The 72089-nt window shown below is 38.8% G+C and overlaps 2 protein-coding genes and 1 non-coding gene across 5 annotated transcripts; 1 reads left to right on the top strand and 2 right to left on the bottom strand.

Annotated features, from left to right (window-relative positions):
• The first annotated feature begins 14936 nt into the window (after positions 1–14936).
• On the top strand, positions 14937–27061 carry Cnot11 (CCR4-NOT transcription complex subunit 11). The gene is made up of 7 exons (XM_005338494.4): positions 14937–15593; positions 17987–18151; positions 19361–19513; positions 21094–21296; positions 22812–23014; positions 25852–25948; positions 26031–27061. The coding sequence occupies exons 1-7, from the start codon at positions 15080–15082 to the stop codon at positions 26226–26228; spliced, it is 1533 nt and encodes a 510-aa protein (XP_005338551.3). The 5' UTR covers positions 14937–15079; the 3' UTR covers positions 26229–27061.
• Positions 27062–29657: 2596 nt separating this feature from the next.
• On the bottom strand, positions 29658–59138 carry Rnf149 (ring finger protein 149). 3 transcript variants are annotated; one of them, XR_013428814.1, is made up of 9 exons: positions 58553–59136; positions 45497–45747; positions 44318–44386; positions 41446–41528; positions 39361–39457; positions 36145–36352; positions 32779–33473; positions 31497–31652; positions 29658–30138 (listed from the first exon to the last, which is right to left on the bottom strand). XR_013428814.1 is itself a non-coding variant. In XM_078028816.1 (7 exons), exons 1-7 carry the CDS (start codon positions 59007–59009, stop codon positions 33430–33432), a joined length of 1209 nt encoding a protein of 402 aa, XP_077884942.1. In that variant the 5' UTR covers positions 59010–59136; the 3' UTR covers positions 32132–33429. The 3 variants fall into 3 exon arrangements, 1 of the variants encoding a protein (XP_077884942.1); XR_013428815.1 differs by lacking the exon at positions 32779–33473 and having other exon boundaries at positions 58553–59138; XM_078028816.1 differs by lacking the exons at positions 29658–30138; positions 31497–31652 and having other exon boundaries at positions 32132–33473.
• LOC120885165 (small nucleolar RNA SNORD89) lies at positions 31308–31419 on the bottom strand. The gene has a single exon (XR_005727668.1). It is a non-coding gene; the product is annotated as a small nucleolar RNA SNORD89 (small nucleolar RNA).
• Positions 59139–72089: the final 12951 nt, after the last annotated feature.

Genomic DNA, 72089 nt, shown 5'->3' with positions numbered 1-72089 from the left:
TAGCCAGGAGCATCTTGAGAGGTGAATTACTGTCAGAATTTAGACTGCTTTAAGATCAGAGATCCTTGCATAATCCCCTCTCTAGGGGCCCCACAGGGCTTGTTGTAGCTTGTTGCTGCCTGGAAAACCTAACCTGTCCCAGCAGAGGGACTCTGACTCAGACCTGCTGGTTGCCCTGCATGGCAGGAGAAAGGTGATGGAACATGCTGAGGAGGGCACTGGCCTTGTGGCCCAGGAGATCTGGGAACTTGACCTCTGAGGCCAGGGGTGGCCAATGGCAGGACTAAAGGCAAATGCACATGCAGTTCTCACCCACCCCTCCCGGTTCCAGCTCACGGACATCTGTTACTGATAAAGCAGGAAAAGAACACGGGGTCCCACGGCTGTGCCATCCACAGGGGTGTGCTGAGAGGGCCCTGAGCAATGCTGGCTCCTGCGGTCACCCCACTCATGGTGCAGGCCAAAGGAGGCCTGGAGACAAAATTCACTCAGTTCTGGCTGCATCCTATTTCCACCTGCCTCAGGTGGGCACTTCAGTTGAAAGAATCGGAGAGAGAAAAGTCACATCCGCTACCCTGTCCTGGGTATACGTGGCCAAAGGATCCCGAGGGGACTCTTGCACACACTGGCTGTATCACGCTTGCTCCTGGGCAGCACTACAAGGGAAAGTGTGCGTGTGTCTGGGGAGCCAGGCCGTCGTCCTGTCTTCAAGAGTGCACATCTTAGGGAGGCTCACTCCCGCAGCCGCAGAAGCCACCACACTTGGTTCTGGACACAGGTGGATCCCACACCACATCTGGTCACGGCGGCTGTCAAGACTTGCAGTGAGCACTGCAGATAGGGTGCTGTTGCTCTTGCCACTGCCTTGCCCCATGAAGGACTGGGGCCCGGCAGAGGACAAGGGCCTCGTGGTGCCACAGTGCCACCAGTGTCAGAGTCCCTGCTAACAACAGGACCAACATCAGTAGTGCCTGATGAAACTCCATCACTCAATGGGGCCACCGCTCTCATTGTAGGACAGCTACACAGTCTGCACCCCATATCTACTGCTGTCTACATCATACTGTCTGAAATTCCAGTGTCCCCATTCTTTTTTACTTTTAATTTTTGTTTTTAGTTGTAGATGGATGCAATGCCTTTATTTATTTTTTTATGTGGTGCTAAGACTGAAACCCAGTGCCTCACACGTGCTAAGCAAGCATTCTACCACTGAGCCACAACCCTAGCCCTAGTGTCCCCATACATGTGGGGTCAGCTGAGACAGTGGATCTCTCCAATTCTGACATGCTACAAACTGTGCCCAAACTCATCACTTACAGTCAAAGAAAGTACGGGGTCTACATGACTGTTCCCAGCTAGAAATAAAGCCAATTTTGCATAACAAACCAACACCCTAAGACACCTCTTCAGGAAAAAGTTGCTTACTAAGAATGTCAACCCATAATAGTAGCAGAGCTACCTGATTCACCAGATACACAAAGCTCAATACAGGAACACCAAAAATATATTTAAAAAAAAAAAGATAATATGACACCTCCAAAAGATCATAATTCTCTAGTAACAGATTCCAAAGAATAAACATGGGTGAAATGCCTGATAAGGAACTTTAAAAAGCTCTGTGAGATCCAAGAGAATACAGATAAACAGTTAAATAAAATTAGGAAGATAATACAGGATATAAATGAGAAACTCAGCAAAGGGATATAGTTTTTAATTTTTATTTGTTTTGTTTTTGTGGTGCTGGGAATTGAACCCAGGGCCTTGTGCTTATGAGGTAAGTGCTCTGCCAACTGAGCTATATCCCCAACCCTGGGATAGAGATTTTGAAAAAGAACCAAACACAAATATTAGCAATGAAGAGTTCAATAAATCACATAAAAATTCAGCTGAAAGCCTCAACAATAAATTAGATCAGTGGAAGAAAGAATATCTGAACTTGAAGATAGATCATTTGAAATATCCCATTGAGAGAAAGAATTAATTAATTGGTTAATTAGTTTAAGATCTTTGGATATCATTAAATCAATAAACATGTGTCTTTGGACAGCCTAAAGGCAAAAAGGTAAAGGTTACAGGCATAGAAAACCTATTCAAGCTGGGCACAGTGGTGCATGCCTGTAATCCCAGCAGCTTGTGAGGCACAGACAGAAGGATCACAAGTTCAAAGCCAGCCTCAGCAAAAACGAGATGCTAAACCTGTCTCTAAATAAAATACAAAATAGGGCTGGGGATGTGGTTCAGTGGTTGAGTGCCCCTGAGTTCAATCCCCAGTATCCTCCCCCGCAAAAAAAAGAAAACCTATTCAATAAAATAGTAGCAGGAAAAAAAAAAACTAACAATGGGGAAAACATGGGCATCCATGTCTTATAGAATCCCAAAAAGACATGATCAGAAAGAATTTTCACCATGACATATTATCGTCAAACTGTCAATATAATCCTGTGGACCAGGAGGGAATGGAATGATGTATTCCAGCTCTGTAAGAAAATAACTGCCAACCAAGATTACTATACCCAGCAAGGTTAACCTTCAAAAAGAAAGAAGAAATATCTTCCAAAGTAAACAAATATTGAGGGAATTCAGAACTACCAGACCAGCCTTACAAAAGATGCTTAAGGGAGTACTACATTCTGAAATGAAAGAAAGATAACTAGCATCAAGATTGCATGTGAAAGTATAAATCCCATCAAAAGGGTAGACACACAAAACAGAAGTAGAAAATTATCAAACATCATCAATACATTAAAACACCAAACCACCAAGATGAACAAGAGAGAAAGAAAATATCTATTTTCAAAACAATTAGAAGAAAATCAACAGAATGAGTATAAGAAGCCCTTCTTTTTCTTTTCTTTCATTTTTTTTGGAAGCCCTTATTTTTCAATGATAATCTTGAAACCAGATTAAATTCTTTAATTTAAAGATTCAGAATCGGGGCTGGGGATGTGGCTCAAGTGGTAGCGCGCTCGCCTAGCATGCGTGCGGCCCGGGTTCGATCCTGAGCACCACATACCAACAAAGATGTTGTGTCCTCTGAGAACTAAAAAATAAATATTAAAATTAAAAAAAAAAAAAAAAAAAAAAAAAAAAAAAAAAAAAAAAAAATAAAGATTCAGAATGGACAAGTAGATTTTTAAAAATGCCATCTATAAGAAATTCACTTCACAAGTACAGGAACACATAGATTGAAAGGGAAAGGATTGCAAGCATATGGAAACCTAAAGAGAGCAGGAGTAGTTATACTTACATCTGACAAAATAGACATTAAGAAAAAAGCTGTAAGAAGAGACAAAGAAGGTCGATACATAACCATCAAAGGTTTAATTCATCAAGAAGATATAACAGGGGCTGGGAATATGGCTTAGTGGTAGAGAGGTTGACTAGTATGCATGAAGCCAGGGGTTTGCTCACCAACAACACAAAAAAAGAAGAAAAAGACATACAGTTATACATGTATATGTAACTAATGTTGCACCACCAATTTTATAAAAAAAAAAATTAGACCTTAAGGGAGAGATAGGCTCTAATATAAGAGTAATGGGGTATTAAAATACTCTAATCAATGGGCAGAGTTCATCCAGACCAAAAAAATCAACAAAAACATCAGAATTAAACTATACTATAGATCAAATGGACTTAACAGACATTTTTAGAATATTACATCCAACAGCTGCAGAAACACTCTTTTATCAGCACATAAAACTTTCTCCAGGATGGACCATATATTAAGTCTCAAAGCAAGTCTTAACAAACTTAAAACATTTGAAATCATATCCTGCATCTTTTCTGATTACAATGAAATAAAACTAGATGCCAAAAAAAAATAAAACTAGTTGTCAATAACAAATGAAACTGTAGAAATTTTACAAATACCTGGAGACCAAACAACACACCTGGGAATAATAGGTCTTTGAGAAAGTCAGGAGGAATATTTAAAATCCCTTGAAACAACAACAACAAAAATTAGAAACATTATATATCAAAGATTGGGGATGCAGTACTAAGAGGGATATTTATAAAAATGAGTACCTACAAAGAAAGAAGGAAGGAAGGAAGAAAGGGAGAGAGGGAGGGAGGGAGGGAGGAAGGAAGGAAGGAAGGAAGGAAGGAAGGAAGGAAGGAAGGAAGGAAGGAAGGAAGGAGAGGAAGGAAGGAAGGAAGGAAGGAAGGAAGGAAGGAAGAATTCAATTAACCTAATGATGCATAACAAGGACTTAGAAAAGCAATAGCAAACCAAACCCAAAATCCATAGAAGGAAAGAAATTATAAAGTTCAGAGCAGAAAAAAATAAAATAGAGACTTAAAAGATCAATGAAACAAAGAGGTGTTTCTTTGAAAAGATAAACAGCATTGATAAATCTTTAGCTAGACTAGCCAAGAAAAAAAGAGAGAAGACCCAAATAAATAAAATTTGAAGCAAAAAGGGAAACATTGTAAGAAATACTACAAAAATAGAAATGATATTTAAAGATTATTTTGAAAAAATCATATGCTAGCAAATTGAAAAATCTAGAAGGAACGGACAAATTTCTGGACACATACGATTAAGAACATAAATAAAGAATATAAAAGCTTGTTAAACAAATGACGGTGATGAGTAATAGAAAGTCTGTCAACAAAGAAAATCCAGAACCAAATGGCTTCACTGCTGAATTTTATCCAAATTTTGAAGAAGAACCAATGCCAGTTCTTCTCAAACTATTCCATAGAATTGAAAGAGAAGAAATCATCCTATAAGGCCTGAAGTGCCCTCTTACCAAAACCCAACAAGGACACAACAACAACAACAAAAACCAATATCCCCGATGCAAAAATTCCCAACAAAAAAAACTAATAAAACAAACTCAACAGCATATAAAAAATCACCATACACCAAAATCAAGGTGGTTCAGTCCAACAATGCAAGCATTGTTTGATGTATGCAAATAACAAATATAATTCATTAAATCAACATGATGAAGAAATACATAAAAATTATAGGATCATCTCATTGGATGCAGAAAAAGCATTTGATAAGATTTGACATCCCTCCATGATCAAACTTCTGAATAAAGTAGGTATAAAAGGATCATTCCTCATCATAATAATGTCTACATGTGACAAACTCCCAGCTAAAATCACACTGAATGGGAAAAGGTGAAAGAATTTCCTCTAAGATCAAATAACAGGACAAGTTGCCCACTCTCATCACTTGTATTCAATATGCTGCTAGAAGTTTTAGCTAGAGCAATTAGGTAAGAGAGAGAAATAAAGGTCATAACAATAAGAAGGAAGCAAAATTATCCCTGTTTGTAGATAATTCTATACATAGAAAAAACCCAAAGACTCCACTAAAGGAGCTTAAGAACCAATAAATTGAATATAGTAGTGAGATATAAAATCAACATACAAAAATTAGTAGCTTTTTATATGCCAATAATGAATTTGCTGAGAAATAAATCCTGAACATAATCCCAGCCACAATAGCCAAGCAAAAATAAAAAACCCCAGGATGGGGCTGTATCTAGCATGCGTCAGGCACTGGGTTCAGTTGATCCTCAGCACCACATAAAAACAAGTAAAATAAAGGCATTCTATCCATCTACAACTACAAAAATAAATAAATAAATAAATAAATAAATAAATAAATAAATAAATAAATAAATAAAAAGACCCTGGGATAGACTTAACTAAGGGAGCGAAAAAGCTCTATAATTAAATGTAAAACACTGACAAAGGAAATTAAAGAAAACACTAAAAGATGGGAAAACCCCCATGTTCTTGGATTAGAAGAATTAATATCATTAAAATGTGTATACTATCCAAAGTGGACCACAGATTCAATGCAGTAAAAAATACAAATGACATTCTTTTTACAACTAGACAAAGCAATCATAAAATTCATTTGGAAGGACAAGAGATCCTAAACACGTAAAACAATCTTGAGCAAAAATAACAAAGTGAGATGCATCACAACACATGACTTCAGTTTGCTACAGAGACATTGTCAACAAAATAGCGTGGTAGAGCCATAAAAATAGACATATATACCCTTGGCTCATGGTGGAGATACCAGAAACAAACCCATAAATCTATAACCAATTCCTGACAAAGGTGCCAAAAACATACATTAGAAAAAGGTAGCCTCTCCAACCAATGTGCCAGGAAACTAGATATCTACATGCAGAATATGGAAACTTGCCCCCTATCTTTTACCCTATAAAAAAATCAACACAAAATGGATAAAAGACCTAAATGTAAGACTTGAAACTGAGACTACTAGAAGAAAAGAGGGGAAAGACTTCAAGACATTGACACAGACAATGATTTTAGAACTAGACAAAGCAATCCTAAAATTCATTTGGAAGGACAAAAAAACCCTCAACAGATAAAACAATTTTGAGCAAAAAGAACAAAACTAGATGCTTTGTTAGGACCACTAAAGCACAGAAAATCAAAGCAAAAAATTGACAAATGGGGTGACATAAAACTAAAAACCTTCTGCACAGCAAACAATCAACAGAGAAAAGAGAACCTACAAAATGGGAGAAAATGTTTGCCACCTGCTCATCTGACAAAGGGTTAACATCCACAATATTTAAAAAACTCAGAAAAACTTAACAATAAAAATAAGTATTCAATTAAAAATGGACAAATGGTCTGAGTAGATACTTCTCAAAAAAAGAAATACATTAAAAATTTTAAATTAAAAAGTACAAATGGACAATAAATATGAACAGATGCTCATTAAGCCATCGGGGAAATGCAAATTAAAACTACAAGATACCACCTCACCCCAGTTAGAATATTCATTACAAAAATAAATAAATACCAAAGAATAACATGGTGAAGGAGATGTGGAAAAGAAGGAACTCTTATATACTGTTGGTAGAAGTGTAAATTAATATAGCCATTATGGAGAACAGTATGGAAGTTCCTGAAAAAAATAAAAACATAGAACTACCATATGATAAAGCTATCCCACTCCTCAATATATGTCCAAAGGAAATGAAATCGGCACACAAAGAGAAACCAGTATTCCCATGTTTATGGTAGCACTGTTCACAATAGTTCAGGTATGGAATCAATCCAAGTCTCAGAAACAGATGAATAAATAAAACATATGTGATACACACACACACACACACACACACACACACACACGAATAGAATATAGCCATAAAGAAGAATGAAATCTGGGCTGGGGATGTGGCTCAAGCAGTAGTGCGCTCGCCTGGCATGCGTGCGGCCCGGGTTCGATCCTCAGCACCACATACAAACAAAGATGTTGTATCCACCGAAAACTAAAAAATAAATATTAAAATTCTCTCTCTCTCTCTCTCTCTCTCTCTCTCTCTCTCTCTCTTTAAAAAAAAAGAATAATGAAATCCTGTCACTTGCAGCAAAATGGATGGAACTGGAGGATATTATGTTAAGTGAAATAAGCTAGACCCAGACAAGCTCTGAATGTTATCTCTCAGATATGGAAACAACAACAAAAAAAAGTGAACTTGAAAAAAAAATAGTAATTACTAGGAACTGAAAAAAGGAAAGGTGTGGGGTGGGGAAGATGGAATGAGCAATGCACACTTTATGCATATATGGAAATATCACACTGAACCACATTAACATGTACAATTAATATGTTAGCAAAAAAGAGTACCAAAAGCCAAAATTGATTCTACTGTCAAGTATAACACAAAAGAACCAATAAAAAATAAAACTGAACAGAACTTTAAAAAATATATGTAAAAATTGAAACCTTGGGGGGAAAAATGTTACATAAATGGAATCATATAATATGTGATCTAATGAAATTGGCTTCTTTCACTCAACAAAATTCCTTGGAAATTCATCTAAGTTGTTTCATATACAATAGTTTATTCTTTTTTTTTTTTGCTAAATAGTATTCCATGACAAAGACTTACTATGTTTACTTATTTTTCTGCCGTGCTGGAATGAATCTAGGGCCTTATCCACGTAAGGAAAGTACTTTACCATTAAGCCACCTTCCCAGCCCACTATATTCATGTTAACTTGCTGAGACTGGCTTTAAAATCATGATCCTCCTGTCTCAGCCTCCTAAGCCACAGGGATTACAGGCAAGTGCCACTGTACCCAGCCTTATATTTATTTTAAATGGTTAGTAAATAACATTTTTTTTTAGTGCTGAGGAATCTACCAAGGTCTGGTCCATGCTAGGAGAGTACTCTGCCACTGAGCTATACCCCAACTCAGAAAACATTTTTTACAGCTCTATAATATTCCCATGAGTGAAAATGCCATGAATTTCCTAATTATTTCTTTATTGCTGAACTTATAGGTTATTGCTGTTAAAAATAAATGTACTGAATATCTTGTACACAAAGGGTTTCCTGATTCGGATTTTTTTTAAGACAGATTTGTGTGTGTGTGTGTGTGTATGTGTGTGTGTGTGTGTGTTGCTGGGGATTGAACCCAGGTCCTTGTTCATGTGAGACAAGCACTCTACCAACTGAGCCATATGCCCAGAACTCTTTAAGACAGACTTTAAGTAATGGAATAACTTAGATAAAGTCTATTACCATTTTTCAGACTCTAATATAGGTTAGCAAATTAATTCTCCAAAAGTTTGTAGAAATGTTCCGCCAGTGTTCTGGAACAAACTGATCCCACCGTAGGAGAACCAGCCCCAAGGTGCCAAGGTCTCGGCTTGGCACAGAATCACGAGTCACCACACACTTGTAGATTCAAACAGCAATTCTTTATTCCCGAACTCACACCGCCTCCACACAGGTTCAGGGGTAATCTTAAATCTCCCGCACAATTCACATCCTAAATACTTTCTCTCCAGGAGAACTCAGCGGGAACTCAGGCAGCAGGCACGCCCTACTCCCAGCAGGAATAATCTTCAACCTCCAACTTCCCTAAAACTCCTATTGTCTTAAACCGGGAACGCCCTAAACCCAAGGACCGGGATACTTCCTCAAACCTGCAGGATACACCCTAATCCTGGATCCACCCTGGTCATTGAGCAGGGACACCTTTCTCAAACACACATGCAAGGTCACAGCGGATTTCCAAGGCAAGTCCATTTAACATGGGGTACGCTGGCAAGGATTTCGATGCGTCATTCCTACTTGGCAATGGCCTGCAGCACCAAGGTGCTGTGAGACTGAAGGAACAGGTAGATCTAGGGTGGCACAGAGTGCAATTATGGACAGAAGCATGGTCCTGGATAGAAGCAAGGTGCGTGTGTTTCTGCGATTCGTGTCAGAAGACAGGCTTATGAAGTTATCAGTGTAGTGGCACCCCTTCCACAGGAAAGTCTTAACTGGATTCTCCAGAAATCTTCACCATGGCTGATTTGAGGGACTATCAGCAAAAAGAGTCTCTGCAAATGAGTTCAAGGTAGATAAACTTCCTATTTTCGTATTGCCCTGTTTTACTTGGCCACTGGCCGGGAAGAAATCGGCACTCCAGGTGCTGGACACCCCCTTACTCGTTTTTCACAAACACGTATCCAGGATAGTAGTTTGTAGAAATGTGTAAACAAGGCCTCTGGCCCTGAGCTGGGCTTCACAGAGATGTCTACATTTCTAAGATAAGAGAAATTACCAACTGGGCTCCATGGTAACAGCTGGCAGGGGGAGGAGAGAAAGGGGAGAAGAAGCTCCCCCCTTCTCAGGTGCTGTCCTTGAAGGGTTAACTTGCCCCCAAAACAGAAAAAGAAAAAGCTGCTTTTATGTGAACTTCTGCAGACTGTGAACTTCTGAGCCCCTCCCCTTACGTGCTGGGTATAAAATTCTGAAACTACCCGAACTTGGGGGTTCAGGGGATTGATTGATCACAGAAAAAACTGTGCCCTCTGAATCTGGCTACAGCCAAATAAAACTGTTTCCTGCTGTCTTGGGTACCTTGCCTCATCTGTCCCTACAACATCAGGTCAAAGTGACTTCATCCAAACTGGGATGTACCTGGTTGAGCTCTAGCTAAAAACAAAAACAAGTCTGCTGTGACTTAAAGACCTGACCAGAACAACCTTAAAAGAGAAAAAGTTTATTTGGGAGCTCATGGTTTCAGAGATCTCAATCCATAGACAGCAGACTCCATTCCTCAGGGCTCAAGGTGAGGCTAAACATCATGGCATAAGAGTATGGCGGAAGGGAAGCAGCTCACATCAGGATCAGAGAGCAGAGAAAGGGCTCCACTCTCTAGATCAAAAATATATACCCCACTGCCATGCCTCACCTGCCTCCAGCTACCACTCAGTCCTATCAAGGATTAGTTCACTGATTAGGTGAAGGCTATAACACAGTCATTTCTCCTCCAAACCTTCTTGCATTGTCTCACACCACAACCAAATCATAACACACTCAAAAAGCAATACAGAGGAAATGAAGAGATATTCCTAAAGTACAAGTTGCATCATAAATATATAGCTTGCATTCTACCAAAAGCAATTCTCCATATTCGTGGGAGAAACTAATAAGTACTATCATGTCTAAGATGTACTTGACCTGGGCATGTATGATCCAAGGTTATTTGGTATCATGCTGCACTCTTTGTGGCCAGATGATTGGAGGCAATCTGCTACACGGTACTTGCAATGGTACAATGGTGGCCAGGCAACTTTGGCATGCTTTGACTTGTATCTTCTCTGGATTTTTGTTGACTACCTCAACCGGCTATATTAATTTGCTAGCATTGCTATGACAACATCTCACCAACTGGGTGATATAAAACAGCAGACTTGTTATTTCCACACAGTTCTGGAAGTGGAAGTCCAAGATCAAGGTGCTGGAGGGGCTGGAGTCCTCCCACTTCTTTCCTGCCTTAGAGATGGCCATTTTCTCCATGTGTCCTCATGTGGTGTCTCTGTCTGCCTGTGAGCTTCTGCTGACTTCTCGTCCTAATCTCCTCCTAGGACACCAGTCAGGTTGGAATCAAGCTTATGCTAAGGCTTCATTTTTAACCTAATTACCTCTATAGAGACCCTATCTATAAATTCAAATCACATTGCGAGGTGCTGAGGGTTAGGACCTTAACTTGTAAACTCTTTGCAGGGGGCAAAATCCAATCATAACAGAGACTTATCACTGCTAGAAAGGAAACCAAAGTGAGAGAATCCAGAAAGTCCAGAATTGAAAGGACAAGGGATGTTTGGTGGATGCCACTGAGATGGATGTTTGGTCCATGCCATTGACATGTGGAACACACTAATGCCATACCCCTGTGAGCTTCATCTTCAGGATCAACCAACAGCTTAAATTAAGGGATCTATTAAGTGATCTAATAACTAAATTCAGAATAAAAACAGAATCCTAAAGGCATCTCATCCAGACGGTACAAAGATCTCTGACACAGACATTCCTTCTGATATGGGCAATAGGAAACTTCTGGCCCAAGAGCTAATGTTTGATGGGCATGCACCCTATGTCACAAGGACAGGACATATTAGTAGATCTGGCTCAGGAAAATGCAATAAGATTCAACCTTTCCATACCTGGAGCCAGCTGGGAAGACGGACCAACACCACAGGCAACCAAATCCAGAGCCAAACCTGGGAGAGCCTGGGTTCTTGACTGTGGAGTAGACAGGACACAGAAAACCACCTGCTATGGTTACAATCTCTCATGTGTTAGAAACTGAATCCCCAAATCCATTCATTAATGGATTTGAGATGGAGTCTTTGGGAGGTCATTTGGATTAGATATGATCAAGGGGATGGGGCCCCATGAGGACATGAGTAGCTTAATAGGAAGAGGAAGAGATGTGTTAGGATGCAGCAAGAGGCCCTTACCATAGGCTGAGCGGTGCTGGTACCATGCTCTTCCCAGCCCAGTCTGTTGTATTCAGTTATAGAAGCAGAAAATGGATTAAGAAACCATCTTTGCTTGAAGAGGCAATGGTTTTCAACAGAGCTGAGCATCTTCCTTATTAGCTCAGGAGATCCACTGGGACCTAGGAGGAGGAAGTTGTAAACGAGGAGTTAGGTTTGATGGTTCTGCAGATAGAATCATGACATGCTTCCCTGAAGATCAGCTATGTTGGTAGACTGCAGGGAGCAAAGGTTAAACAGCAGGACAAATGAGCCCATCAACATATGTGACCAGCTCAATTTCATCTTACCCTGCTGTTAAGGTATAGAACTGTAAAAATCAGCAACCAAACATGCTTAGCATTGCTTAGACCCATACTCAAAGTCAAGGTAGCCCCAGTCCCTCTGAAGCAGCTGGGTTTTATGCCATGTTACAAACATCTCACAAAGCCCTGTAAGAGCTGGCAAAACAAATGTAGTCCCATGGAATCAGGAACCTAATTATAGGAAGTTTAGAACAAAAAACACTCTTAGAATGGGAGAAAATATCATGACACTTATATCTGACAGAGGAGTCATATCTAGAATATAAAAATACTCCCACAAATCAGTAAGAGACAAGACAAATAGAAGAATGAACAAAAGATCGTAATGGGAACTATGCAAAAGAAAATACCCAATGTTCAATATCATGTGAATAAGTGTCAACTTTGAGGGAAGGGAAAATTGAAAGCATAATGTGATAGCAGTATGCATCTGAAACTAGAATGGTTACAAAGAAAAGCATTAATTATTGGTGACTATGTGGACCAATCAGTATTTTCATGTATTGCTGGGAGAAGTATAAATTGGTACAGTACCTTTGGAAAAATATTTGCCAGTGCTTACTGAAGCAGAAAGTGCATGCATATATCCAGTGATCTAGCAGTTCTACTCCTGGGTATATGGCCAAGAAAAAATGCTTATGTCTACAAAAAGATTTCCTTGAATGCTCGTAGCTAGCTCCGCCACTCATCAGAGCCCCAAATTGGAAACTACCTAAATGCCCAGCAACAATAAAATGGGTAAATGAATTATTGTATACTCACACAATGAACTTCTGTATCAATTATACCACAAACTAAGTGGCTTAAATTTATATATATTCTTTCATAGCTCTGGAGGCTAGAAGTCTGAAATCAAGGTGTCAGGGCCAAGGTCATTCTTTAGGAATCTAGAGGACAATCCTTCCTTGGCCCTTTGTGAGTGTGTGTGTCTCGCTGGGCACTGAGCACTGGGCGTCACAAATGCTAGGCAAGCGCTCTATTACTGAGCTTACCAACAGTCTCCCTTCCTTGACTCGTCCAGCTTCTTGTAACCCAGGTGTTCCTTGCTTATAGCAGCACCACTCTAATCTTGGCCTGTCATCAAGTGGCCATCTTCTCCCCACGTGTAACTGTGGTATGAGCTGTCTGTTCTGTTGTCTTCTTTACTTTCATTTTGAACTTCCTGAAATACTTGCAGCCAAAGGAAGAGAGAATAAAACTTTTTTCTTGCTTCATATCAAAGTTACTGCTTACACTTCAAGCTACCCTTAGAAGGGAAATCCACTGTTATTAACTTCCAGGAAAGAGAAATGGTGGAAGGAAAGCATGAGAATTTCTACAAAAAGATGAAAACAGAATTAAATCCATTTAAGAATCTGGACACACCCAGAGATAAAGTCCTTAAATAGCAAAATGCTTAAGCTATCTTTCAGGAAAATCCTACAGACTCCACTTAGGGATCATATGAAACAGTCTTTTCAAGAATGGATATATGCAAAGTAGATCCTCTGATCAATGACCTTTAGAATGTCATGTCCCAGCCTTAAAGTCCCCAGAGCAGAACATGTTACCACCCCCTATTAGAAATATTTGATCTGTAAAGAGGCATGATAACCACCTGTGCCTGCATAAAAGAACCCTCAAACTCCCCTTTCATGCCATTCAATCTATAAGCAACTTCCCCCCTCTCCCCTCCTGTAAATTTGCTACCAGCAACTGACTGGGGAGGCAAATTTAAGCTTCTACTAGCTCTTTGTCCGTGACAGTGCAATAAAACCTTTTCTTTTTCTTTTTTGAGATGGAGTTTATATGTTGCCCAGACTGGAATTGAACTCATGATTCTCCTGTCACAGAGACTATAGCTTTCTGACCCACGTCTAATTTAAACCATTTTCTTTTTGCAAAACTTAGTACTGATTTCTATGCATATTACACAGTGGGTCCTTATTCCATATCAGAAGGTTAAAGCAAACATCAGGCAATATTTTAGCTTACATGTGAAAGGCAAATGTCTACCACTCTCAGCTACCTGCAACTCAGCAAGGAAGAAGAGAACCTATTAGTCCTCAGGACTGCACATAAACTGCACCTGGGAGGGGTGGGGCAAGGAACTAGTATTAAAGGGGCTCTGAGGGTTTCTAAAGCTCAAACAAGCCAAGAATGAGCGCCCTGCTGGCTAAGTAAAAAGTGGCGCAACAAACAATTTTGTAAACGAATACTTCTTGAAAAGATTTTCTCGAAATCTTATTAAAATAACTATGTAAAAAGGCTCACTTGCAATGTTCCTTTTCTGCAACAAAAAGAAACGTAAGGCCGGGAATTAATTCTGGTTATGAGAAATGTGTCTTTAGTTATTTGCATTTACAATAATTTTACCACGGATGTCATATTGAGGAAACTAGCACCTAAGATGCATCTCACAAAAACAAGGCAGCCAAAATTCACTGAGTGCGTCAGGCGCCAAAGCCCACCCAGGTTGCCAGTTGTGTTGCCATGAGATGGACAGTCAGCCTAGCGACCTGTGGGGCTGCACTGCGGACGCGAGGCCACCTCGTGCAGGAACAGAGGAATGACATGCTGTATTAAAATCATGTACAACGAATCTGCTGCTCATTGTCATAGGTACGTCCTGCTGTCGTAGATACCTAATCAAAATAAATCAATGCATTAGTTTTAAAAATTAAAAAAATAAAAAGTCCCCGCAGAAAAACCGCCGAGCCCCGCCTCGCTGCGCCAGCCCCTCCCTCCCCCTGGCCCCGCCCCCACTTCCGCCCTGTCGCCCCGCCCACCCGCGTCTCCGCACGCTCGGCTGGGCCCGGCTCCCTCAGCCTCTCTTTCGCTGGGCGCTGGGCCATCTTCCTCGCGGCCATCCGGCTTCCGTGGCGTGTTTTGTTTGCGACGCTGTCGTGTCACAGCGCGCTTTACGGTCGCGGGGACGGAGCGAGCCGGTGCCAGGGCCACTCGGGCCGGGAAGCAGGGCAGGCGAGCGAGGTTGATGCCCGGCGGCGGGGCCAGCGCGGCGTCTGGCCGGCTTCTCACCGCCGCGGAGCAAAGGGGAGCCCGGGAAGCCTCGGCGTTCAGGAGCGGCCCGGGGGGCTCCGGCGGCGGCGGCGGCAGAGGCGGAGCAGGCGGCCCCGGGCCGGGCAGCGGAGGCCCCGGCGGCCCCGCGGGCAGGATGAGCCTGACCCCGAAGGAGCTCTCGAGCCTGCTGAGCATCATCTCGGAGGAGGCGGGCGGCGGCAGCACCTTCGAGGGCCTGTCCACCGCCTTCCACCACTACTTCAGCAAGGCCGACCACTTCCGCCTGGGCTCGGTGCTGGTGATGCTGCTGCAGCAGCCGGACCTGCTGCCCAGCGCCGCGCAGCGCCTCACGGCGCTCTACCTGCTCTGGGAGATGTACCGCACCGAGCCGCTCGCAGCCAACCCCTTCGCCGCCAGCTTCGCGCACCTCCTCAACCCCTCGCCGCCCGCCCGCGGCGGCCAGGAGCCCGACCGGCCGCCGCTCTCAGGTACCTCCGGAGCCGGGTGGGCGGTGCGGAGGGTTAGGCGGGGCAGCCTCCCGCCTGCGCTTCTGGAGCCCGCCCAACCCCAGAGCAGGAATCCAGGTGGTAGCCGAATCACAGGCCATTGCGAGTTCCTGGCACCGAGGATGATTGGCCTCCTCTGTACAGGCCATCCAGCCATTCAGGTCCTTCAGTAAGGTCCGTCTTCCTAAAGGCCGTCTGGAGATGTGCACAGTTAAACCTGTAGTGACACCATGGGTCTGTCCCCGTTTGTAAGTCTCAGAGGAGTAAACAAGTCCATATTAAGAACCCAAAAATGTTGTTGGACGAAAATACACATTAAGCAGCATGTTAAGGACCTTACAGCTGCCTTCCTTGGACTGCTGCGATGTGGTGAGGGTAGGGGATAGAAGGTTGTCTCAAGTTTGTTTTGTTACAAAACGCATGTTTTGCATTAGGTAGAGGTATGCTTGTGCAGCACGGGTTAGATGAGACGTAGGTTAGGTACCAGGCTGCATTTTTAAATTTCTGCGGTACTGAGGATCAAACCCAGGGCTTCATGCAGGCTAAGGAAACAAGGTGTTCTTGTTTGCAGCCTTCTGAATCTAAAACATTTTTGGATGCCTTCCTGCACTATCCTCGTCTAAGAAGGGAAGCCTTTGTGTTGGGGAAGTTTGTGACTGCCCAGAAAGTGAATGCCACATCAGAATGTTTGTAATGGGGAATGGGGACAGTGGGGGATTTAGGTCAGAAACCCTTTGAATTCTGAAGGGTGTGTTATGTAAAACCCCATCATCAAATACATGTCTAAACCTACACCTTGTTCCTACACTGCATTGTAAACAGGAGGGGAATTAGTTGCCAGGAAAGGAATCCCCAGGATGTAATCTCCAGGCCTCAGTTTTCTCATCAATAAAATTCAGATTCTAACTGGTAGTGTAGTTATGAAGAATAAAAGTACGTGTGAAAAGTATTACTCGTTATTGTCACTAATATATTTTTTGAGATGGATCTGAAACTCTGGATCTTTTTGCCTCAGCATCCTCAGTAGTTGGAATCACAAGTGTGCATTACAGCACTTACCTATTGTTATCTTTACTCAAATAGATAGGGATAATGCTTAAATTACACAGAAGAGGAAATGTTATTACCAGAGCTCCAGTCTTAGTGCTTCTCTTGTACATTTAGGGTAAACATCTAATGGGCATAGTTTTTAAAAAGTTAAAAGTCTTTTCAAATGATTTTGAGGTAGGACAGACAATGTAAGAAGGGTGGTTTTCCAAAATCAACAGATTTGCGGTCTGGTTGGGAGAACATAAAGACAGGTCAATAACAGCATGGTAAGGCTGTACTAGGTGTCAAAAAAAAAAAAAAAAAAGATGCAAGTAGCACAAAGAAACAACCTTCAGAACTGGAAAGATTCCCAGAGGAAAAGTGTGATATCTTTGCTGTATGTTAATTAGGGATGCAGGTAGAAGGGAAGAATGTGGCCCTGCCAGGTTATTGTTAAAGAATTAGGTCTATACAGAGAAGCTGAAATTTTGTCTACCTGGAGTAGGTTACATGAATGGGAGGGTAATCAAGAGGTAAGATTAGGAAGGTGGGTGGTGACTAGATTATGAAGTGTTTATAATGATGTAGAAGTTTGGGGTTAATTTTATGTATGTGAACTGGTCAAGTAGTATGATAGATTTGTATTCTAGAAATAGAATTAAATGGCAAGGTGGGGCATGAATGGTGGATTAACAGGGGTCAAAACTGGGATGGTGCAAGGTTGACTGAAGCCAATAAAGAAGAGAGTTATAGAAAATTGGGAGCTAAGGAAATCAGACAGACTGTCCTGTAGTTCATGCAAGAGAGGGGGGACTGGAGCTGAGGGAATGCAGACTGGGGACATTGTAAGATATCAATAGTTGATAGATAAGGCTTGGGGAGCAGTTGAATATGGACAAAAGAGAACCTTCAGTCTTGTGGAGATGGTAAAGTTGCACTGTGTACTGAAGCAGGTATGTTGCTACTGATGAATTTGCTACCCCTGTCTCTTTAGCTTCTGTACAGTCTTAGAAAGCACTTCAGAACATTATAGTTTTTATATCTGTTTTTGTTTGCATATATAAGCTTTGGTCTTTACAGGAATTGAGGGACTTAGAAAGCAAAGTTTTTAATAGTTAAAGAAATATATTTTTTTGATAATAGTACCACAGATCATAGAATTTCCAGAGGCTTAACTAATTACGGAGTTCACAGAGGTATATATTTCATTAACCTAAAGTCAGTTATAATTTAGTTTATAAAAATTTGTAGGTTGCAGTGACAAGTAGCAAATACTAATTTTACTGGATCTGAGTTACTTTTTAAAAGTAACCATAAGAGAAATCATTGTACATCTTTGTTTACAGGATTTTTACCTCCTATAACTCCGCCAGAAAAGTTTTTTCTTTCCCAGCTCATGCTGGCACCCCCAAGGGAACTCTTCAAAAAGACACCTCGCCAGATCGCTTTGATGGATGTCGGAAACATGGGCCAGTCTGTGGACATTAGTGGGCTTCAGTTAGCCTTGGCTGGTAAGGAAGAATTGGAAGTTTGAGCATTTTTGTCTGTTTTTGAGATATTCTACTTAAAACAAAGGTCTTTGTAATCTTCATTGTGAAAAGGGTTAGTTACCTTTCATTTTGAAGTAGTTTCAGTACTGGATTCTAAATATATGCCTATCTATCTATATCTAATATATGCCTTCGATCATCTATCCATTCTCCCTCAATGTAAAAAGAAGCAAGCATACCTTATTGTTTTGGAGCTAGCTACACAGATCATCTCTGCAGTCTTGAAGTAGAGATGTTTTTCAGTAGGATCTATAGACCAAAGGTGTATTTGTGGATGATGTAGAGTATTTTTTTCTTCTTACTACTAGGAATTGAACCCAGGGTTCCTCTACCTCTGAGCTGTATCCACTAGTTCTTTTTGAATTTTATTTTGAGACAATCTCACTTAAGTTGCTCAGGTGGACCTCAAACTTGCAAGCCTCCTGCCTTAGCCTCCCTAGTAGCTGGGATTACAGGCTTGCATGTGCCACCACACTCAGCATTTTGTGCTTTCTTAATTTAGGGGGGAAAAAAAAGCAGGCAAGGTAAACATTAGTGACTACAAAGAGAAGATTTACCCTTTAACAATGACAGTGTTCATTAAATAAATTTTATTAAAAACCCACCAATTAGTTGACAATTTGCCAACTGAAAAATTTTTTCTTACATCTTGAACAATAGCCTGTTTTCTAATAACTTTTTGTACTTCTGTAATTTGGATTAAAAAAATGCATCAGGGTAATTTTGTTAGCATTTTTTAAATTAAGGAGACAACTGGGTCATGTCTAAGGCATTTTTTTGGGGGGGGGGTACTGGAGAGTGAATCCAGGGGCACTGGACCACTGAGCCACATCCCTAGCCCTATTGTATTATATTTTAGTGACAGGGTCTCACTGAGTTGCTTAGGACCTCACTTTGTTGCTAAGGCTGGCTTTGAACTTTGAATCCTCTTGCTTCAGCCTCCCAAGCTGCTGGGATTACAGGCATGCGCCACCATGCCCAGCTGATAAAACTGAAATGTAGGAATTAAAAAAATATATTTTGTGTATGTATATACACACACTCACATATAATCTGGCCATTTTTTTATGTTGTAAAAAGCAAGTGGCTTTACCCCTTAGTAGCTTGTCCTTTGACTCTTCCTCCTGATGTCCTCAATTTTTAAACATCTCCCATTTTAACCTCTTTCAGAACGCCAGTCTGAACTGCCAACTCAAAGTAAAGCCAGCTTCCCTAGTATTCTCAGTGATCCAGACCCGGATTCTTCTAATTCTGGATTTGACAGCTCAGTTGCCTCCCGGATCACAGAATCTTTAGTCAGTGGACCAAAACCACCTATTGAAAGTAGGTATATAGATATTAATTTTATATTCTTGTTTTTATTTTATCAGCATTCACTGAAACTTTTCAAGTTTTTGAGACATCTTGTTATTTTCATTACTACTTTAACTTTAGTTTAATATAAAACTTCTAGGACAGTATCTATAGAGAGCTCAGTGAAAATTAGTTTCTTCTTTAAAAAAGTTACATACAGCTTGATTTACATATCTTACATCTTGAAGACATAAATTCTCTGATTTTACTGAAATCGGTTTATTTATTACCATTACCTTCTCCACTTTAAAGTTTTACTGATTTTACAGCTCTTAATTTACTTTAATTCAAAGGAAGCACTTACTGAATTTGAAGTAATAGAGCTGCACCTTTTGGTTTGACAGGCCTCCATGTTTGAGTGATGAAGGCAAGTTTTCTGCTTCGGGATGAGAACATATTCTCCAGATTACAGTGCCACCATTAGTTTGAAACTTACACTGACTCGTCATACCATTTGGTTTACAGTATATATTTGGCATAAGTGGATTTAATATTTGAAGTTTTATCTAGTCACAAGTGGGCCTAAAGATCCATGCCACATAATGATTTATGTGTAGTATTTGCTCAGGCACAACTTTGAATTGGATGAGCCTCCAGGACGGTATCTGAAGAGCACATCACTCATAATAAGTGAGTCCGACCACTCACCAGGCATTTCCTCCTCACATAAGTAGCACTTCTCATGAAGTGTTAGACTGTTCATTTTCATAAGTGGTCTGAAGAGGGATTCAGATACCAGTCCTTGGGCAGCAAGATGTGTGTCAGTTTTGTAGCCAGAAAACAGTCTTTGGCAACAAACTGGATAGCATAATCCCCAATTTGATAGGGACTAGGATGCATAAGAGAATAAGCCACCTTTGCCCTATGGGAAAACCAAAGTGATGTGTGACTTAGGTTCAGCAGAAATCTAGCCAGAGTTTATTTTAGTGAGTGTATAACTTACAGGTCTACCCTGTTTTATAAAATAGTTAAATATACTCACTTCATTTTCCTGTTTTATGAAATGGAAATGGTATTTGTGAATTTGAGGATTCATGAAAGACTCGATTCATTTGAAAATGTCAACCAATACTTTTCCTATTCTGTCATTTCACCATACATAATTTGTCACTTCAGAGTTATTAAATGTAAAGCTAAAACTTGTACAAATCATAGGGGTCCATGAACAGATTATTAGTGGCAATTAAGAGAAGAATGAGTGAAGATGAATAGTATTTCATCTTTCCATTGAAAATGTACCAGTCTAACAGTTGTGTCTTGAATGGTAGTCATGTGTGAATTAGAAGTGTTGCTCATAGCCCTGCTTTCTTCTCCAAAAAGTAATAGGTGTGTCTGGCATCATGCTGCTACATTGGTTTTTCATGTTCTTATTTGTATTCTGGATGAAATCTGACTTTCTGAATCATTCCTGCTTCAGATTTTGAAGTGTGAGAGTTTATCATGCTATCTTTTTAAAGGAGGCATTTGTGTACTTCATAAAGTAAAATTTATGTGTGGTGTGTCACATTAGCTCACTGACAGTCATTTGAATATCACTACTCTCATTATAGGCCATTTTCGGCCAGAATTCATCCGTCCGCCACCTCCACTCCACATTTGTGAGGATGAACTGGCTTGGCTCAATCCTACAGAGCCTGACCATGCTATTCAGTGGGATAAATCTATGTGTGTTAAGAATAGCACTGGTGTGGAGATCAAGCGAATTATGGCAAAAGCCTTCAAAAGCCCCTTATCTTCTCCCCAACAAACACAGGTATGTGTGTGTTCCATGTTTTAGTTTTAATCCATCATGAGTTTGTTTTTCATAAGGTAATAAATGAGTAGTACACCGAAACTGACAACATGAGTTAGCAATAACAAGTCTCAAAGGTTTTTGGATCTCTGAGGCTTTGTTTTACCCTTTCCCTTTTGGTCATTTCGCTGTGGTAGGGCAAGAAGTCAGGTGACTGAAAATGTTTCAACTTAATGATGAGTTTGTCTTTGACAGAGGTGAGGTAGGAGAGGCCTCACTTTTTGCACTGTGCTCCTGCTCTGTACCAGCTGTGCATTTTATATACATCTTTGCATTAAAACTGGACAGTAGCTCTTTTGAGTGGAGTAATTTCATTTACCTCTGAGGTAAGTAGAATTATTAACATCTTATAGAGGGAGAAATGGCCCAGAGAAGGTGAACTAGCCCCAAGTACATAGCTCACTAGTGATAGATTTGAGATTAAAAATATTGCTTGCTATCCAGGGGCAAGACAAGATTGTGGGAGGTTTCTCTTTGATGAATTTTATTCAGTTTGTACACTTACAAGTTAGAGCTAGTAGGGGAGATACTGACATCTCCAATTTAGTTCATCATCAAAAGTATTTTCAATGTCATTTAAGAGTTGTTTGTAGTTCCTTTTGTGTAGATCATTCTGAAACACAGTTCACTGGGTAACATTCAAGTAGACAAGTAAAAGCATATAAAATTGCAAGGAAAAAGTGCTTATTCGGCACCTCCAAATTTTATTTTGTTGTTGAGATGGAACCCAGGACCTTATACATGCTAGGCAAACACCCCACCATTGAGCTGTGTTCCCAGGCCTGAAAACAGTGTTTTTGAGGAAACCTCTTGAAACTGCAAAATGTAGGTGTGACTTGCAATGCATCCTGCCCCCCTCCTTGGGTATTTCCATTCTCCGTCTGGGTAGGGTACAGCAAGACAGGCATTATTTCTGATTTTCATTAATTCTCTGTGGTTTGTGCTTTTTGGAGACCAAATTGGTGATTAAGATTATTTCTGAGCAAGGTACATACCTGTTACCTCAGCTACTCAGAAGGCTGAAGCAGGAGGATCACAAGTTTAAGGCCAACCTGGGCAATTTAGCAACACTCTGTCTCAAAATAAAAAGGGTTGGGGATGTAGCTCAGTGGTACAGTGTCCCTAAAATCCCCTGTGTACTGCAAGAAAAAAAAAGATTGGTTTTGTTTATAACAGATGATAGGGAAAAAAAAAAAAAACTACAAAGGACTTAGGATGATAAGACAAGATTCTATCCAACCAGACAGTATTGAGTCTGCTTTCATGTCTAGAAGGAAACACTAGCCAATTTACAAGCTGTCTTGAATGTTTGTATTTTAGTATCCTTACAGTATTAAGACATGAGGACCATCAGTTTGAGGGTAGAAATTTATGAAATTGGTGAACATGAGTTTTATACCTTTTTTGTGTAAAACACCTTTGTATGAAGGAAAAACAATTTCCAGTTTGATTTAAAAATCTCTTTTTTTTCCTTAGCTCCTTGGTGAATTAGAAAAAGATCCCAAACTTGTTTATCATATTGGCCTCACTCCAGCCAAACTTCCAGACCTAGTGGAAAACAACCCTCTAGTTGCAATAGAAATGTTGCTGAAATTAATGCAGTCAAGCCAGATCACTGAGTATTTCTCTGTCCTGGTCAATATGGACATGTCTTTACATTCAATGGAAGTCGTAAATCGGTAAGTTTTCATATTTGAGCTATTATGTGGGGTTATAAATGATTAAATGTCCAGGAAAGAGAAGCTGCTACAAAAAGCTGTATAATGTTTTTTCCCCCAGATATTGATTGTTGCCTGAGATAACCCACTTCAGAAGTAATCTGAGCCTCAGTGTTTACTGCATGTGAATTTAGCATCCATTAATAAGAAATTTGAGGGTTGGATTTCAACATATTTCACGTTAATAGAAGCATGAATGAAATATAATTGCTTAAACTTACTTCCCTATACAGTATTTGTTACCCTTATATAAATATAGATATTAGGGACTTTTTTCTTATGGGAAAGTACTAAATTGAGGTTGGCAGGAGGGCCTAATACTGATGGCCCCATTGGCTGCCCTGAGAAACTATCTTTGCATTGTTCATGGGTGCAGCTCCCCACTGGCTTCAACCACCTCCACTAGTATGGACTCCAACAGCTTTACTGCCAGAGTCCCTGAACACTAGTTTCCTCTTAACCCCTGCATCAGATCACCAGTGTGCCCTACCAGTCAGACACTGGCCATGGGCACTAGCTCTGAGAACACCACCAAAGACTTAAAGGAAAAGAAAAGTTGTGGAAGAGGCAGAAAATGAAAGAAACGCCCCTTTACTTGTGGTGTGACCATGTTCATTATAATCTCAAAGGAGAAGGAAAAAAAAAAAAACAGAAAAACAATTTATTCTGAGTATTCCAGTAACTTTTTTTGTGCTTATACTTTAATTGTAGTATAAGTAATTGGTTTGTATGAGGTGATTTAAAAGGCCAAAGATAAAAAGGTTTCCTTTTTTTGTCTGTGAACTTGCTGTTTATATTTTTGGCCTTTTTAATGTATTTGTGAAACAAAGTTGTCCAACAATAAACCAGAATTTTATTGGAAAAAAAAAAAAAGAGCTGAGACTTCTAAGCATGCTGTCATGGAGATTCCTTGTGTTCTTCTCTCAGCTGTATGTTTTTCCTTACTCTGTTGTCACTGACCATCAAACATGTATTCCCTTCTAGATGTGCTCTATATGTTATTGTTTAATCTTAATTTTCCTTTACCATTATATTTTAGGTATATTATGAATTAAATGGGTTTGAGGGGTTTAGCTTGGGATCTTACTATTTTATTAGGTTGTTTACTTAATAAAATAGTAGATCCTGGTCTACTGGAGACACTGATTTAGGCTTCATAGTCTGAGCTCCCTTTCATCTGGTGTCTTGTTTGGATGACAAATTATATGGTTCTTCTACTCTTGCGGAACTCCATTCTGAGTGCTAGGCAACTAAGAGCACATCTTGGAACACCATTTTGTAAGTTGGAGACTTTAAAAATCTGAAACTAATGGGTGTGTCCTTTAAAGTTGGACATTATTTTAATCGTATTTGAACTAAAGAATGTGTTACTAAATTGGTGGCAGCTGAGCGATCGTATGCATATAGAGTGCCCTTTAAGGGATAGGAGAGGAACTAGTCAGTTACCTCCTCTTGTTCAAGCCTCTTTATTAAGATTCATTCTTCATTTAGACTCATTCTTCATTCAGTGGTTGAATCGTCTTTTGGACTGAGCTGAGTTCATAGCATTCTCGTAGCAGTTAGTGTCTCTACCAGATATTATCAATAGGATTCTATCTCCCTAGTGTCTTGGAATTTCAAGGACAAGTTACTGTTTTTGTTTTCCCCCAGCACCTATCATAATGCATTACCCTTGAGCATGGAACATACTCGTTATTTATAAAAATCTCAAGTGAGTATAGTGGCTAGGGCACTGTTTCCTTGGAGCACTAGTTCCTTGGTGCCTTAAAGAAGTTTCAAGGTCAAATAAGTTTAGAATGTATTAATTTTATTTTAGAAATTTGTAGTTAGCCTAGCAGACTTTGCAATAGCAAACCCTAACGTGGCCTAGGGTTTCCCAGACTGAACAGAGCTGAAAATGGAAGTCCTATCCCCCATACCATTTTTATTTCTCTGTTCTTTAAACATTCTACACAGTACTTAAAATTACTGGCCTTGGGCTTTAAGACTATAAACTCAGATTCATGCTCTTGTTACATCACAGCCAGGTCTTCCCTGCAGTACTTCCTAACATGTTCTGCTAATAATGCCAGTTCCAATCACCTTTCAGGAAGGCTTCTCTCCTGCCCTTTTATGGCTTTTTCCAAGTCTTTTTACCTTCCCCTCATTTTAGCATTTGGTGATATGTTGAACTGTTTGCATGCAGATTTACACTTCTCAGACATACTGCCTCTGGGCAGCTATATGTAATAGAGCTTCCTGAGTGTTAAATGAACACAGTAACTGCTCAGGTTGTTGGTGCTTATAAGAGATGAGAACCATGACTTATGATTCAGCCAGGAACCCTTGGGAACATAATGCTCAAATAAGTCATTAATGATTAATTGCATTGCATAATGCTAAGCATAGACTTAAAAAACAGAAGTGTCACAAATAAGTGGCTGTGGTTCTTGTGTTTATTTGCTGAAGAATTCTTACAACTGGAAAACTGGATTATGTATCAGCAATTCCTACCATAGGAAACTTTATATTTTATAGTTAACAGTTTTTTTTTTAAATGGGTATTGGGGAGGGAACCCAAGGGTTTTTTACCACTGAGCTACATCCCCAGCCCTTTTTATTTTTATTATTTTAAGACAGGCTCTAAGTTGCTTAGAGCCACACTAGTTTGCGTAGGCTGGCTTTGAACTTGTAATCCTCTTGCCTCAGACTTCCCAGCCACTGGGGTTATAGGCATTCACCACTACACCTGGTTGGTTTATAGTATCTTTTGATGTTAGCAAATAAAATAACTACCCATATTTTCTTATATGAAACAGATTGACTACAGCTGTTGATCTACCTCCTGAGTTTATTCACCTTTATATATCAAATTGCATCTCTACTTGTGAACAAATTAAGGATAAATATATGCAGGTAAGTAATGGAAATTTTTATAAATTCTATAAATAGGTGCTAAGAGGATGGGCACACTAAAACTTTTTCCTTTTTCTTCCAGAATCGTTTGGTGCGTCTTGTGTGTGTGTTTCTTCAGTCCTTGATCCGTAACAAAATTATTAATGTGCAGGACTTATTTATAGAAGTGCAGGCCTTCTGTATTGAATTCAGTAGGATACGAGAAGCCGCAGGCTTATTCCGGTTGTTGAAGACACTGGATACTGGAGAAACGCCTTCAGAGACCAAAATGTCAAAATAATACCTCAACGGAACTACCCAATTTGTTGTTCAACTGTATTGATTAGTTTTTAAAACTTAAAACAGTGGATTGCTTGGTCTTATACATATAAACAACACTTTTATCTACTTTAAAGCAAAAGTTTTGCTTTTCCTGGATGACTTTTTCCTATAGATGAATTTTTGGTAAGAACTTGGACACAAAATGTTCCAAGTGTCTTGCTGATGACTCCATAGGAGGAATAATTATTCCATATTACTGCAAAAAAAGTAGATGAGGTGTGTATTTTTTAAAAGAAATTTTAGCATTACAGAGCAAAGTGCTTGTTTTTGCTTCAAAGGCAAGCTACAGGCTCTGATAAATCAGGAACCCAGTTTTCCTAAGGTTTCAGTGTTAAAAGTATCCAATGAGAGCAAAGACATTTTGAAGAAATTTTGATACTGTCATATGGTGAAGAGCAGTTGATTGTATCTCTTAACTTCTCATTAAGCAGTATAAAACAAGGACATGCATATAACTTTGTCATGGGAACTCCAGAAGTGGCAGAACAAATGTTTGGAGGGCCTCTTAAAAACACGGGAACTCTTAGGACAACGTTATAATAGATGATATTGTTTCCTAGTTTTTTTTTCTTCGTTGAGATGTCCTCTGTTATTACCCTAAAATGCATTTTTTTTTTTTTGTTTTGTATTGTTTTAAAGGAAAAACAGGGCTTTGGGAGGGAGTGTCACCCCTAGGAACTGCTGTCTGTGGCAGGGTAGATGTGTGAGATGTACCAGAACAGGCAGTGCATGTGTCACCCTTCATGTCACTTTGGACAACAGTGCCTTCCAGTAAAGTTCTTTTTTTTTTTACCAACTGTCATCTGATGCATTTTTACTTCAAGAAATCATGACAAATTCCTTTTACAGAACTACTTCTAAAGCATATTTACAGGGAAACAATCTGTTCAATAGGAGTTATCCTCTAATCCAACACTTGGCAAAAGTTAAAATTTTTTTAAGAGTACAAGTTTCACACTAAGTACATGCCTCAGATCCATACTATTAAATGAGTAGACTCACAAACAACATGAAAAAAGTGAGGAAACAAATTAACCCAAACAAACCAAGATACTCCAATAACAGAATATATTGATGCCACAGTGGAAGAAATGTCAGAGGAGTTTAGAATGTATATAGTTAAACTGATCTGCGAGAAAAGGGACAAAAAAAAGTAAGGAGTGAAATCAGGGAGAAAATATAGGAAGTGAAAGATCATTTCAATAAAGAGATTTTGAAAAAAAAATCAAGCAGAATCCTTGAAATGAAGGAATTAATAAACCAAATTAAAAATTCATTGGAAAGCATCACCAACAAACTAGACCACATGGAAGACAGTTTTAGGCAATTAAGACAAAATAGATAGTCTTGAAATTAAAGTAGAACATGGAGAAAAGATGTTAAAGACACCATAAACAGAACTTCCAAGAAATATGGGATAAGATTTGTTGGGATGAAGGAAATGAAAGGAAGTACAATCTTTTCAATGAAATAATACCAGAAAAACTCCCAAACATAGTTTGGGAAATGGAAAAATCAAACACAGGAGGCTTACAAGGACCCCGAATATAAAAAACTACAACAGACAGACCCACACTAAGGCACATTATTATGAAAATATCTAACATACAGAATAAGAATAAAATTTTAAAGGCTGCCAGAGACAAACAATGGGTCACCTTAAGAGAGAAACCAATCTGAATCTCAGCTGATTTCTCAACCCAGACCTTCAAAGATAGGTGGTCTTGGAACACACACACCAAGCTCTGAAAGAGAATAGACACCAGCCAAGAATACTATACCCGGTAAAATTAAGCTTCAGAATTGACAATGAGATAAAAAAAACTTTCCATAATAATAATAATAGAGAGTTAAAAACATTCACAACTCGCAGAGCCGCACCACAAACATGTTCAATATGGCATTTCATGAAGAAATGACAAAAGTGAAAACCAGCAGAGGGAGGAATAACACTAGAATAGCCAATCAAAGGAGAAACTATTTCAAGTTAAAAACCAGAAATAAAATGACAGGGAATAAAAATCACTTCTCAATAATAACACTGAATGTACTTCGCCTAAACTCATATGAATCAAGATAGACTGGCAAATTGGATTAAAAACAAGATACAACAATAAACTGTCTCCAGAAGTATATTAGTTTCCAAATATTTGGAAGTATTTCAGATCTTTCTGGTGTTGATTTTTAATTTAATTATTGTAGTTAAAGAATATGTTCTAAATAACTTGAATTGTTTTATGTTTTCATTTTCATTCATTTCAAATTATTTTCTAATTTTCTTGTAATTTCTGATTTTATCATGGTAAGAGAATGAGCTTTGTAACATCTGAACCAAGTTTTATACTTCTTCATACAATATCTGAATTTTTAGGACATTTTAACATCACTTTCTCTTACTTTGAGCTGTAAAGATTTTTATATTCTGAATCCTGTATTTTACTATTCATAAATCCATATATTTTATCTGTATCACTTGATCACTTTTAAGTCATTTTTCTATTTGATGCAACAAGTACCAAAGAAATTTGGTTTTGTTATTTTTTAATATGGAATTTCAATTATTTCAGCACCATTTGTTGGAAACACTATCCCTTACCATTGAATTACCTTGGCACCTTTGCTCAGCTCATGTATGTGTAGGTCAATTTTTGAATTCTGTATTCTGTGCCATTTTTTCTACATGTCCATTTTTATGGCAACATCACATTATCTTCATTAATGTCAGTTTATTGTAAAATTTTAACTCAGGAAACATGAGTCCTTCAGTTGTATTCCTTTTACATTGGTTATTCAGGTGCTCTGCATTTCCATATAAATTTTGTAATTTGCTTGCCAAATTTCTCAAAAAGTAAAATAATGCCTAAAAGTGGGCATCACAGTTCTGCAGATTAGGTCCAACTATTCTTGGATAAAGAACAGTTCATTATTGAAACAGCACTTTGGAATTGCAATTTCAATGACTGATAGCTATTGTTAGAAACAACCCAACTTAGATTCCCTGCAACTTCTGATTCCAGCAAAATATAGCACTGAACTTGAAAAGTCAACAATACAGCACTGTAATTCATGCCTGAATAAAGTTTATCTAACATATTTTATCCTAAAAGCATATTATAGTCTTGCTCTTCATCATGCTTGGGGACAAACAGTGAAGTTGGAAACGAAAGTACAAAAAAATTTGGTACTAAAGAGACCATGGAAAACACCTGCTTGTACTATGACAGCTGAAACAGGCAGATTGTTCCCTCACTCGTGTATCAGGCAACTCAAAATTTCAACCCAAGCATGACTAAAAATGACTCCTGAAAACGGTATGTGATGATTTGCGGGTTACAAATGAATTTTAGTGAGTAGGCAAGTTTTTAAACATGAATTCTGCAAATGAGGATCAAGATCTCATACACTGTTTATTTGAAAAAGGAAAGAGTCTCAAATTTATTTCACTTTCACAGTGCTGAGGACTGACCTCAGGGACTCTCGCATAGACAAATCATTCTACCATCCCCAGTACCTCAAATTTATTTTTAAATATATAGCTCACAGATAATAATAGTTATATTTAGAAAGTATCTTATAAAAAAGAGAGTTGAGGCTTAAATACCACCACAAGGTTCTTCATTAAACATGTTTAAAAGTAAAAGAAAGGGGTGTGCACCTGTAAATCCCAGCTACTCCGGCATCTGAGGCAGGGGGATCACTTAGGCCCAGGCCAGCATGGACAACAGCAAGATTCCTTTTCCTTAACTGGGATTCAATACGGTACAATCAACTTTTGTATAACTGAGTTCAATTTAATTACGTTAGACAAAAACAAAACAAAAAAACTTAGGTTCTCAGGATCTTTTTAAGTTTTAATATCTTCATATCACCTGTTTAAAAAAAAAAACAACAATAAACAAGAGTAGAAAGAGTTGGGATCCTAAAATATAACCAAATAATTCAAATCAACAGTATTAATTACTCATTTAAGCAACTGTATACAGAAATGGCATCATGCAATTTTGTTACAGAGCACATACTCATTCACACCTATTTTTAAACAGCATACTCTTCTATACATTCCCATTCCCACGGAGAATGAAGACTAACTCATTCTATTTTAAGCAATACTTCTGGAGTAATGTCCCTTTAAGACAATGTAACGTATCTAGAAAATTAAGAAGAACTTGTTACATGTTTATTGTAATTCTAGCACACTTACTAAGACACATTGCTGTGATTTCCTTTTCTATCCATTCTGTTTTGTTATGCAATCACTGCTGTTCAATTCAAGAAAAGCCATAAGAAACATTCAAAAGGCACATGTATAATTCTGGAATTCTGTAACTGATATGAGCCCACAGGAGGTATTGGTAATCTCAGGCTTCTCTCACGAGCCCATGACATAGGCCCACAGCTCATCAAAAAGATGGCCTGACTTTTTCCTAGCATCTCAATCCCCCCACCCCTGGCCCTCTACTGGAAATTGAGCCCAGTGACATTATCCCACTGAGCTACATCCTCAGTCCTGTTTTTGTTTTGAGACAGGGAATCAATAGCTTGGCCTTAAACTGGGTAATCCTTCTGCCTCAGCTCCCCCACTACCCCCATTCACTGGGATTATAGGCAAGTGCCATCACACACAGCTTTTTTCCAACATTTTGAATGAATGCAGCACATATACTTTACAGGTCACAATTTCTTTAATATATTCCTGTTGAATGAGGGCAAGTCTCTGGCTATGTGGCCGATTATGACATGGTAGATTATGACATGGAAGATATCTCACTTTTATAACTAGTAATCCAATTACTAGCATTTGAAATGCTGAAAAAATGTTTTTAAGACTTTTGAAGTTCTGTTATTATTTTTACAATTCCAGTCATCTTTGATGTGGTTAAGTATGTGTACAAGGGTACAAAGAGAGGTATTAACTACTTTGTCAAGTCCCAGTGTCATCTGGGAATCAGTGATTCCAATCTGCCCAATCTCTGGGAATGCCCTTCTTAGCCCTCCCACTCAGAAAGCTTCCCCTAGGCATGCAGCTTCATCCTGCATTACTGAGGTCAGACCAGTAGGTCGCTTCAGGTGATTTTGTCATTGTGCACCCAGAGAGCAAACTGCTAAGGGAGACACTGCAATTCGGCCTTTTCTTGTCATCATTCCTCAGTATCCATGGGAAGCAATCTTTCTAGAAAGGCTGTTATGTCCAAGATCCCAAAAAAGACAGCATAGAAGAAACCATTACCTGCCAAATGACCATTCCTCACACCTCTCTGGCCCTCTGAGGTTTTCTGCTGGGAAAGTCAGAATGCCAATCACACCCCAGGGAGTGAAGAGGCCAGGCAGGCAGGGAACCACCATGTACTTCAGTGTCACGGATTCAGTTTCCTTCACACCATTCCTATGATTTTCAAAGTTAAAAAAACACTGTTCCACATGATGTGAACAAATGGCTTTTATGACAATTTTTAGGAGGAAAATAACTAAATCTCATTTAGTGTAATCTTCATCTAGAGTCCCCAAATCCCCAGCATTTTATTAAATTTAAAAGTTTCCATAAAGATTCTGGTTAAGAGTTGAGGGAAGCTATTTTGATGTCTGCTGATTAAGAAGTTACACTTCTATAATTAACCAAAAATAATTAACCTTGGTCTGTCCCAGTGTTCTGAGACAATTTCATTAGCTACCAAAAGAATTACGAAAGCACTTTTTTATACGTCTCTTGAAAGGCAGCTACTTGGTACAGAATCAAGAATGTATTTTCCTATTTGCAGTGAACACAAAAGGTAGATTTCAAGATAACAGCTGTTATGGAAACTAACTTTGAGGCTACCTAAGAAAACAAGTGCTCAAAGCAAGACAAATTTTCTATTTCAATACTCCTTGTATCAAATCTGGCTGTACAATTTATTTCAGTAAAACAATTCATCAAATATTTTACTGAGTAGCTAGACTCAGTTTGTATACATAGTACATAGCTGGAGAAAAAATAAGCTTCATAAACCCTAATATTCAAGATATAGCTATAAGATAAATTATTTTTTTTAAATCATATTTTCCTCAATAAACAAAGTAAAAAGTAACAAAGGTCTATATAATCTACATTTTAAAAGAAATAACTGCTACATAGTCCTTGATTTCCACCTCCAAGAAGTGAGAAAAGAACAAAGAGTTGTGTTTGATCACTTTATAAACAGCAATCTCCAAAAGTTTTACATTTGACCAAAGAGAACATTAAATAATAGTTTAAAAAAAGTGTGTTTGTGTGTGGGTGTGGCGGGGGTTGGGGGAGAGTTGAGGTTAATCAAGGGCTTGCTTAAAAACTAATCAAGAAAACTAGTTATTTTATTCCAACAACAAATATCAAAATTCTTCAACTATCATTCTTTTAATTGTAAAGATTAAATTACAATTAGAACCAATACAAATATATTCATCATTATAAAAATGAATAATAGTACATCTATTCGATTTCCATAATCAAGCAGCAAATAACTTAATGCTTATATGAAATATAAAGTCTTAACTTTTTATTTGTAGGAAAGGTGGACAAACTTCCCTCCATTAAGATGTCACAAGTAGTTTGTACTAAAGGGGAAAATGCAATTCCTAAAGTCATCTAACGCTTTTCTCATAATTCCCGACAACAATGGAAATCGCTTTCTTAAGTTCTGAAATCTCTATGTACAATGAAAAATGTGCAAGAAAGCTAGATATTTCTCATCTTTTAAGTGTAAAGTAAGTTCTGTAAGTTTTTCCTTCAGAGAAAGCCCATGTGATCAATTACTGAATTTAATCACACAATTCCACTTCAACTAATCTAAAATTGGTGTGCTTTGTCTAAAAAGCTTGAGAAATAAAATTAACTTTGTTTACAGTACTGTAGTAGCTAGTGTAGTGTTTAGAAACACCCCCCTTACACATTAGCATGCCTTCCCTAGGCATCATCTCTGATAGTCCAAAACAATTTATCATAAACACTGTATTCTTGTAGATAAATATATGAAGACGAATCAAAAAGTCTCCTTAAGAGTAAAATATCTTAGCCTTCTATATATAAAATCTGAATCTGAAAGGTAAAATGTACATTATTTTCAAGTATATAAACTATGTGCTAAAATAAAAAAAAAATAAAATGTCCTCTTTAGTTCAAGCCATGTGTCTGTGAGGGATGTGCGCTAGGAGATGGGTCCTCCACGCTGAGGGTCGCTCCTGCCGGCTTCTACAACAAAGCACCAAAACCACCCCAGGTCAGTAAATTGGTCAGCACATTCTAAACTTCAGTTACATAAATACAGCTACTCATCTGAATACGGTATTTCAAAAAACAAATTTCAGAAAAACTTAAATAAACTTACTTGCAAAATGATATCCTATTCCAAAGAGACAGTCAACAAGAAAAATATAGAACTAATGTTTCTTACATATGATAAGAGAGGTTTTCTAGTATTAGGCAAAGTGATATTAATTTGATCAGCATGGTACTACAAAAAAGACAAAGTATGAGCTGATGGTATTGGAATATGTTTTCAAGAATCAAACAAGCAGCTGTGAGAATGATGCAGCCACCAATGAAAACATGGCTAACATTTATTGGTACTACATATGATCCCATGAGGTACAGACTGGTAGGTCATTATCTCTTTTTATCAGCATAAAGATGTGGAGCTGGTGTTTAAATCCAGGCATTTAAGTGAGAAAAACAGGGATACAAAATCACTAAAGCTCAAAAGGTTTCTGAGGACTGTGTGATACTTCCCTAAACACAGCAGCAGAACCAAACACTTATTCCGGTTCTTTTCTTTGCAAGTTTAAAATTTAGTGGTAAAATAACAAATAACTTTATTAGGGGCTGCAGTTGTGGCTCAGTGGTAGAGCACTTGCCTAGAACATGTTGAGGCATTGGGTTCAATCCTCAGCACCACATATAAATAAATAATAATAATAAAGATACAAAAAAAAACTTTATTAAATTTGTTTTATTTTTGTGCTGGAGACTGACTCCAGGTTTTACACATGCAAGATTATATACTCTACCAGAGTGTCCCCAGTCCCTATTATTAACCATTTTTCCCCATCTTAAAAAAATTGATTTACGGGGGATAGTAGAGGATAGGAAAGGCAGCAGAATACAACATACACTAGTATGGCAGTAGGTAAAAAAGTGGATGTGTAACCGATGTGAATCTGCAATATGTATATAGGGTAAAAATGGGAGTTCATAATCCGCTTGAATCAAATGTATGAAATATGTCAAGAACTTTGTAATGTTTTTGAACAACTAATAAAAAAATTGATTTACTTTTTAAATTGGAAAATATAAACGGTATATATTTATGGTGTATGATATGGTGTTCTGAACTATGTATACAATGGATTGGTTGAATAAAGCTTATTAATATATGTATTACCTCACATACTTGTCATAAGAACACTTAAAGTCTATCTTCACCAATTTTCAAATATGTAATATATTGTTAACTAGAGTCACCATGTTGTATAAACATGTCTTGGAACTTATTCCTCCCTTTTAACAGAAATTTTGTATGCTTTGGCCAGGGTCACGTCAAATCCAAATACTCTGAGCTCCCTACAAAAGAGGGGTAGATAGACTGGACAGTGGGAGGAGCAGGCAGCAGGGACCCTTGCAGGAGGTGCTCCACTCGCAGTTCCACACTGATTGATTAGCTGCTCCTGTCAGCCGAGCAACATTTTCCTAACCATAAGCAAAACTGCATTACATTCTGTAAGTACTAACGTCCACTTCAAATAACTGATTTTTAAAATTTAGCATTTCTCAATTTATACTATGACTGTTACAGGATAGAAAGAACATTATTATACAAGTTACCAGTTAATTTACTAGAGAACAATACTTAGGATTAAAGAAAAGACAAAGAGAAAAAAATAAAAAGTGAGCCTCCAAAAGAGGCTGGGGTTTTCAGGAAGGGAATCCAGCTTCTTTAGAATGTACCTGACATTCTATGTTTTGTAAACCTAGTTTCTTTTTTCATTTTCTTTACTTCTATTCACTATTTTGAATTTTGTTATCTTCTAAGTAGGCACCTGAAGAGAGACTATGGTGAAGTGCAACACAACAAGGCAGATGGCAAGAAACTGGAAACTACTTTTGAAGGACATTCAGAAGGGCTGGAGCCTGCATTTGCACATTCTCAAGGCTGGCTGTGTGCCAGAGAAAGCAAATTCAGTTTTCTTTATAAAGCCTGAAGGCAACAGCAAAATTCATACTGGTAGCACTTTGGCTTAATGCAATGAGATGCCTAAAAATAAGATCCATTCCTAAGAGGCTGCCCTGGACGGTGAAGAGATTAACCCTGACAATTTTATGGTTCTGTATCCATTCTCCTTTTTCTTTCGAAAGGCGCTTTTTTTTTCTTGGTATCAGTTTAAAACTTCAATTCTAGTGTTTCTACTATCTTTACCTCACATGTTAAAAAACAAATTAAATTTGAATTTCACTGCTTTGAAAAATATGCATTTTTATTCCAGGATGCAACATTCAAATTGGCAAGCATCAACTCTTCCTACTTACAATAACCTGCAAGTTAATTCAATTCCAACAAAAATTCAGATGAGATTTTGATTAGGAAAAATTATTTTAGAATTAATCTTTAAAGAATGCAGAATACCTCAGAAATTTTGTAAAAGAAGAATAAAGAAATAATTTCCCTGCCTTGCAATATCAGAAAATATTTTTTTGTGGAGTGGAGGGTATAGCTCGGTGGTACAGCATGTGTCTGGCCTGTGAGAGGCCAGGGTTCAATTCCCAGCAAAACAAAAGAAAGAAAAAACTAATAATTAGCATTCACTAAAGAATCTAAGAAGAAATGTTAGGAAAACAAACAAGTTAGTTAAATCTACCAGCCACTTACCAAGTAATGCTGTGTTTTCCCCTGCATCTTCTTTGAAAGTGGTAGGGCACTGTGGCCCAGACTCATTAGTGGATGAGGATGGCAGGTTGCTGCCACTGCCACTGTTTCTGCCCTCCTCTTGTGAAGCTACACTCACATTCCCAGGCGAAGTGCTTCCAGGGGTAGACTCAGGAGTGGGCAGCTCCTGAACATCCTCAGGTTCTGCTCCCTTGAAAATCCGAACAGAAGAAAATGCCTTTTCTAAGTAACTCCATCAGTACTTAACTGTCCTCTTGCTCACAGTACGTTAACACGTCACTGACATTTGAACACTGAACGTGGCAAAAGTGAACAGGCTCTGGACAACAGAATGCTTCAGACTATATTCTGGTTTTCTTAAAACAAAATAAAACAAAAAAACAACTTAGTCCTGGAGTCCTGGCTCTTACTCTCAGCACTCTCAGCTGTAGTTTGCTTTGTGCTTCCCCTCTTTTACATTTGCTACTTAAATAAAAAATGAAAGGAGGGCCAGAGGCTCCCTGGCATCATGACATTAAGTCTCTGACATTTGGGGGGATATCCAGACATTGGAATGCTAGAGTCAAGCTGCATGTGAATAGATGACACTGCTGAAAGGTGACTTACTAAGTGAAAGTTACCACAGCCTGATTTGATCGTGTGGCTCACGGAGCACTCCACCTCTGTCCTCTGGGCTCTCAGGACACCACTGGCCTGTTTCAGCTGTGTCCAGAACAATCTCCTCCTCCCTTACCAGTAACTAAACACCTTTGACACCCAGCATTGAACGTTCCCTCTCACCTCGACTCCCAACACACCAAGTAACAAATCCTGTTGCTGCTGTGTTACCACAATGCCAAACTCCTGCTGAACCCCACCACAAGCTGTTTGTTTAAAATCTGCCTGACCTAACTACCTGGAGGCCTCCCATCCCATAGGTCAACCCTGGAGACACACCATCAGTCAGTAGTACACTGAGGTGCTGCTAAAATCCTTTAACACCCAGCTCAGTGGCCCAAATAAAATGCACTACCTCCATCTTCTCACTTCTCCTTGCTTAATACTCCGGCCAGTACCTCAAACACTGTTCTCTTGTCATGTTCTACCTGTGTACTGGTCCCTACCAGTCCTGAAGGTCAAATTCCCAAGAGCCCTTGATCAGAGGGGCTGTGTCTTATCCATCTTTACCTCACTAGAGCCAAGTTCAGATTTAACATCTAAATGGCATTCCTTTATCAGTGCTCATTGAATGAATAAAAACAGTTGACAAACAGTATTACAGTGCAAAAACCAAAGGACGGTTCTTAAAGTCTGTGTGAGGGGCCACTGGTGACTTTCACATGATCATGAAAAAAACAGAGAATTAGACACTACAAAAAAGCACACCATGGCTATCGAAAATATCCAAGGCAAGAGGAGTTGATGGGTTAAAGAAAATGGCAAACCATGTAAAGACTAAAAAAAAAGTAAGACAAGTGAATTCTTTTGTCAGCCTTAAAGTTACTATAGGTTTCTACCCTTCAAAAACTAAATTAGGCATCCTGGGGACAAAAGTCTAGCTTTCTGAAATTAACATTCTAAGAAAGCAGGTTAACTCTATGCAAAATGAAGACTCGTTTGACTTTTAATATACAAATATACATGGAGTTATGCTTCCCAAATCAAAACTCATGAGGATCAAAGTCTCTACAGTAAGGTCAGTGAAATTCCCTCATACAAATGTCCAGAAGTGAACAGCAAGTTTAAAATTATTGACTAATGAAGAGAATGATCTAGTAAAAGCTTCAGAGTATACCTAACTAAAAAGACAATTCTATGACAGCCAAGAAAATAACCTGACAAACTCCTTGTGTTCTAGCATTTAAAATGCTGAACCAGGAAGGCTCAGTTTCTCACTAAGCTAGTTTCTGGAGCAAAGAGGACAAGAGCTAAGCCCGCTGGGGAAGCATTGAAGAAAGCTACAATGATTTTAAAACCACAATAAGTTAACTGTAGAAATCATGGAAGCGAGACAAATTTTCAGGACATCAAAGGATGAGGTTCTAGTAAAGCAGTTCTTGATCACTGGACTTTCCTCTTCCTGGATACCTACAGAGAGGTTATTCTGGGACTCGTTTTGCAGTTATTAAGGAGCGGTCTCTTCAGTATCTTCAGAAGATACTGTAAGCTAGATGAGAGGAAGTTTCAGGCAGACCTGCAGCCCAGGAGACATGCACAAGGCCCTGGGTTCAATCCCCAGCACTAAAAAACAAGTCTATATCTTTGTAGTTCCTATTCTATAATAAGCCCTACCAAAAAACCTCTAAAACTATGTTTAGCTACAAGAAAAATAAAATCAATGTTCAAACTATTCTTTTCAAAGATCTCTACCTAAAAATTTTATTATGAGTGTATTTTGAGCCATTAATATATTTTATGTAGACTCTAAAAACAATAAAAATGTGACAATCTAGAAAAATAATTTTTTCCTCTATATCCTTCTGTTTGGGTTGGATAGTAATTAAGAATGTGAACTCAGAATTAAGCAAACTTGTGTTTGAAAGCTAATCCCTCATGAACTAGCTACACAACTTTAGATATTCAGCTTCTCTAAGCACAATTTTGTAACTAGTAGGACAGGGAAGCTAATAGTTGTGGGAGTAAATATAATCATGTATTTAAGGCCTTCAGCAAGCACATGGCTGGTTGCTGTTATAATCTCTTTCATTTTGCCCTCATGTCTTCTGAGAAAGATTTCTGACCATCTACATATTACAAACTAATGGACCAAAATCAATGCAGAACGATGTCTCCAGCACTATTTAATTTTGAAATCCAGGGATAAGGAGAACTCATATGAAGAAGTGTTGACTTTAGTTTCCTCTTATGTAAAATGTGCACTGAAGCCAGAAAAGTTGTGGGGTTCCTTACGATTCTTGTTTATACGAAACTGACTACCATATAAACATTTTGCAGTGTAGTATACCAAGATATATTGGTCTAAGTAAAATTAGAAATTTTCTGGGGGACATCCTGGCCTATTATTATACCATGAATTGAATTAATTATTTTTTTTTTAACTTTAAGAATTTGTTTTTAACAAAGAGGAAAACTTCTTAAAAAGAGCCACAAGGATATAAGAAGGAGCTTGTCTGGTCCTCTTGTCTCTAGTCAATAATGAAATCTATCACTCAGGAAGAACTGGGGCAGAGATTAAATATAAACAAAAATGTAACAAACCCAATATCCCAGGGCTTTGATGACATCAAGTTTACACATTGGACATGTTCGGTGATCCAAAAGCCATGGGTCAATGCATATTCTATGAAAAATATGCCTAAAAAAATTAAGTATGTGTTAATGTTTTAAAATAAATGTTTATATATCTTATAAAGGAAATAAGACATTCTATCAACTCATCCCCTCAGTACAAGTTAACCAATGTCAAATCAACATTCTAGAGTAGTCATTTTTCCTAAATTATCAGCTAATCTACTTTGTACTTACAACAGAATTTGGGACTTCCAGTAAAATGTTCCCTTCACTCCACAAAAACAGCATGGCCATCCCATGCTATGTTGTACATTTCTATGTGCTTGAAAAAAATTACCTGCAAGACTTTTGGGAATAAATGTGGCTTAAGTAAGCTAACACTAATAAATTAATATTAAATTGATAGTATTTTATATGGGTCCATAAAAGCATTCAATGGAAAATATATCAAAATATTAACAAGTCATCTTTGGGTGGCAGGCTTAAAAAATATTTTTATAAACATTCTACATTTTTCTATCAGAATTTTTAAAGGGCATATATATTTTCTTCTTTTACTGATTCGCCATTATTTCCTCCCATGTGATGGATAAGTCTATTTTCTATGTGTGAGGAAGACAGGGCATCAAATATGGGCTTTGGAATAAAACAGATGGGGATCAAAAGCCAGCTGTGCAACTCAACAGCCTGGTCGAGGCTCCTGCCCTCCCTCTCTGCATATACAGCACAGGCTGCCCTGAGAGGCACAAACAATGTGTGTACAAGAGTGCTGGGTACAGCACATGTCTAGTACAATCATTTGAAGAGCTTCCTTCAAATAGAGATCCCCTAGGTCAGGTAAGGTAACAGTTCTTAATTATATCATAGTCTAATTCACCTTGCCTTTTGATTTTTCATCTGCAAACTAAAAACTGACAGACCCAAGGAAACAATTTTTACAAAAAAAAAATTATTGGGAATATGTTATATAAATCACAGGAGAAAACTGGGAAATAAGTCAAAATCTCAATGAGCAGCCCAGGAAATGTACATGTCTGCATTTGACAGTCAAGTACAAACCTCACCCCAGCCATCAGTATAGACACCTAGGCTCATCTGTGCAGCATAGAGAGCATTATTTCTTAAGGAAAACATGTCCTAAACCAGCCTAGAGTAACTTTAATAATGTTAAAGAGGACATGATCAACCTATACTGAGACCAATTCATTAGGTACCCACACCTACTTTCATTCAGGAAACTTTTGACTTTGATATTCTGATACTCGTTCCTTTATTTCCTTCACAGAATTATCAAGAACTTAGTCTACCCTGCAGTAGTAGATTATACACTAACGTGCTTTGCAAACAAATATATTAACTTATGACATGCTTCTAAAAGGTGTTAAGTATAACTGAAATTTATCTGACTTAAAATATAATTTCTGTACATAAAATAAACCCTTTTGCTAATAAAATAATTCTTCTAAAAGTTATCAATTAAAGTAGCCTAAAAAGGAAATCACAACTTCCTGGTGCTAAAACTGAACTTGAGCAAATCTTAGTTACTGTAACCCAAATAAAGGGAGGAATATTTATTTTTCACAACCACAAAGAGAACTCGAACTCAGGATACAAATAGCAAATCACTGCCCTCCCCACACCTGCTTCCTGCTGGCTGTTTTAGGCCCATTCCCTTGGGTCCTTCACCTTTTTGCTTCAATTTTCTTGCTCCTGATATAGCACACTTTGCTAAGTATATAATAAAATTCCCAGCATTCTAATGAATACCTGCTTATGAGACTAGAAGCTCATCTATGACAAAGATGTACACTGGGTCTAATGGTCATGGAGGTGTCCTAAGCAAAGCAATTTTAAAGAGCCTTGAAGACAGTAAGAAAACCTAAGCTTCTCTTTCAAAAGATGAGATGATCAAAGATAGCAAGATCTTTATACCATATAAAAAGGACACGGAACTCTTTTGTCAGGATACTGAAACTTGTCCAGCAATTATTAATGTCTCAGTAGGTTAAAAAAAAAAAGAAAAAAGAAAAGAGAAAAAAAAAAAAAACATACTTGCATGGCAGAATTCTGATAACGTCCTTTACTTTAAAATTTTCAATACACACTGCACAATTCTCGGCATCAACATCAATTCCCTGTAAAAAGAAAAGGAAAGAATTTACTTTATCCTTGGCATTAGCACATCCTTCGAAATGCACTAAAACAATGATGGATTCTATTTTACACTGGGATAACATGAAACTAAAATTCAGATGATTATATTTGGTATTTACTTCTTACCACTATCAAGAGGTTATCTAAGGAATGAGGCTGAAAATGAAAAAATTTTACTGTTTGCCTACTCAGACACAATAGTATTTAAATACGCTAGGAAATGCCTGCCATATTATGATGAAATAAATCATTTCTCAAACATAAACCTTGCACTTTAATGAAAAGAATAAATATCCAGGAAATTACTCATTTCCTAGAATCAGTAAAAAGAAATTTACATCTGCTAAAGACACATTTATAATCTGCATGAGAAAATGAAAATGGCTACATATCTGAAAATATCTACCTCACTAGTACTAAAAGAATTACAAATAGGAATAAGTCATTGTTTTTCATGTAATGAATTAACAAAGATACAAAGAAACAAAAATTGCTGGAGAAGAAAGTCTTGTGACAAAATTTCCACTTCTAAGAATTTATGGGTCAGCCCTCTCCACTTCTCTGGGTACCCATGGATCCATACACCTGGTTCTATCCCATCAACCAAGCAGTCAGGGCCAGAGTGATCATTGTCCCAAGACAGAACGGACTTCTGGGACAGGGATTCAGCAACTCAGTGCTGAATGTGGCTGCAAAGTTCATTTTATGAAATATGACTACATTATCCTTATAATTACTTAAAAATACATTTAGCTAATATGCCACTTATAAAAAAGAAAGCAGTTAAGAACTGAATTTTGTATGAAAATAATGTTGTCAAAGACCATGTTAAAATCAAGTTTATACCAACATTTTAAAATATACACTGCAATAAAAGTAAATATTGTCATTTATTTAGCATATGCCATGCAAAAATAATGAAACGATTTTAATAATTTTTTGAATATCTACTTTTTTTTTTTGCAATACTGGGGATCAAACCCACGGCCTTGCTAAGCATGTGCTCTACCACTGAGCTACATTGTCAGCACTGAAATGATTTTTTGAAGTCCTTAATAATGGCATTAAAATTTACACATTACTATTAGTAAATCTACACAAAAGAAAAATTGGAAAAAAAAAAAAGAATGTCAGTATCCAAAACCAGGTTAAGATATAGACTACAAAAAATACATGTTTAAAATCTAAAATTGTCATAAAATCCATGTATCGATATAACTCATGGAACACTTATGGATCTTCTTTTTTAACTATTACTCTGACAGCTTTCAAAAAACTGCCCCTGGGGAAAATAATATAATATATATATATATATTTTTAAATGTGCTGTATAGGAAGAAGATAATATCAATTTACTTATGTTTTCAAAGACTCAATTCCATTAATTACACATACGAATCTATGTCTTCTCATGTGTTATAATGGTGGTTCCTGAAGAGAGCAGAAGGCATTCATGTTCCAGAGGAACATAGAACCATATGCTTATCCAGTAACTAGTTATGCAGAATGGGTTTAGAATCTACCAAGGGCATTAACTGGAAAGTCTCTCCTAAAGAACCCTTAGTGATTTGTAAATCCAATGCTAATCTTAAGCCATAAAGAGTGTTTTTTCTTATATTTCTTTTTTATTTTTTCTGTTCAAAACATTTATACAAAAAGAAATCATTACCTTGTAACAAACTACTAAAATTCAAATGTACTGCAATGTAAGTTATATTAGGGAAAGAATGGTAGCCACCAATATAATTCTTAGAGTATCTTAATACTAACTATATCACATAAACCATTAATAACAGATTTCAAAATTTTATACTCTGTAATTTAATGTGTTATTTTTGTTTTAATCATCCTTTAAGTAGGTTAGAGGAAGAAATATGTACTGTAAATGTAGTTTCTCTTCCTTTTGGTGGGGGGAGGAGGGTAGACTAGAAACTAGAGAATGGAGAAGATTAAGTTTCAACAACAAAACAACTGAACCAATCCCACAACTAAAGTCAACACTAGTTAGCAACATTTCAAAGCACCAAAGAGGGACCATTAAAAAAATAAATACTACTGCATTAATAACAGCTTTCCTTTTAGGCAATCTATATCACTCTAGATTCAGGATTTGTCCTATTCCAAAATGCTTTAAGTTTCTGGTATGATTCTAAATCTTTAAAGTCTCAGCCCCTCCCAACCCCAAAAGTTTACTTTTTTTTTTTTTAATAAAAAAGTAGTTTTAAAGATATCTTTTTTTTTTCCTTTTCCACAAATATCAAGTATGTTTTTCCTGTACTTGGGGGAATCAGAGAGAATGGACATGTAGTCTCAAATTTAACAGAAATGAATTTAAGGAATCGCAGGTCTATGGTATAAACTTTAAGTTCTGCAGCTTCTTTATAGTCACCCAGATCTGTCCAATAGCACTTTCTAAGATGATGGGCATGTCAGTGCCATCCAACATGGCAGCTCCTGTCAACGTGGTTATTGATCACTTGAAATGTATCTAGTGTGACTGAGGGACACAATTTTAAATTTAATTTAATTCACTTAAATAGCTGTATGTGACTCAGGAGAACACAGATCTGGAATGTTCTTCAACCTCAGTATTTCTACTAATCCTCTTTACAATAAATATATACATGCAAGTTAATACTAACTCAATTCACCAAAGTGCCACAGACTGAATACTGTGAATTAAAAGACGGGAAGGGAAGTATTTCTCAAGACATAAACACATCCTCTAGTCCAAACCAAGAAACAAAACAATACAGTATAAAAATATTACCTTTTCTCCATGCTTTACAGTATGAAGTAGAAGCTGGCCAATAACTTTCTTAGTTTCCTTTCTATGGCTCTTGGAGAGAAAATTATTATTATTATTAATAAATTAATAATAAAATATCATTATTATTGTTGAAATTTTCAAATTAAATCACTATTTTATAAAAAATTATATGCAAGCATATAGAAAAAATTTCATTAAAGTCATTTTTTAATTTTATATTACAATGAAAATAACTAAAAATATCTTCATCACCATTTTAAGTCTTAATATATACAAGAGTCATATAACTTAAGAGCTATTTGACTGACAAAACTTATTTTCAATTCTATGTCTGAAGAAGAAATCAACTTTTTTAGTCTGTATGTAGTGCTGTGGAGATGAAACTCAGGGCCTCAGATATGCTAAACATGTGATCTACCACTGACCTACATACACCTCAGCCACAGAAACCAATTCCATGTCTAAATATCAGCAAGAAAGGAATAGGCTGAGGATGGAGGTACCATATGCTCACTCTGTCAGCCATCCCCCTTTATGGTACTAGGGTTGCTTAACCTCTGCCCTTTTTATTTTTTATTGAGACAGGGGTTTGCTAAGTTGCTTAGGCTGGCTTTGAACTTGCAATCCTCCTGCCTCAGCCTCCCAAGCCTTTGGGATTACAGGTGTTCACCACCATGCCCAGGATCAAGGAACTTAAAAACAAAGAGCCCTTCCTATGTCATCAGTCAGGAAGGCCAACTTTGCATAGGCACAGATCCTGCTACTGGAAGCCTCTGGCTCTTCATCAGCCCTCATCTCTGCTGTTACTGAGATAGGGTCTCTCTGAAGGGAAATAGCTTGACAGCTGCTCCACAGTGGAGACAGGGATGCTCGTTCCCTGTCTTTAGGCCAGCTCAGAAACCCAGGTTATGAGAGCAGGTTCTCTACATCTGGTACCTTTGTGCCATTGCTCTCTGTCTGGAAAAGGACAGATGATATGTGCAGGAACTGAATGTGCAAAAAGTGTCCTAAACTTAAAAAATAGTTTTTAATCTTCCACAAGATAGAAAATTTAATGCATTCTAATTAGATAGTTAGTTTCAACTTATATGAGTGAGAAGGAAATAAAGAATATGGTCAAATATAACTTAAAGCAATATATATCTTTTCAAAAGTAAAAATAAAATTATCCATAATTACCTGACTTCCAAACTGCGAGCCAGTATACAGGAAACGTTGTATATAGTAAAATATTAGCCAGGCTAAGGAGATAATCATCATAGTGATGAAGGCAATGGCCACAAACACCACAGACTGACCGCTGATGAACTCCTGCATATGACGGGTGCCAATCCCTATGGTCACTTTTACTGGAATTCCTTTTTGTACCACATCTAAAATTTCTCTTCCTTTTAGATAGCTAACCATAATGACCACTATACTTCCTGTTCCTGTAGGAAGGATCAAAGAAATCAATGTAAGACAAAAGAAAGCTATGTTCATCAACACACATTTGAAAACTTCAAAAAAAAATCGAAAACTTTTCAAGGAAAACATCAGTTATCAAAATTGATTCTAAAAGAGAAAATAGACTGATCTCATGAGGAAAAGTAGAATCAATCACCAAGAAGTACCTTCCCAAAAGCCAGGATACCCTTCATTTTCTTGGGTGACATCTATACCACCAAACCTTTAAGGTTAAGTACTGCTGATGATATTTAAATTGTCCCACAGCTGACTGTAAGGGGACAAAGGAAGTTTTAAAATTATTTCTAAGATTATAAACTCAAACATAGAATAAAAGGCAAAAGAACCAGCCTGACTAATTTTACTTGCATATAATAATATATAATACCTGAAACATACCAATTAAAATCAGGGAGGCAATATGAGAATTTCACTATGATCACTATTATTTAACATTGCTCTGAAGGCACAAGCAACCATGAGATTTAAAAAAATAAAGAGAAAAGGGGCAAAATAATCAACATAAACCTAGCTATAAATGAATATAACAATGATTAAATATAAATAGGATTAAAGAAAAACATTAATATTCTACTTCTAAAGTCATTTAGGGAAAAAAATAATCAGGAATGGATCAGGCAAACTTTTATATACATATATATATATATATATATATATATATTTTTTTTTTTTGTTATAGTTGGACACAATACCTTTATTTTATGTATTTATTTATTTATTTTTATGTCGTGTTGAGGATCTAACCCAGGGCTTTGCCCGTGCTAGGTGAGTGGTTTACCACTGAGCCACAACCCCAGCCCCCAGGAAAACTTTTTAAATTAACTAAAACAGAATGGTAGTAGCATATGAAGACACTCAAAGAATAGCACAGAATAAAAACACCAGAAATAAACATACAAAACTATATGTGTGTGTGTGTGTGTGTGTGTGTGTGTGTGTGTGTGAGAGAGAGAGAGAGAGAGAGACTAGAAGAAACGGGGGAATTAAAAAACTAATTTCCCAGCCAAGTGTGGTGGTACAGTTCTGTAATCCCAGCTACTCAGGAGGCTGAGGCAGGAGGATCACAAGTTCAAAGAGATCCTGTCTCATAATTTTAAAAAAATTGTTAAAAATGGGCTAGGGCTATAGCTCAGTGGCAAAGCACTTGCCTACCATGCTTAGGACCCTGGGTTCCATCCCCAGTACTGTAAAACAAACAAATTTCCTATAAGAAAGAGGACGACTGAAAAACAAAGAAAGTCAGTTTTCAGGATGGAAAATACAGATGGTTTTTAAAAATAGCAGCTTAGGGCTGGGGATGTGGCTCCAGCAGTAGTGCGTTCCTCTGGCTTGCATGGGGCGCTGGATTCGATCCTCAGCACCACATAAAAATAAAGATGTTGTGTCCACTGAAAACTAAAATAATAATAATAATAATATTTTAAAAATTCTTTCTCTCTCTCTCAAAAAAAGCAGTTTAATTGATATATAATTCATACCTAAAAATCATCCTTTTAATGTATACAATTCAGTGGTTTCAAGCAGACTGATTAGTTGCAGAAGCATTACCATCATTTAATTCTATAACATTCCCATCATACCATAAAGAAACCCCTGTGTCCATCAGTATCCATTCCCAACAAGTAGATTTTAAACATGAAAACTCATGGAACAAATGAAAAGATGTTATATGTAAGATTGTCAGAGACACTCTCTTGTACAATGCTGAGGGAGTGAATTATAACATTCTTGTATGGGGGTGGGGAGAATGGTTACCAAAAAATTTAAATGCACCTTTCTCTGACCCAGCAATTCTGTGTCTAAGAATGTAATTAACTGATGTACTTATACATAAATATGGTGGAATATCTGTAAAGATACTTTATTGCTAAAGCTTTTTCTTTCTTCCTTCTTTTTTTAAAAGTAATAAAAATTCTTGCTGTCAAAACAAGACATAACAGAAGACAATAAATTGTCCTGATAATTTTAGACTCTAGGCTTCTCAATGAGGTCAGCTCCTTATATAAGATAGTATCCAAAACAAATAACAAAAGGTATCTGAGATAGTGTTCAAGACAGGGACTATACATGTACACATGAGGAGAATACAAAGGCAGTTTCTTGATTCCCTTTCCTTTGTAAGATATGTGCTGCTTGTACCTTTTGGTGAAAAATGCTTTCATGAAAAATTGTGAATGTTTTCATTTCTCCCTGCGCAAAAACAAAAACAAGTTTTAGGCCCTGACCTGAAAAAGGAAATCAAACTACTATGAAACTAATTTCACATAAATATCAAATCAAGACTACAACTGTACATATCATCTTCTTCAAATGAGTAGAATCAATTTCCTCCCTTAGGGAGTTTTCAAACTGGCATTAAATTAGTCTTACTTTAAGGTACAAGAAAGAAGAGGCAAAACTAGTGTCTGAGAGGCAGGAGTGTAGCTCAATTAGGACAAGCTTTGTACTAACATTTCCAAAAATGAAAAATTAAAAAAAAATTATTTCTTTAGCCGGGGCCTCAGTTTAAGAGGTTCTTAAAAATATACCTTTCCTATATCACAGCCAAGATAAGGTTAAGAAATCCCCATCCAGCGTCCCTGGAATTGAGAGAGCTCTAGATGCCAAGTGAACTTACAAAGCACACCCAAAACAGGATTTGAGATTATAGGCCTGTAGGGGCTGTTTCTTCCTTTCTATCACCAGTTATGTCCATCTTGGGTAGTTAGAAAATTGCTGGATCTTCGGTCATTTCAGTGACCCAGACACAGATCAGCTCCACTGGAGGGTTTCCGGGCTTCCTGGTAGGCCTACATGGCAAAACCTCCAGAACCAGACTTGAGAGAGGATACTAATCGATAGTGCCTCCATTGATCTGACAAGTTTCTGTCCTTAACCCACTTCCAGGACCCATAATGCTAGAATATGGGCCAGGTAAGGCATTAGAGGAACCAGAAGTAAATCAGCCTCTGGGCCCCTGTGCAGAGAAAGAATGGAATACTGATGATGGTGAACTGGGTAGATATAGGCTGCTTCTCTTCTTTTGATCTCTCTCTGCCCTGCAACTTCAGTTTACAGAGTACTTCTGCCATTTGAAAGCCCTTGGGTCTTCTGGGTGATAAGGCCCTGGTGGAAAGTGCAGCCACTACCTCTCAGTGATGCCTATTGTTGATAATGCTGAGAGCTTTCCTGATTTGCTTCATGATTGCAGAATTCATGATGATATGGGTAGTTCTAGCCTTCACTACCTGGACATTGTCCACACTGTCAATGGTCATGGCAGGGGACAATTCATAGGCCTCTCCTTCTTATACCCTGGTAAGGTGATCACACTTGCACTCTAGAATTGCTGCATATGTTAGATGCAGAAATCCTGAGCCTAGGATTCTCAATGACATCACTGTAGCTGAGTGGCTGGTGGTACATCCTCATGGGCAGGCACATCTTGCCTACAGGCCCACTAGACACAAGAAGCACTTCTGGATGTTTTGAAGCCATTTGAAGACTGGGCTTTGGGTGCTTTTTCTATATAGATTGCAGAGCTGAATTCCTATTACAGTTTAAATGTGAGGTGTCCTCAGAAAGTTCATGTGTGAGATAATGCAAGATGGTTTAGAGATGAAATGTCGGGGTTAGGAATTAACTGAGTGGTAACTGTAGACAGGTAGGGTGGAGGATTGCCTTTAGGGTATATATTTTGTCCTTGTTGAGCAAAACTACCGGGTCTCTCCCTCTCTCTCTCTACCTCCTGATGCCATGCTCCCAAATGCCTTCCTCCACCACACACTTCCTTTTTTTTTTAACACTATTTTTTAATTTGTTTTAATTAGTTACACATGACAGTACAATGATCTCAACATATCATACATTTGAATCAGATGGGATATAATTTCTAATTTTTCTGAGTGTACAGGTTGCAGAATTACATTGGTCATGCAGTCACGTATATACCCACAGCAATAATAATGTCTATTTTATTCTGCTGTCCTTCCATTCCCCCCTTCCCCCCCCCACCCCTCCCCTCAATTCTCTCTACCCAATCTAATGTGACCCACTTCTTTTTTTTTTTTTCCCTCACATCGTCATACCTGAATTCTGTATAACGAAGGGGGTCTCCTTCCCTCTTCCATGCAATTCCCATACTCCCTCCCACCTCTCTTCCCTATCTAGAGGTAATTTTCTCCTCATGTTCTTCCTCCCTACCCCATTTTGAGTCACCTCCCTTATATCAGAGAAGATATTAAGCAGTTGTTTTTTAGAGATTGGCTAACTTCACTTAGCATAATCTGCTCTAATGCCATCCATTTCCTTGCAAATGCCATGATCTTGTAATTTTTTAGTGCTGAGTAATACTCCATTGTGTATAAATGCCACATTTTTTAATCCATTCATCCATTGAAGGGCATCTAGGTTGGCTCCACAGTCTAGCTATTGTGAATTGTGCTGCTATAAACATTGATGTGGCTGTGTCTCTGTAGTATGCCATTTTTAGGTCTTTTGAGTATAGTCCAAGAAGAGGAATAGCTGGTCAAATGGTGGTTCCATTCCCAGTCTTCCAAGGAATCTCCATACTGCTTTCCAAATTGGCTGCACCAATTTGCAGTCCCACTATCAATATATGAGTGTACCCTTTTCCCCCGCATCCTCGCCAGCACTTGTTGTTTTGACTTCATAATGGCTGCCATTCTTACTGAAGTGAGATAGTATCTTAGAGTAGTTTTAATTTGCATTTCTCTGCTAGAGATGGTGAGCATTTTTTCATGTATTTGTTGATTGATTGTATATCGCTGTCCAGGAGGAGTCTGTCCAGCAGGTCATCCCTTATGCCTCTCCTTTACTTGCTAGTGTTTTTTCTAAAGTTTTTGTTATCATAATTTAAATGTCCATCAAAAAAAAACAGCTTTATAAATTACAATACATGTACAGGTTAAAACAGCAGCTCTGTTAGTATTAACAATACTCAAGGTATTCAGAAGAAAAAAAAAAAACAAGTAAAACCACATGAACGGCATGCTGCCCTTAGAAATCTCCCAAGAAGTTAAATGCTTATATCAACATAGACCACTTCTAGAAGGCTACTCAAGAGACTGGGACAAAGAATGCCTCTCGGGAGATAACCTGGTGGCTACTGGACAGGGTGGGAGTTTTACTTTGCACAGTAGAAATTCTGTATCATGTTTACATACTACCTATTCAAGCAATAACTTCAAAATGCACATAATGTTCCCTGACATTACACTGAAACCACATTATAATGCTATTTCACTGCACAGGGAAATTTAATCTGTAGCACATCAAATGTGGATCTCAGCCATTGGGATCTGGTTACTGAAATGCCAGAAGGGCACCCTTCTAAAGTGGCTCCTTACAGGTTCCTGTCTGGAAGGTATCGTGTGACCTGCCCAGGGGGATAAAAGTATCCCTCAGCAAGAACTGTGGTTTCCAAAGCACTTCTACCATATAATCACTGGGTAGACACAATAAGGAGGTAGGCATTTCCGGCCTTGAGAAAAATAAACATTTAGTAAAAGAAAGATATGTATAGGAATAATTACAGGGCTAGGCTGGCACAAGCCTGTAATCCCACCTACTCAGGAGGCTGAAGCAGGAAGATTCAAGTTCAAGGACAGCCTAAACAACTTAGCAAGACCATGTCTCAAAATAAAAAAGGCAGGCAGTGTAGTTCAGTGGTAAAGTGCTCCTAGGTTCTCTCCCAAGCGCTGCAAAACTAGCTAAAAGCATTTTTTTTTTTTTGAGAGACAGAGAGAGATTGATTTATTTTTTAGTTTTCGGCGGACACAACATCTTTGTTTGTATGTGATGCTGAGGATTAAACCCGGGCCGCATGCATGCCAGGCAAGCACACTACTGCTTGAGCCACATCCCCAGCCCAGCTAAAAGCATTTTTAATTATTAAAAAAAAAAAAAAGAGAGAGAGATGCTATGAAAAATTTCAAGCACAAACTAAAACAGAAAAAACATTATCATGAACCTGCATGTTCCCATCTCAGCTAAAAGCTTCATTAGATACAGAAAGCAAAACTCTTTTTATGCTATGATTGATTATAGCTGATAACAACTGCTGGAACTGGCAGCATTTTCTTTGTGTGAAATGGAGACAAAAAAAAAACTTTGAAGCACTTTCACATTTTCTAATTATTTCACTTGAAGCAGAGAACAATGATATTATCATTTCTATAGCTGAGGGCTCACAAAATTTGAGTTCTTCAATGTCATATGCCTGGAAAAGCTAGTTCCAAGGCAGTATGCATTCCTTGTACCCTCTTTCATAGAACACGGCTTCAGAGCCAGACAGGCCTAGGTTCAAATCTCACTGTTTTCTACACCTGGGGACCCAGACAAATTGATCTTCTCTGTGAATGCTTACTCAGCTATGAAATGAGGATAAGAGTGAGTCTACTCTGGGCTGATGCTTAGTAATGAGCAAGTGGAATAACAAAGAGCTACAGAATTGAGGGGATAATTTTGTCAGGGGTGGAAGAAAATCTTTCCCCAGAGGCACATTTGAGTTACATCTTCAAGGACAGATAAGTTTATTAAGCAAAAAAAAAAAAAAAAAAAAAAAAAAGAGCTTCTCTAGATTGTGAAACCATCATTTAAAAAAAAAATACACACACACACTATACATATATATACACATACAGACATATACATAATATACATAGATGGTGACTGGTTCAGTAAGGCCAGTAATTAAAATATATGTAAAAGCATTTTGTTGAATAGATGAATGGGATGTGGGATTAATCTATATTAGAGAGATAACTGAACACCTAAAATAACAAGACTGAAAAGTGAGGAAATGGATCTTGACACAATGAATACAAGAAGGACACCTTGAACTGAGAACACTTGTACATTAATCTGAAACTTATCTAGGAAGTTAACTTTAGCTAAGTTAACTTACAATATTAAGAAAACAACAACAACAAAAAAAGGGCCTAGGATGAGAGCTAAGTAGTTTGTTACACTGTAATCAGATCAGCAAGATTGCTGCCAGGATTTTTTTTTCCCCCTGTACCGAGACCTGAAGCCAGGCTTCACATGCGCTTGTCAAGCACTCTACCACTACATTACACCCCCAACCCTTTTTTTGAAATTTTATTTTGAGACAGCTTCACTAAGTTTTAGCCCAGGTTGGTTCCAAGGCAGTATGCCTTGTGATTCTCCTGCCTTTGACTATCAAATAGCTAAGATTATAGGCGTGCACCACTACACCTGGCCCAGGAACTATTTTAAATTTGATGAAACTTAAGAATGATGACTCTTCGAACTCTGTGATTGATTTGTTTTTTCAAAACTACTTTTGGGGATAAACTGGGGTAAGTAGGGTATCTGGGTATAAACATACCAGCTCTGGCTGGGCTTAGTGGTACACACCTGTAATCCTAATGGCTTGGGAGGATGAGGTAGGAGGATAATGAGTGGAGTTCAAAGCCAGCCTTAGCAACTTAGTGAGTACCTAAGCAAATGGGCGAGACCCTACCTCTAAATAAATAATATATTAAAAGGACTGGGGTTGGGGTTCAATCCCTGGTATCAGGAAAAAAACAAAAACAAACAAACAAAAAAAACAACATACTAGCTCTGGAGCTGGTTCATGCACGAATCTAAGGGGCCCCAGACCTACCCTCACCTCCTGGTGGCATCATTACCTCTTTGGACAACCCTAGGGAGCTAACCCTGCTCAAGTTATTTTGTATAACTACCTTAACAGGCACATGAAAGCATATCTCAGTTATTTCCAAATGAAACAGGTGAACTTCATAGAAGTTATAGAAAGTCAAAGATTTGGAACAGAATTGATGGAAGCCCTTACAATTTTTTTTCTTTCTTTCCTAGGCCTTAACATCATTAAACATCTTATTAAACTAAAAAAAAAAAAAGTGGTCACAATAAAATTGTAAAAAAAAAAAAAAAAAAAAAAAAAAGCAGGGAGGAGGCTGAGGGCCTAGCTCAGTGGTAGATTGCTTGCCTAGTATGTGTAAAGGCCTAGGTTTGATCCCTGATACTGGGGATAAAAACAAAAGGCATACTGCACAATCCCTCCCCAACAAAGTCTACTCACCTCACCATCAGGAAGGACAACTCCTTGATGTCTTTTTTTTTTTTTAAATACATAGTACACATAGTACATGATCATAAACCTACTTGTTGAATAATAGATTAAAAAAGATAATAATTTTTAGCAAGCCAAATTACTATAATTTAAAATTCTTCTGTGCAAAAATAAAATTGTGTTCATTTATTTCATTTTCAAAATGTTTGTATTCTACTTATTCCCTCATCAAAAACTAAACAAATTTTAAAAAATCCCAACTTTGCCAACAACCTCAAAAATTCAGCAGTGACATTTGAGTCTAGTATAGTACTTCTCCTCCCAAAGAAGCTATTTAAAGTAGATTTCAACATTCTCTTGAAGGAGATGAGAGCTACTGAAATATTTAAAGTAGTAGATTCAATCTCTGGTCTAGAAAACTAACTCAGGCAACAAGAAATTACATTTTAAGTTTCAAGAACAGAATCCTGCAGACCTTCAGGTTTCTTTTTTCTAATAACTTAACTGGCACACATTCTCCATTTCTTTTACCATTCCTGGAGAATTTCCTGGCAAATCATTAAGATTCAGCAAAAGTTCAACTTGAGGCTGTTCGGCAACAGCCACCCACCTCTTCAGGTAACCAATGTTATCAGCATCCCTTAAGTACTCCTCTTTTTACACACCTACTATAATCCTTTTTTTTTAAGAGAGAGAATTTTAATATTTATTTTTTAGTTTTCGGCGGACACATCTTTGTTTGTATGTGGTGCTAAGGATGGAACCCAGGCCACACACATGCCAGGCGAGCGCGCTACCACTTGAGCCACATCCCCAGCCCCACCTACTATAATTCTTTATAGGTTCCTCTCCTCACTAGATGAGTACTACCTGTTCTTTTTTATTAGTTTTTGTAGCCCCTGCTTCAAGCAGAGACAGCCCATTGAAAGGTTTAAATGAATCAATCCTCCATAACTATAGTTGTGACAACTTAATAAGGAGAATTATAGACTCCGAAGTAGGGAAAATAGTACACCAAGTAAAAACATAAACGTCATTTCACAGGACAAATGTTTCCATAATTGGCTAAGGGGTGACTTAGGACTTCAAAATACATGCAATTCATTTTTGGGTGCTTTAGAATTTTAAGTGTTTTAGACAATTTGGCTTTCCCAAAAATATTTTGGATTTCTTAAACATACTACTGTCATTGAGAACTCTTTTGCAGCTTTCCCAAATGCATTACTTCACCTCAGACCTTTAGACTTTGGCAGTGCTATTCCTGCCACCCACAAGTCCTATAGCTCACTTACCCCTACCACACACTATACACACCTTCCCTATCAGCTTTAACTTTCCCTTCAAAATACATTCTAAATTCAAATCTACATATTAAGATAACTTGTGAGTGTAGTATTATAATTAAGAATTTATTATTCACTCATGAAAGACCATACTCTGCCAATACAAAAATCACATCTCTCAATGAGTGATCTCTCTCTAAAATAAGAGATTTCTTACATGTCTTTGAAACCTTCCTTGCCCTTACCAACTCTCTTTCCCCAAACATAGCTTTAATCCTTGCCAGTATTTTGTACTCAGTAAATAATTGTTCAAAGAATCAAAGTGCCTTTTTGTAAAATCATACCAAGATTTCAGCTAAAATAGCTCTTTCTTTGTCTTTCCTTCTCTCCCTCCCGCCCCATCTCCCCTCCTACTGAGGACTGAACCAGGGGCACTTAACCTCCTTTTTTGTATTTTATTCAGAGACAGGGTCTCACGGAGTTGCTTAGGGCCTTGCTAAGTTGCTAAGGCTGGCTTTGAACTTGTGATCCTCCTGCCTCAGCCTCCTTGAACTGCTGGGATTACAGGCATGTGCCACTGCACAGGCCTAGGACCCTGTTTTTTAACCCACAATATCTACAGTAAAGTTGATATTTTGTGTTAACAATGTGACTTTTACAGTTTCTACCTATCTCAGTCAGGCTAACTTCTACACCTTTGTAACATTGTTGCCCTTCCTTTATGCTTCCTAAGCCCCTGTGCTTATATTTCAAGTAAGCATGTCTCCTACACATTGCTGCCTGAGCAGGTACAATACTTTACACAAAATGGCTGCTCAATATAATTCTGCTAATGAACTATGGACATTTTTAACAGTCCTTACTGTTGTTCTAATAGAATGTTATCTTAAAAGTCATGATTTTTAGAAACCACAAAATTGATTTAAATCTAAAAAATATCTATTATTGTATTTCAGTTAGACAAGCAAGGGGTTTCAGAACAACTACTGAAATTTTCCCTGACTTGGGAAGACTATCAGTATTCAATTTTACGAGCAACCCACCTCTAAGCCTTTCATCCACTCACAAAGTCACATACCCAAGTGGGTCAAGTTCTGTGAAGGTCTGTCCTTTCCATTTCTGCAATCACCACTGAAGTACTGGCCCTTATAGATCACATGGTAGCCCAACAGTCTGACTAAACTTTTCTTCTTTTCCTCTCTTTATTCCACCAATCACACTGTTACCAATGTAATCTCCACTTAAAGTCAGTGGTTCAAAATGTTGGATAATTTTGTCACTCCCTTCTCTCCTTGAACACCTGACAGCTTCTAGAGACATTTTCAGTTATTAAAACTATAGGAGTGCTACTGGAATCCAATGGGGGTGGGTGATTGTCATGCAATCAAGCATCCTACAAAGCAGGATAGCACAGCACTTACCACAAGAATTATCCGGCCATAGATCACCAAGTTTTTAAAATTCTTCGAGTATCAGTTTCCTTATCTGTACAAGAGGGTTAAGAAATTACCTTAAAGGGCTGTCAGAAAGACTGTGTCACTGTATACAGAATGCTGAGCACATCTACACAATGGATGTTTTCACACTTAAAACAAGGTACAATTCTTGTGTATCTTGTCTTACATAAGAAGGGTAGAATGAAGGCCGATGGTAGGAACAGAAAGTCCTAAAAAGAGAACTTCAAATGAACAATAAAGAGGTATTTTTCTGGACCTGAATACATTATATGCTGATAATATTAACAAATAGGGTGCTGAACCATGGTTAGACCAAGTGTTATTCACTGGGAAGAATATCAATGTCATCATCAAAAATTAGAGGAGATTTAGAATGATGAGCATCCCATTTAAAATAAGTCTTCATTAATATGTGATTACATTCAAAAGTGTGTACACCAGCATTGGGGAATCATGGCACACTAACCTCTTTTCATTGACACAACTACTAAACTTGGGTCCACTATGGATAGTATGTATCTGCAATGTTATGTCAAATCTGGCAGGACCAGATTTCATAAGTCTAAGAAACACAGTTTGGGCACAATGACAAACAGGTAGAAATGTAATCACTAGAGTAACAGCACCAAAGGTGGTGTCTAACCTCATGTCACCACATAGACATCTGTGCTCTTTCCCCTCTCTTTCTGTGGATAACCCTTCCATAAGTGTTCAGGACAAAGCCTTCTTGCCTTATCACAGACCCAACATCTTCAGTCACTTCTCCGTTCTGGGGTCCTAGAGAATCACTACCATCCGACTTCAAATACCCCTTACCATCTCCTATACCACAGTACCTTGCTCCTACAGTTTCTGCGAATTTCTCTGCCTCCCCCCAGTCTGTAGCCAAGCTTCTTGAAAGTCTCCACTTCCTCACCTCTCAACTACTATTCCCAACATTCCACCAAATAGGCCAGACTCACTTTTCTGCCCTCATTTTAGGGTTCAGTTTTGCATTGTATGCAAGAAACCAAAAAGGAAGGAAAGGAGGAAGGAAGGGAGGGAGGGAGGGAGGAAGACAGTAGTAGAGGAAAAAGAATGTCTGAAACTTGGTAGTCACAGAAACATTAAAAAAAAAAAAAAGGAAGTTCAGAATTAGTTAATCTTGTGATGCCTAAAGCTAATGGGATCTCAGCACAACAGAAATAGGTTTACTCTCTGGGTTCTGGCTGTCTCTCACCCAGAAAGAACTCAGTTCCAAGGACAGTATTTTAGAAAGTAAGATTCAAACTACCATCACTGCCTGAAGATGCAACCTGTTGCCCTGGGGAAGTGTAAGACAAGCACCCTAGCGAAGAGCAAGGTCTTTTCCCCAGTTGAGTAACTTCTAAAATTTCTTCCAAACAAGACTGAACAAATGATTGCTAAATCATATATTTAGCAAATGAGAAAACATACAGAACTTAAAGCCCAGGTTCTCTGACTCGAGTCCAAAATTTTCGGACAAAGTTTAGAATACTGACGTGTTTCATGAAAGCGAACATACCAGAGTGAAAAGATACCAGAGTGAACCGACAGCACGACCCTGGATTGCACTGGTTAGAGCTTCTTCAACTCCTTCTTACCCGCCCGATTTGGGGGAACAGCGAACGGAAATGGGACCTCCCACTTGGTAGAACCACAACCTTCCTCCAGTAGATTCTCATTCCTTTACTGCTCCCCCTTCTGAGGGCACCTCCCTGCACATCAACCACCAAATGAAAAGATCTGATCTTACGTGTCGACTTGCCTCCTTCTCAGCAGCACCCGGAGAACCAGAGGGGGCAAATTCAGGGCTCCCCTAAGACCTCCCAAAACCCAGAGACGATCGGAGTCGCGCCCAGGGCCCCTTCTTGGCCCGAGAGAAAGGATCCGGCGCAGGAAGGCGCACAGCCGCCGACCCCGACTCCCGCACGAGACCTCCTCCGCCTCTCACGCCCACTCGGCTCACCAGCGTGGGACATGGCCGCCGTGAGGTTCCCGTAGCGCTCCTCGTTGTACACCACCACCGCCGAGGCGTTCCTCCGCGCCGCCGCCAGCACCTTCTCCTTGAAGGTGCAGCCCCCCCGCGCCACCAGGGCGACCCACGGCGCCGGGCCCTGGCCGCGAGGCGTGGGCACCAAGAAGCGCGTGCCTGGCGCGCAGCCCTCGGGGTCTCCTCCCGGCGCCAGCGGGACGCCCACCAGGCCCTGCGCGTCCTCCTGGGGCGAGCTGTCGCCGAAGCGGCCGCTCTCCGAGACGCTGCGCACCGTCAGGTTCGTCTGCGGGTCCACGTACTCGAGGCCCACCACCGCCGAGTACCACTCGAGCGCTCGGCTCTGGGCCCCCGGCGCGCACCAGGCCAAGGCCAGCAGCGCCAGCGCGCCGCGGGCTCGGATCCCGGCCGTAGCCCGCCGCGGCCACGCCATGGCCTGACTGCCGGGCTGCGGAGGAGCCAGCGGGCGCCGAGCTTGAGGGCTCGCGCGAAGCCGCCGAGGAGCCAAGACGAACTGCCGCCCGCCGCCGATCCGCAGGGGAGTGAAGCCCGGGAGGAGGAGTCGCGGCGCACGCGCACCTGGAGGGGCGTGGCAGCGCGGGGGCGGGGCCACGTTGTCCCGCCTCCTCGCTCTCGGATGGAGTGCGCAGGCGCGACACGCTCTCCGAGACTGGGTTGAGGTGAGCGGCTGAGTTACATCCGGGGGCCAGCAGAAGCTAGTGAGGGCGTGGCCACTCACGCCTCTGCCGGAGCCACGCCTGAGCCTCTGGGGCGGAAGCGGAACTGGTGCCACCGGACGCCGAGCGACCCCGAGTCTGCGAACCGTCCGGGTAACGGGGTGCAGAACGGCCGGCGGAGGACCGCGGTGGTGTGAGAGCTCGGCGAATGTCTGAGTCGACCGCGCAAGGCGTAGGGCCAAGACTTGCCTTGTCTAAGCCACTCAAAAATGCCCTTTTGAGCAGAACCCCAGTCGTGCGTGTGTGACGCGCGTGTCAGCTGAGCCCTTCGGTGGTGATTCGGTAGTGAGTTTTAATCCTCTCAAGGCTCGTCCCCAACAACCCTTTGTGTCTGGTGCTGGCGTCACCAGGACCGAGGGTCCCCAGGAGGTCCCGAAGGAGAGGGAAGCGGTCAGCAACTCGAGCTGTGAGGATTCCTGACCCTCGGAAGGATGCTCAGGACGCACGGTGCAGGGAGGAAGTGGGCCAGGCCGGCCTCACCCTAAGGTGGGGTGGAAACACAGACATGATGTGCCCACAATACCTGTAGTACACAGCTTACGTGTAGGATACACATGTGTGCAAATAACCTAGTTTACAGGCACGGTGCAAGAAGGTATTTTTAGTTCTTTGTTTTTTGTGTTCATCACTTGAGGTGTTCAGCATTACCTATTAGGGGTTTGTTGGGGGGGGTTATTTGGGGTTTTTTTTATTGTTGTTTGTTTTTTGATTTTGTGTGAGTGTGAGAAAAATCTCACTTTGGCTCTGTGGTGTTTCATGGTTTTGCTTTGTAAGTTTAAACAGTACTATACTATATTTATGTATAATTGAGGGTTACTGTGCATTTTATCAGGAGTATGGTACATGGGTGGAGTAATCAGATCCTAAAAATATAAATTAGAGAAAAAAAATCTTTCCTTGAGCTACGAATTTGGGGTCTACTTTTGTTTATGCAAAAGTCAGAGCGAGGTTACTTAGGAACCTGTGGATAAGTTCTGATGATTGACTTAATAGTGTTGTATGTGAACAGAGTTATGTAGAAGTGGAATTTAAAACAGGAATTTAAATATGGCCACTCTTATTTTATCCCATGTCTTTTTTCTGTCTAATATTATGTCTTCTATCCTATCTCAGTATTTTATGTATAATGTGTAAACTGCCATTTAAATGAGCACCTAGGTTATATTTAATCAATTCATAGAAAAATGGGTAAAGAATTTGTTTGGAAATGAATACAGGTGATTCAGTGTCCATATAAAACTGCAATAGATACAAAGTCTACTTGCTATGTAGCATTGAATGATTCCAAACACAATTTCCTCCATGAGCAAAACAGGTTTTGGTATAATAAGAAATTGTAGTGTGGGGCTGGGGGTGTAGTTCAGTTGTAGAGTACTTGAGGTCATAGGTTTGATCCCCAGAATCACCAAAAAAAAAAAAAAAAAAGAGTATATGTCTGTTTCCTCCTCTCTTGGAGAATATGAAGACTCTCCATATGTGAGAACTTGGGAGTAAATTCCCCTTCACCTTGAGAATGTATCATCATACCTAATCAGGCCCCATATATGAACTACTAGACATCAAAACACCTATAAGCCTAAAACTTTGACAGAGATACTTTGAGAGTCATGGCAGGTCACACTGTTAGCTGCTTCTCTGAATACCCACAATCATAGGCTATGCAGACCTTTAACTAAACTCCCAAGCCAGACCTGCCCATATTGGCATTACCTTCTAGCTTGGAGTGTTGTCACAGATCTGTGCTGTAATGGTCAAACCAGTTTCTCCTGAGAACCACTTGTATAAAGGTACACTTCAACCTTTAATTAGATTTACTTTCCTCAGAGGCCTGTTTTCATCCTAATTGAGCAACTAGACTAATAATTATGGAACTCACCCACTATGTGGTTAATATACCCGGCACTATCAAATATCTTCCCTGGGAGATTTCTTCACATTATTCTCCTTCTCTTTCAGCATTGTGAACCTAAGGAAGAAATTCTCTTTGTAAGGCAATAAACTATGTGATTTGTGAATTCACACTTGGCTTAGCTTCTTATTTTCACCATACAAAACACTACTGTTGTAAGAACTTCTGACTGACTCATCTTCCTTCTTTGTACAAAGATCTGTAATTACAGGAACTAGGTTGTTGGTACCCACACCACATTGTTAAACCCCCTCGTCTTTCCTCTTTGTCTTTCTACATGTGCTCTGAGATGCAGCCTGGCCCACAATCCGTGAGTTATTCTTGAAATTGGATCACCTCTCTGATCAGGAAACTAATTGTGGAAGATTGATAGAATCCCAGGCTTAAGGCCTTACCTTTGTCCAGACCTAGAGTAAGAAGGGAAAATATGGTGATCTATGCAGGCTGGGAACTAGTCTCAGAACCTGCCCCCCAACTTTATGCTCCTGCAAAACAAAAAATACTTGTAGTTCCCAGAACACATTATTGTGGTTTCATGTTATGTCTTGCAAATTCATTTCTTTCTTCCTGAAATAGTCTGCTCCTGACCCTTTTCCTGGCAAATACCAACTTGGTCTTCAAGTTTAAAACTCCAAAGTTGTTTCTTCTGTGAAATCTACATTAGTTAACTATAGGCAAATTTAGATGTTCCTCCTGTTTTCCACATTGCTTGTGTATAATTGCTTATACATAAATGTTGTACCAGCAATACTGTTTCCCAAGCCTGTTTTTTTTTTTTCTTAGAGTACTGTCAATGTATTTTTATTGGTGCATTATAACTACCAAGTTAGGTTTTTTATTTCTTATAATACTATGCATGTGTTTTGTGTGTAATCAATGTTTGTTAAATGAGAAAAATGACTCTTTTGTACAATTCCAGGTTTATAGACTCAACAGGCTAAGAGAAACAGGCTTTGGAGCTATTGAACCCTTGGGCCCAGCCCAGCCTCTTGGTTTTTATTCTTTCATTACCAGCTGTAAGCCTCAACTGATTTTCCCTGATCCAAAACTGCTACTACTATCTCAAACCTTCATGACCCTCTTTTTGTGCACTGGCTGCCAAGTGTCACTCAGACTCTTCAATTCCCTTTGTGTAGTGCCCCAGAAGAACTCACAGGCCTTACCCCCAAGTCTTTTTGTTTGTTTATTTATTTCTTTGTTTTAGGGACTCAATCATGAGACCATAATCCTGGAATAGTACAAAAGAGTCATTTTTCTCATTTAACAAACACTGATTATACATACAACAGGAGAGATGTGTCTTTACCCTTTAATCATTTTATTAAGAAACATTTCACACATTTCCCAAAGCAGAGAGACTCCCAAAACTGCATGCACTCATAACAGATTCAGTAACGATCAAGTCATAGCTAATCTGAGTTTAAATTTATCAACAGTTACTTCCTCTCTTCCCTGTTGGATTACTTAGAAGCAAATTCCACAAGTTGAACCAGGCTCGGTGGTACACTCGTGAATCCTAGCTATTTGAGAGACTCAGGCAGGTGGACTGCTTGAGCCCAGGAGTTTGAAGCTGGCTTGGGTAACAGGATACCCATCTCAAAAATAAATAAGTAAAGCAGTATGGAGATTTTTTGGAAAATTGGGAATGGAACCACCATTTAACCCAGCTGTCCCTCTCCTGGGTCTATACCCAAAGGACTTAAAAACAGCATACTACAGGGACACAGCCACATCAATGTTTATAGCAGCACAATTCACAATAGCTAAACTGTGTAACCAACCTGGATACCCTTCAATAGATGAAGGGATAAAAAAAAAATGTGGTATATATACACAATGGAATATTACTCAGTAATAAAAGACAATAAAATGACATTTGGAGGTAAATGGATAGAGTAAGAGAAGATAATGCTAAGTGAAGTTAGCCAATCCCCCAAAAACAAATGCTGAATGTTTCTTTGATATAAGGAGGCTGATTCATAGTGGGATAGGGAGCAGGAGCATGGGAGAAATAGATAAACTCTAGATAGGGCACAGGGGTTGGTGGGGAAGGGAGGGGGCATGGGGTAATTTATGACGGTAGAATGGGATGATCTTTATTATCCAAAGTACAAGTATAAAGATGAGTTGGTGTGTATATACTACATCTACAACCAGAGATATGAAAATTGTGCTCTACATGTGTAATAAGAATTATAATGCATTCTGCTGTCATATATAAGTAAAAAATACATAAAAATAAATAAGTAAATAAATAAAAATTAGCTCAGTTTTTAAATATACTTAAATATCCAGTCAGTGCCTAAATAGCCCTGATTTTTTTCCCAAATGTTATTTTACATTTGTTTGGATTAAGATTCACACATTACATTTGGTTGAAATGATTCTCAAATTCTCCCCGCCCCCCCAGTCTTTGGAGTACTAGGGATTGAACCCAGGAGACTTAACCACTGAATCCACAACCCCAGCCCTTTGATTGATTGATTGATTGATTGATTGATTTTGAGACAAGTTCTCACTAAGTTGCTTAGGACCTCATTAAGTTGCTGAGGTTGGTTTCAAATTTACAGTCTTCCTGCATCATCCTTCCGAGTCTCTGGGATTATAAGCATGATCAACCTTTTCTATTCCCTTTGGAAGAAATTTGATGATTTGTCTTCTACAATTTCCACATTCTGTATTTAGCTGATTAAAACCTCATAGTATCATTTGGTATTTTCTATTCCCCATATTTCCTGTGAATTGGTAGTTAGATCAAGAGATCTGATTTGATCTGGGTCTGATTTAGGAATAAGGATATATTTCATAGGTTGTGCTGTGTACTTCTATCTGGAAGCATATCATATTGTGGTGCTTTTCTTCTTTGAAAAGTTTGTGGCCATTAATAGTTTTTAACTAAATCTATTATTTTATTAAAGGTTTGCAAAAAAAAAAAACTTCCTTAAAGGCTTGCAAAATGATATTCTATCATTCCTTCTTCGTTTATTAGTTGGAATACTTGTATAAAGAAAAACCACCCCTCAGTTTCACTGAAGCACAGTTTGTACAGAATAAATGCTTGATTCTTTTATTTATCAGTTTTCAGAATAATAAATCCCTAACTAACTCCCCTCTGAGAGAATTCTTTAAAATTACCACTAACAACATAATAATTTAGCATCCTTGATGTGTTTCAGTACTTTGCTATTATTGTTCTCATTGAACGATAATAAAATTTCCCATTATAATAACGTAAATTTTCCACTGGCCAGTGGGAGCCTTTCCAGGGTAGCTCCTGAGTCCACTGGACAAACCCTTGGAAATCTTCCTTGCTTTCCGAAGTCAGCAGAGACCCAGCCATTTTTTCAGGAGTCCTTATAGGACACAATCTGTCTCCTGCATTTTTTTTCTTTCATTCATTATAGAAATAATATGTGCTCGTTATTAAAAAAAAATTTTCAGGCCCAGCATAGTGGTGCATGCTACTAGTCCCAGTTACCCAGTAGGCCAAGGCAGGGCGATTGCTTGAGACCAGGAATTTGAGGCTAATCTGTGCAACATAATGAGATTCTGTCTCCCTCCTCCCAATACACACAACCAAAAAATATTTTTAAATAAATAAAAAAAGCAGAAGACATAGGTCAATTGAAAGAAGGTTTAGAATACTATAGTTATTCCAGAAAAATACTGTTAGATTTTAGTAAACTACATTCTTCCCTTTTTTCTGTGTCCACATATTATACCTTTTAAAATGACAAAGCACAATGCATATTGTTTGCTCAGTTGCCTTTTGAAAACTCAGCAAATCTTCATAAACATTTTTCTCTACCATGAATCCATTTCTCCAAGATATTTTATAAGACTACATGGCACTTCATCATTTGAAATCAACAGTTCAATACCTGTTCTTGGACATAATTTTTCCTATTATAAAAGAATTTTTAATTTATGCTTTAATTATAAATGATAATAGTTAAATAATAATAAAATTTGATCTATAATTTATATATAATATTTATAATATTCATCAATGAAAATTTGTACAATTATTTAGTTTTCTCTGGAGGAAGGACTTGAGCTCCAGCAATTTACATACGATCCTCCTGATGATTCCAATGTGCCATCTGCAGCACAATGAAAACTGATGGGTAATAATGACTTATTGTTCCAGTTCAATGCTGTCCTGGACACAGAACACCTTTGAAGGGGCAAACAGAAATCTTCTTCCCTGCAAGCACATCTGGTCATGACAAGCAACTGGAATAGCTACATAGTATAACTGGGATAGCCACATAGTCAGTACTAGTGGCTCTCAAAGGGTGGTCCTTGGGCCAGCATTATTGACATTACATTACCTATAAATTTGTCAGAAATGAAATTCTTGGGTCCTACCACAAACTTACCTAATCAGAAACTGGTAGGTGAATAAGCCAGTAGTTTGGGTTTTAATAGGCTCTTCAGGTGATTCTGATGCATATCTACCTTTGAGAAGCAAAGGTCTCATACAATAATTTCTCTTGGCACCTAGATTTTGACATTGCTGTTTGAGAAAATCATAAACCATAGCATCTTGCTTTGAAAGATCTCTGTGCTAGCTACAATTTATTATTACTCTTAATGGGGCTCCAACCTTCAAAGTTGTAATTGGAAACACACCTTTTAAAAAAAAAAAAAAGTTCCTTTCAATGCTGGAGATCTGAACCGAAGGCCTCACACATGCTGGATAAGCATTATACCTCTGAGCTACATCCCCAGCCAGAAAAACTTTCTCAAATGTGTATTATACCAAGTTTTATTTGATCCACACCAGAGATTTTAATTATGTTACCAAGTTAGCTTTTTGTTTTTCATTTTTCAGAATCAAAATGTGGTCACTTGTGTCAAACTCTACTAAAAATATAAATAAATAAAGCAGGGAGTTATGAAGGTGGGGATCCCTTGCACCTATGTATAGTACAAGAACTAACACAAAAGACTGCTAGAACTGGAACTTGGCCCAAAGGCCACCGCAACCTTAGACAAAAAATACTATGATGATATCTGCTCAGCAACTGACCGTCTAGCCTTGGACTGAGGTTATCCTTGTTATTGATTCGTGTAACAAAGCATTATTGTTTCAAAACAACTTATGTAATCTTCCTCTTTTGGCCTTTAAAAACTTCCCCTTGCCTCAGCCTCATTGAATGTCCTCATACTTTCCTGTGTGACGTGTATTCCTACTGCAGTGCTACTCCTGAATAGACTTAAAGTTGGGAGCATCTCCATTCGTTTGTTCTTTTAGTTTGACACCCCTAATAAAGAATTGCATTGGAACCCAGCCATGGTGGCACACACTTGTAATCCCAGGTGTCTACCTGTGACTCAGGAGACTGAGGCAGGAGGATTGCAGGTTTGAAACCAGCCTGGGCAATTTAGTGAGACCCTTTCTGAAAATGAAAAAAATTTAAACGGACTGCAGATGTAGCTCAGTGGTAGAGCACCACTGGACTCAATCCCCATCACCTCAAAAAGGAAGAAGAAAAGAAATATTTTAGAGAGTAAGGCTGATATAAGGCAGAAAGCATCATTCATAACCACCCAATTGAAGAATTGCGTGTTCATCAAAATATTTTGTTGTCTCATTTGTTGGCTTCATAATACGTGTAGTGGGGAAGAATTTCAGTTTACAATCTCAGGTGTGCAAAAATTCTCCAATTCTTTATTCTTTGGGGTGGTGATGTTTTGCTTGTTTCTTTTTAATTTAAAAAACATGGATTGAATCCACAGCTGGGGGGCTGGGGAGGGCTTCTGATGAACAGTCCATTGTAGACACATGGCCATCTCCGGTGTTCATGCACTGCTCCCCTGCCCCTCAGGGAAATGGGGCAGGAGAAGGTATGCTGGGCTGGGAATCTCAGCAACCCCTCACTTGGGATCTCAACACCCCTCAGAGGCAGCTCCCAGTCTCTGATGTCCAGCAGACTGATTTTCCTTCTTTCTCCTTCCCCATAAAAGTGCTGCTCAGCCATCTGCCTTTGGAATCCTTCTTCTAGCCCAATGGTCTTCACATTTAAAAGTGCATATTCACCACCTGAAGAACTTGTTGAAAGAGATTCCTGGACCCCACCCTCATAGATTCTGCTTCTGGAGATGGTAGTGGGGTGGAGCCTATTAACTCCCCCACTTCCAACAGTTTCCCAGGCTCCCCTGGGGATCAGCTTTCTGTAACCCTGGCTGTGTCCACTGCAAGGGTAGGGAGAACCTAGAACAGCTCCAGTCGTCCACTCTGCAAAGCTTTTGAGGCCGAGAGACACCAAACCCAGCGCTTGTTTGAACTGGGTGTTGGGGAGATGTGGCATGGAAGGGAGAACAAACAGATTCGTATTTCAAAGTAAATATTATTAGTTTGGAATTATGAAATTGGGTTCCACTAATAAAACATCACTGATCTGATTTTTTTTTTTTTTTTGAGCAGCAAAGGCTATATTCAAAGCACAAAGTGGAACACTATTACATTTACCCCCTGTCAATTCCTACATTCCATTTCTATGGAAAAGTGGGCAAGAACATCTCCAAGCTGCTTCCTGCATAAAGAGGGCAAAGTTGGGGGAAGTAACCCAAAGTTCCTTGTTTTCTATCAGGAGGGTTGTGGACAGTTAAGGGCATTTAGCATCAGAGCAGTTCAGAGGTCCACGGTGACTGATCTGATCTAAATGTAGACGATACACCTAGTGGAATTTTGTTGAGACTTTTTGGAAAAAAGAAGATCCTAAGTTGACTTAAAGCCCATTTTTCCTAAGCAGGGGACTTTCATGATAGCAGAGATTGCAACTTTTACATTTTTATACCTCAAAAAGCATAGCAGTGAATGATGGATGAATGAATGAGTCAATGAAATAGAAAACATGTCTGCCTTCATGCAACGTGTGTATAAAAATGGGCTTGAGTGAATATCATGTGACTATTAATGGCTGTTTTGGGGCGTTGGTACTACTCTGAACAAATAAAAAAAATTGAATTGGGTTTTATTTCATAAATATTTAAAAATTTTTATTTTCTATCTCAGACATTTTCCTTAATGCATTTGTATAATTTTATTTACCAATAAAATGTTACATATGATGTGTCAAAATGCATTCTACTATCATGTATAACTAATAACAACAAATTTTAAAAATGGCTAAAAAATAAAAATAAAATGTTACAAACCAATCTCAATTGATAGTTCTACAGAACCTTCCCAGTTCTGTTTGCTACATGTAGGTGTGTGTTGGGGGGAGGAATTAGAGGGCAAAGGTCACCTGAAAGTACAAGGAACACAACTTTCCTAGGCTGTTGTGAGTGTGTCAAGGACTATGACCCTTGACCTCCTCAATGGATTGGCAGAGCACTGAGAAGCAGCTGCCCCAGGGTAAACTTCTCGTGGGTTAGAGTCAAGCCAGAAAGCCCAGGGTGGCACCTGAGAAGAAGCAATCTCTCTAGACTCACTTCAGTCTAGAATCTAGTCCCCCCATGGCTCCAGAAGGGACCAGATTCTAATAGGGGTCAGGGGTGAATAGAGGCCCCTCCCTCATTTATGAAAGGGCCCACACACATGGCATGGAAGTCACAAAAGAATAATCTGACAATGTTGGTCATTAGACCATAAACTGAGACATTATCAAATGTCATTTTAAGGAGTTGAATCAAACTATAATCAGGTCCAAGCCTGGGCAACTGTTTTCCCCCCTTTTTTTAAAAAAAAAAAAAACATACTGAAGCAGGCATCCCCTTTCTCCACAGAAAAGCCCTCTTCACCATGGCTGATTTTGGGACTATCATCAAAAGAGGCTCTGCAAAAGAGTCCAATGTAGATAAATTTCCTATTTTTATGTTTACTTGGCCACTGGCCGAGAAGATACCAGCACTCCGGGTGCTGGACACCCCATTACTAGTTTTCACAAACGTATCCAGGATAGTAGTTTTTACAAATGTGCAAACAAGGCCTCTGGCCCTGAGCTGGGCTTCACAGAGATGTCTACATTTTTAAGATAAGTTACAATTGGGCCCATGGTAACAGCTGTCGGGGGAGGAAAGAAAGGGGAGAAGAAGCTTCCCCCTTCTCAGGTGCTGGCCTTGAAGAGTTAACTTGCCCAAAACAGTGAAAGAAAAAGCTGCTTTTATGTGAACTTCTGCAGACTGTGAACTTCTGAGCCCCTCCCCTTACGTGCTGGGTATAAAACCCTGAAACTCCCTGAACTCGGGGTTCAGGGGATTGATTGATTACAGCAAAGGCTGTGCCCTCTGAACCTGGCTGCAGCCAAGTAAAACTGTTTCCTGCTGTCTTCAGGGCCTTGCCTTGTTTGTCCCTACAACAATACCTAGTACCTCTTTAGTCTTTGGAACACTTTCAACATTAAGAAATGATTAAGAACCTTGATTCTATTCTCCAGAAGTTCTCCATGATGAATTTTCCAGAGAAAAATGTCTGCAGTTATTCCTGGGGGCCCTTATATGACTGCAATATCAATTACAACAGCCTTGGATGTGTCAAGTTGCTCATGGTAGTTTGGGTCATAGTCTTCTAAGAAAAGGAATATGAGCCTGACATGTAATTTAAAATGTTTTCATAGCCACATTAAAAAAGGAAAAATTAATTTTAATAATGCATTTTGTTCAGTCTAATATTTGCAAGATACTTCAACATGTAAACGATATTTTAAAAATTGAAATCATTTACATTTTTTTCACGCCAAGTGTTGGAGATTCAGTTGTGTGTTTTACACTTTCAGCAGATCTCCATTAGGACTAGCCACACTTCAAGTATTTGATACTCATGTGTGCCTTACTTCATGGTTGCAGGAGCAGGTAAACACACGGGGATTTCCTAAAACATTGTGGTATGTCTAATTAGAGCACATACTTTGCTAATGGACTCTGACTGTGCATTAATGACCTCACATAAGGGGAAAAGATCTGTACTGACATGTGCTGAAGACTCAGGCTTCTTCCTCAAGTACCAAAGATCTTAGTAGTTCCCAGGAGTTTCATATACCAAGAATCTCCTGCTTTTAAAATAGGATTCTCTGAGTGGATCCATTTGGCTTTATTGGCACTTGAAAATTTAGCTCTAATATATGAAAAAATGTGTACTAGAGGATGAGAAATTATGGAAATTTTAATAAATTGAATATTTAACTTGTTAGACCAGGACGCAAGAAAAGACCACTGACTCCAGTTAAAATCAAATTAAAGCAAGCTTATTATTTCGACCAGCCGGGCTGCCTTTCCCTCCCAAAATGACGGGAACAAGACAGCAGCCCCACCTTTCCTACAGCCCAGCTTTATAGCCCAGCAAGTTACACAAAAGGGGGGTTACAGATAACAGAACTCTGACCAGCATCACACTAATGGTAGTTTACATTTTTTGCTGGCCCCAACATCAGAATTTATGAGGACCATTAGAGCCTCAGAGAGGGTCATTGTCTGGCCAGGGAAGGCCAATATTTATGAGGTGTCACTAAAGTTTCAGAGAGGGCTGCTATCTGGTCAGAGAGCCAGGCATGGGTGAGTTCAAGACATGGGCAGGCATTCCAAGCAGGTTCAAAATTTGCAGTAATTTATAGTAAAGCCGAAATTAGCTTTTCATGGCTTTGTGGCAAGATGGCTCCCAATTTTAATAAAAGATCAGGTTGGGTTTATCATTCCCCCCTTTTCTTATGTGTCCCTTTCAAATCTTTGATAGAGTAGGGGAAGAGCACTGAGGGAATTTTAATCCCTCAGGTAACAGTCTCTAAATTTTTAGAACTCACCCAAAACCAGCCTCCCTGATTTTACCTGACTTAATTAATTACTTATATTGATAATCTATTTATTTTTGGCTCCATTGTTGTAAGAAGACAGGCGTCACTCATTTTGGCTTCTTCTGAGCTGAGAGAGGGTGACGTGAGGGGGCACGGTGTGAGGGACATGAGTTGCCTTTTAGAAGTCAGTTCGGTTTGAAGTCTGGTTGGGGAAGAACAGGTTGTAAAGTCATCTGGGAATGGTGCATCTATGAGAGAAACAAGAACCATAAGTACTGAGTAAATGTTGCAGCAGCTGGAACGTGTCACTGTATAGAAGTTTCCTCACCAGGCTTTAACAGTTATCAGGACTGTAAGCATAACATTTAACTTTTAGTGTTACAGATGTCCTTCCCCATAAGATACAGTTTAATAATTTAATGTCATCTGATCTTGCAAAATTCTTTTACTAGTATGAGCTCTGTGTCTAATAGAGAAACCTTTAATTCTGTTACTCAGGGCTGGATAATCATACTAGCAAACACGAAGCCTACCTGTGTAGGTTAGGAATAACTGTAGGCCTTAAACTAAAAACTTTCGTCTCTGGCAGCTCCTCTTGATAGTCTTTTTTTATAGTTATCAGGCATTTCTGTCTGAGAATCCTTCTTTGTAGCCTCCAGTCTTACTTATTTTGGGAGGCTAACATAAAGTGTATACCTTAAATAATAATAATTATTATTATCATCATTATTATTATTTAAAATGCCCAGGAATGGCTGTATTTTGGTTTTAACTGTCTTTGCTAAGTGTTTAAGATGAAGCAGTCAAACTGACTTTTGTTTCTATCTATTGTTAACAGTCAGCTGAGCTTTTATGGGAGTCATTCCTGGGGAAACTTCTCAGTTCTGCTAGTGCCATTTGCGCTAGGATGGGTCTAGGTCTTGCTTGACCATGTGGCTTCCCTCGGAAGCACCAGGGATGTCTCCCTTCTCTGATGACTCTCCTCTTCACAGCAAATGCACTGATTGGCTTTCTGTTCTCCAGTGGTCTCATTCGTCTCCCTGATCGGGAGGTTATGTGGCCCAGAGTTGCAAAGCTCTTTAGAGAAGTCCCCTGTTCCCTGAATTCAGACTGACTCAGAAGGCAAG

The sequence above is a fragment of the Ictidomys tridecemlineatus genome, chromosome 12 (assembly GCF_052094955.1).
Source record: "Ictidomys tridecemlineatus isolate mIctTri1 chromosome 12, mIctTri1.hap1, whole genome shotgun sequence".
Lineage (NCBI taxonomy): Eukaryota > Metazoa > Chordata > Mammalia > Rodentia > Sciuridae > Ictidomys > Ictidomys tridecemlineatus.
The sequence above is the reverse complement of the archived record's forward strand: the minus strand, read 5'-3'. Positions and strand labels throughout refer to the sequence as shown.

Bases quoted from the DNA above. Each gene is read 5' to 3' on its own strand.
- Rnf149 (XM_078028816.1), bottom strand. From the start codon at position 59,009: ATGGCGTGGCCGCGGCGGGCTACGGCCGGGATCCGAGCCCGCGGCGCG. The intron at 45,748-58,552 runs GTGAGCCGAGTG...TCCTTCCTACAG, and splicing joins GGCGGCCATGTCCCACGCTG to GAACAGGAAGTATAGTGGTC. The intron at 33,474-36,144 runs GTAAGTGGCTGG...GCTTTGTTGTAG, and splicing joins GGAAAACACAGCATTACTTG to AAGCCGGCAGGAGCGACCCT.
- Cnot11 (XM_005338494.4), top strand. From the start codon at position 15,080: ATGCCCGGCGGCGGGGCCAGCGCGGCGTCTGGCCGGCTTCTCACCGCC. The intron at 15,594-17,986 runs GTACCTCCGGAG...CTTTGTTTACAG, and splicing joins CGACCGGCCGCCGCTCTCAG to GATTTTTACCTCCTATAACT. The intron at 19,514-21,093 runs GTAGGTATATAG...CTCTCATTATAG, and splicing joins ACCAAAACCACCTATTGAAA to GCCATTTTCGGCCAGAATTC.